At 36.5% G+C, this 72,089-nt stretch overlaps 1 protein-coding gene across 1 annotated transcript; it reads right to left on the reverse strand.

The window, feature by feature from the left end:
* Positions 1-506: 506 nt before the first annotated feature.
* LOC121367622 (protein Wnt-16-like) lies at positions 507-50,703 on the reverse strand. The gene is made up of 4 exons (XM_041491909.1): positions 50,496-50,703; positions 47,949-48,181; positions 32,276-32,559; positions 507-1,821 (listed from the first exon to the last, which is right to left on the reverse strand). The coding sequence occupies exons 1-4, from the start codon at positions 50,585-50,587 to the stop codon at positions 1,357-1,359; spliced, it is 1,074 nt and encodes a 357-aa protein (XP_041347843.1). The 5' UTR covers positions 50,588-50,703; the 3' UTR covers positions 507-1,356.
* Between the last annotated feature and the right edge of the window lie 21,386 nt (positions 50,704-72,089).

The raw sequence follows: 72,089 nt of genomic DNA on the forward strand, positions 1-72,089 counted from the left end.
CGGCACTATTTTTGCTGTGGACTATATTCTTTCTTTTTTCACGTCGTTTTTTTGTCGTAGTCATTTTCTTAATTGCATGGGTTGTATAACTATTATTATTTATTATCTATAATTTATTAAAATATTAGGAGAATATTTACTTTTTTTGGAATGTTCACAATTATTTTTTATTACATTACTATATATATTTTGATTTGATGTGTATTTGTAATAAAGACACAGTGTAAAAACATGGTTGTATCGCTTAACTACGCAATGTGTTTTGACTACTTTAAACCAAAGGCTGATTACAAGATAATCATAACAGACTGATCGATTAGTTGATTATTGCTTTGTGTGTTTTGAACGTCTGAGCCTCACTGCGACTCTATTAAAACATTCCTTATTTTCCTGCATTCAGATATACAAGACTAAATTCTTAAAAGACGTACGTATTTTCTAAATGAAATTGTAAGTAAATAATATTAATAAATGCAGTATTAAGCAAAAATAAATTAATATTTAACTTGGGAACAATCTATTTTAATCCATGGATGGTCAAATTAAAAAAACAAAAACAAACGAAGACACGATCCTTCCCTCTCCACCCTCACCCCACCCTTCTATCCTCAAGACAACATATGATGAACGATAATGAATTTCAGATTGACGCGTATTTGATAAAATAATTCTAAACTACAACACACTTTTTAAACTAAGTGTACGTTGTATTTCTCAGTGCGACATACTGCGTTACTTCTACTATAAACAGATAATATCATTATCACCATCGCCATCATCATCATTATCAACTACGTCAACGTAGAGTACAGATAATACACATATTAAACAGTTATGTTCACTTGCTAAACCTATCACAACTTCGTCTTTTCACAGATGTTGTTTACAAACTACAGACTGAATGAATGCTAATAAACTGGACACTAAATATGACGAACAGGACAGCCGTAAACGAATTACTTCGACGTGAAGACAGTTCTCTCGAAACACGCACTTATAACGTTAAGTTCCAGCACTGCTAAACGTCAGAGGCAGCCATATTGCATATGTGTTCCTATTGCATAATTGTATCAGTTTGGTCTGCAAAAATCGCACACTTTTGCAATTTGCTTATCCAACTAGGACGAATAGGATGCTTGTTAATTCAAAATAATTAAATGATATGGGAAAATATCACAAAAAGCAGAAACGCACACATTTCCGGCCCACTGATGCATGCGCAGTTCTGTCTGTTTCACTTCCTGTTGCTTAGAATACCTGTAGAAGAGCAGGACACAGTGAAGTAAATTTCCCTTAAATCCGAGCCAATTTGTTTTAGTCTGTATAGATAGGTTTGTAATCGTTGTTGAGCGACGTTCATTTACATGTGTGCAGATCAATCATTGTTTCACACGTTTTGCATTTGACGTAACAGCACCAGAAGAATTTACAATGGCACCTCTCCACGTACCTAACAACCTGAGTATTATAGCCCCTCCCACAACACAGCAAGTCACAGCTGTCACCGCCAGTAGAGGTCCGATTGCATAAACGTGCCCTTGTCCCCAGAATTCCGCGTTTTGGGTCCTCCCGGCAATAGTTAGGGGACCGATGCACATACACTAGTTCATCGCTTCCTATTGGGACGCGCCTTTTGGATTTTTCTTTCCTGCGCAATCTCTTTCGTGATCTGCGCGCCAGTCTTACTGGGACTTCGTATTTAGTTTTCAGATAGCTTCCAACTTCTCGGAAACTCGGAAGTCCTTTCCAACACGTCTTCACTGCGCATGATCCGGAAACACCATGGCAACGACATTTTAGTCGCATCAGTTTTTCAACAACCTGAAAAAGAAGAAGAAGAAATTTTAAAAAATCGAAGCCTCAAATCTCTCAAGAGCGCAACTTCTCTAAAAAGCATACTCCTGGACAAAAAGGAGAATAATTTAAAGGAAATCAAAGAAAATCAAAGCTTCAAATGTCTTAAGGGTATGGGATTCTCTAAACACATACTTCTGCTTAAAGCCTTTTGCTTAGAATATAATTTCTGCATACACGTCTTCGTTGATGTTTTATTGTCTGCTGAGGTTGAAAGACAGTGTGGTGTTAGCCAGAATTGTGATTATACTGGGTTTTTTTTTTTAAAGTGCCTAAGTGAATCATCGTGCAATGGGACAGTTCAAAATATTTCAAATAATTTTAAAATGTGAAGTTGTGGATTGTCGGACAAATGTATAGGTGATTATTTACTCAGGAAAAAAATCATATGACTAAATGTAAGGAAGAAGAAGAAAGGAGAAACAGAGGAGGAGGAGGAAGAAGAAGAATATGATGAAAACTACATGTATTTCATGAGAGAGAGAGAGAGAGAGAGAGAGAGAGAGAGAGAGAGAGAGAGAGAGAGAGAGAGAGAGAGAGAGAGAGAGAGAGGGAGGGGGGGGGGGGGAGAGGAAAGAAACCCATCCTACTGGCAGAAGAGCATAACTTTCTAAACATTTGTCTACAAATGTACTGCCCACACAGTACACATTTTTGAAAGATGGCCCCAAATAATCATAGTACAATGATACACAACCATTTAACACTTCAAATATGATCAGAGAAGACGCACACTTGAGGACAATATTTTCAGTATCCATCCTTGTGTCGTTAAACTTAGATCATTCGAGAGGCTGGACCGAGGGTGGACGTGACTAAACCATACGTGGATGTAGACACGTGAATATGTTTGCGGGTTCGACCAAACTCTTTCTTCCGGTCATACACATTGCCGAAAGTAGTGCAAAATTGAGGTTAATGGAGTTCTGAACGTCGGTTGTTTGAGTCCTTTATTATACGGACCAATCCAAGCATTTGTAACAAAAGAGTATTTACAGATTGGAACTATATGGAGGCGATTTGTGAGCAGTTTGTGACATGAAATGCGCTTTGTTGGGACACCTACATCCAACATAGCAGGCATACCACTTCATTGTACACCACGGATCGCGGAGACGTGGCAGGTTCGTCCGGACCAGCAGGATAAAACTGGTTGCGCTCGCTATTGTTCGTCAAATCTGAACTAACCCTTCACAGGACGATAAAACTGCCTTTTAAGCTGTTTGGGAAGTGCTCGCGCATTTCGGCGAGCTTTTTCCTTTTGTCTGAATGTCATTATGGAAATCCGCAGATGAGTCTGAACATGTGAAATAAAAATGACTTCAAGGTGTAAGCACGAAGATACAATCAAGGAGCATTTTTACTTACTATTATAGTATATCTTGGAACGCAATGAAGCGCAATGTTAGGGACTTTATGAATACAGAAAGAAATGTTTCTTATTCGGAGTAATTGCAATAAAGATGGAAGCCAGAGGTTACCATATAAAAAACTCGGGTAAACAAGCAGACTGGCAGACATACAGACAAACACGAACAGACGAGGAAAATATACTAACTTCCTGAATGGTTGATTGACAGTAGTCAAATAGGCAGGAAGGCAGGCGGGCGCCCTACCTGACTCAGGCAGACAGGCAGACAGGCAGATATGTAGGCAAGCAATCAGGCATTTATGCAGGCAGGCCAGTAGACATGCAAATATGTAGGCAGACAAGCAGACAGGCAGATATGTAGGCAAGCATATATGTAAGCATGCAGACAGGCAAGCAACCAGGTAGATATGTAGGCAGACAGGCAAGTAGACGGGCATATATGTAGGCATGTAGGTAGGCAAGCAACCAGCAGGCAGATATGTAAGCAGGCAGCCAGGCCGATATTTAGGCAAGCATGTAGGCAGACAAGCAGGCAGGCAGATAAGCAGAAAGATAAGTAGGCATGCAGACAAGCAGGCAGATAAGTAGGCATGCAGACAAGCAGGCACATAAGTAGGCATACAGACAAGCAGGCAGATAAGTAGGCATGCAAATCCTATCTACTTTGTTCAGTTCAGTTTACACGAAAAAGCTTTTAAAAATCGCATTCCTGCATGCTGATGAGAAAGTCGTCGATTTAATGCCTTTACACCTTCATCTGAGCCGTAAAAAAGCCGGATTTGGGATGGCTTAATCACCACGCCATCGAGCTCTCTAAGGAAGACAGAGCGACAGGAAGGTGGGTCGTTCAAGCCACTATGTTTGTATAACGAGACATGCATTGCTCATTGAGACCGTACAGTAGCTGCGAGCATTGCATAAACGCAGAGGCGACATTGTAACTATCCCATTCACTAATAGCGATCAGCGGAGAGGGAGAGCAAGAGAGATCAAACAATGTCGCAGTGATTTATGGGAGACCGAGTCTTTGATTCCCGTGAAGCATGGTCTTCGCGTGAACTGCATGAATAATTATAACAACGTCTGTAACGGGTCTGTGGGACACACGGCGAGGCCAGACGGTTCCAGTACAATCAATATGACTGTGCAGGCTTTCAACTTATCACATTATTGTACATTATTACTTGTATCAACTTAATGTAAAACAGGTCAAATGTTCCAAGAGTCGAGAAATAATTTCATTCCAGGATTAGATTTCTGTGCTCGATTTCATTTAGTGTCTGGCAAACTTAGCACTAGTTTTTATTGATGCAATACAACCAATTATTTGAATTAGAAAGAGCAGTTGTTTTTCTTTAAGGTGCAAATACGCCCCCCCCCCCCCCCCCCCACCTCTCCCCATCACATCAAAATCGATACTAACAAACATTTAAGACAATGATCACAGTTATCTTCCCAAATTCGAAAATATATGCGCACAAGTAGTCTTTTGTTTGACTGTGATTATTTCATGCTAGACAGCTAGTGGCAACCATTAAACTGTAGTTTACAAACATGTATAACTTTATGTGGCACTTCCAGCCCTGGCAAATGTAACATTGTTTTTTTTATTATTATTATTATTATTTGTGTGTGTGTGTGTGTGTGTGTGTGTGTGTGTGTGTGTGTGTGTGTGTGTGAAATGGATGTACCAGGTTTAGCTGGTGTGTTTGTTTAAACCAATATCTTGGGAGAAAAATCTGGACAACAACGGTTTTCCTTTTCTGGGGCAAAATAAAAATAATAATAATAATAATTTAAAAAAGAGAGTAAATAAATAAATAAAAATCCACGGGGACTACTGGTATTTATAAAGTACTATAGCTAATTAATGCTATATAGAAAAATACAACGTCTGTGCCTGTTATTGTGGACTTAGAGATGTTTCCAGTGAAAGTTCAATGATTAGTTGGTGCACAGCGAGCAAACACGTGGATACAAAAGGATGTATGGGCCAGTCACTGCCTACAGGAAAGATATGGGGAGCGACCCTTTCATTAGAAACATTAGAAGGGAATGTTTATCTTTTTTATTAGCAACATTACAACAAAGTTTAGTTTACGACTATTGAAGACATATTTTAAACTACGGCTATTTAATGTCTAAAATACATTGTATAGCTATTTCAACACTTTGTCCCCCCCCCCCCCCCCCAAAAAAAAAAAAAAAAAAGATACAAGGAAACCCATTGCCGCCACATGACCTATACTATGTCGATAAAGCAGAAAGGGATCTTTTATATGCACTTTCCAACAAACACGACAGTGCATATGATACCGCTGCCTTTGATATACCAGTCGTAGGGCAATGGTTGAGATGGAAACAATGACGTTAAAGCGTCTAAAAGAAGAAACCAGAAAAAGCTAAGTGACTGGACACTAACCTAAGCTGTCTGGGCTGTCTACCAGCACAGTGGATTAATGGTTAGTGGTTAGAGACAAGTCGGTGTAGTGGCCATACTCTTCGTTAAGCCGTTAAAACTCTGATAGACAGTAGCAGGACTCTGTGCTGTAGTGGTTAAGTCATCGGACTTAAGGCTGGTATATACTGAGTACGCCTCCCGGTACCGACCCCGTAGGTGTAAAGCCTCTACATCGACTTCTCTGTCACCAACAATTAACCATTAACTCTCTGTTCTGGACAGTAAAGTTTGTTTTGTTTATGGACACCACTAGAACACATTGAATTTTTTAATCATTGGTTACTGGATGTCAAACAGTTGGTAATTTTGACATATAGGCTTAGAGAGAAAACTCGCTAAAAAAAATTCATTAGTAGCAAGGAATCTTATGTATGCACCATCCCGTCCTTGACAAAGAGCCCGCATAGCTGAGTTGTGTGCCCATGACAACGTGCTTGAACCTTAATTAGATTTAAGCACGAAAATATGTATAAACAAACTAGTACTAGGGCCCCGTTTTATGAAGCAATCTTTGCACTGCGATCACTTTAAGTGCTTAAATGTACTTAAGTCTAAGGTGACCTTTGCGCTAAGATCGCTTCGTAATAAGGATGTCCGGGTTCACTTTAAGTCGGTGATTTAATCGCTAAGTCCCCGATGTCGTGCCGATGAGTGATGTAGCACTCGTACTTTTAACCCGAACCAAACTGTCTGTTAGATCGTTACAGCATGTGTGTTGTTTGATACGACACTATGCATTATAACCATATTACAATAAATGTTTAGATTTACAGCAATATGCCTGATAATCGTATCACAATAAATGTGTAGATTTACACCACTATGCATTATAACCATATCACAATAAATGTTTAGATTTACAGCAATATGCATGATAATCATATCACAATAAATCTTTAGATAAGGACAATAACGTTTATTGTTGTTTTACTGGGATGACAAGTTAGACAGTGTAAATTGACCATTAGTCATTGCGGCGGCGGAATAAATAAAGTAATACTTTAACACTTACTCAAATGACTCGCGAGTATCCCCTATACATAAACCTCGATTATCAAATATCAATCGGGCTGTATTCAACTCGAGCGGTAAGCACTAAACGTCAGAACGGAAAACGTTTCAAACAACCATCATCAGATGAGATGCGCAAAAACCGGAGGAGGGATTTACAACTGAATTGAAATATTTCAGCCCAGACATACGAGTTACTAGTCTGTCTGGCCCGCGGGGATACGATATCGACACGTTCACGCCTCGGCGAAAAATACGTTGAATTTCAAGAGTAAGCAAGTGTTGTATTTTCAAACCGTATGTCAGATATGTTGTAATAATGGAAACACACAATACGCAAAGATACGCCCAGGTTTAGTTCCACCAGACTGCGTTTCAACAGTCGTACAGAAAACATCATCATTAAATTACAGGACCAGTGAACTGACACCGCAGCACACGATAGTCACAAATTATGCTCTTCGTAAGTATGAAGGAAAATAATATACAGTTCATTCGACCGAAGCTAGAAACAGGTTAATATTTTGTCAATTTATATATCATCTTTCACGATTTCACTTGACCAATACACAATTTAAAGAGACAGGATAAAATAAAAGGTATATTTACGAAGTACATGTACTAGCAAATGCAGCTCGAGTGTCTTCTAGTTCTTCCCTGTTTATATAAATGGGGGGGGGGGGGGGGGGCGGCTAGAAGACACTCAAGCTAAAGCAAATGATGCGCGGATCCAGGGATGGTCGAGAGTCAGGACATCTCTCAACGCTTACGACGAAAACAATTGCTTCACTTATTTTACTGCATTCACCTCTAATATACAACTTCAATAAAATTAGTTGCATATACAACACCCACCCCCTGCAAAATTCATGGATTTGCCCTGCAACTGTGATTAGTACTAATAAGTGACAACGCTTATTTGTGTAGGCCTATTTATTATCGAATAATGTAATATAAATTTATTTAGTTTGTAGTTATACAAAATACATAAGAAGCTGAAACCAAAGCTGGGTTCAGTAAATATAGAACTGTGAATTAGTTCTGCTAATAAAAGATTTCTTTAAATCTCTTAAGTGCCATGTGACACCCCCTTTTTTCTTGCAGGTAGATTAAATTTTAAGTCAAATAATTTGATCCTGTCCAGTGCTCGAAATACTGCCGTCCCGACCCGTTTTCCAGGTCAATATTAGCAGGGGCCGGACAATTTTTATCGCCTAACGCCCCTTTGGACAGGCAGCTATGATTATGATTATAATATATAATCATGTTTGATCCGAGTTTGATTGGGGCCGGCAGAATTTGTAACTCGCCAGACCAAATGTCCGGCAGGAATTTCAGCCAATTTTCACTGAATTATTAAACTGATAAACTGTAACTTTATACTGGACAGCTTTAATTAGATTTCAACAAGCACTGTTTATATGATATAATATGATATCGAATAACTGGCAAACAAATTAATCTTGTTTCGTTTGTCTCGTTAGTAACATGTGAGAAAACGAACGCTATATTAATTAATTTTAACTTATTTCCGTGCTCAATATAAAGGTTCAAACACGCTGACGTTGACACATACCTCAGCTATCAGACCTGGTGCTTATAAAACTGTTTGATTCTAGACTCCAAACTCTAATAGAGTCTGAGACACTGATGTCATGACAACGCCATATACAAATTGTATGTGTGTGACGTCATTAGAGATTATGTCTGAACTCTAAAAGTCTTATAAGCACGGACCCTGGCCTATCTGTCTTTACTTGGGCTCCGTTCCACGATGCGAACTTAGTGCTGAGATCACCTTAAGTGCATAAGGTAGTTGGAACATGTATTAAAGTTAGTGGTTAGTGGCAGAGAAGCAGTTAAAAACTCGCTCTGGGTAAGAGCCGGTATCGAGATCTGAACTCAGTATCTACCAGCCTTAAGTCGGAGGACTTAACAACTACATACTGAGGCCGTTTAAGAAACCTAGACTCAAACCTAGAATAGTGTGACTCTTGCCTAGTTGATGAGATGATTAGGTCGTAGGATCGAACCCCGTCGGTGGACTCAAATCCGAGTCGACTGACATTTTCCAGTCCCAACCAGTGCACCACGACAGGTATATCAAAGACTAGTATGTGTTGTCCTGTATGTGGGAACGTGCATACTAAAAATCTCTTGCTGATAATGAAAAACATGTAGCGGATTTCCTTTAAGATTTTCTATATGTCAGAGGCCGTGGTATGTGCTAATCCTGTCTGTGGGATGGTGCATATAAAAGATCCCTTGCTGCTAATCAAAAAGAGTAGCCCATACAGTGGCGACAGCGGGTTTCCTTTCTCAATATCTGTTTGGTCCTTAACCATAAGTCCGACGCCATATAACCGTAAATAAAATGTGTTGAGTGCGTCGTTAAATAAAATATTTCCTTCCTTCCTATATGTCAGAATTATCAAATGTTTAATATCCAATAACCGGTGATTTAGAAATCAATGTGCTCAAATGATGTCGTTAAAAGAAAACAAATTTGAAACTTTTTTTTTGTGTGAACCTTGACAGAGAACCATCCTCCTTGTTGCGGAAATCAGCCAACAGACGCGGTATCCTGACGGTTACCATATACGTTAAAAGCATATTGTCACAGACCACTTACCTATTTAATGGTTTAACGAAGTATTACCTGAACAAAAATATTTTATTTGTTCCTAAATGTACTTTATTCAACCATCTTAATAACCACCATACTCCATTTATTAATGACATTTTGTAAAAATAATTGAATTATGGCAATGGTCCATAATTCAAAACCTAAAATTGCCGAGAGGGATGACATAGATTTCATTCCATCATCAGTTAAGGTGATGCGATACCTAGATTTGGTTTCCAACAATTAATGTAATTTTTATTTATTATCCATTTTTAGAGAAATGAGGTCCTTAAATCCGTGACAGTATGCCTTTAATATACCAAACAGGATGCACAAAACAAATACTCTTTCATTCATGTAATTGAAAATCCGCTTCATGGTGTGCGAATATACGAACCAGCTGGTTTTTTCAAAGCGCTACGTATGTTGTGCTTTTCACGATTATTTCTTCTTTACAAAAGTTTTATTCTCGGGTCCCACAATGGAAGAGCACCACCAAATAACCGAGTTGGAAACATAAATGTCTTTACGGGATTCTACCTTTTGAGCGCTCTCTAACTACTGCTGGCATATTTTCACTTTACTACTGTGATTTCCTGTGGACTTCAAACCACGAATAATGCAAACACTATTAAATAGTTTGTACTTACTTTGCGTAAACTATAAAACTTTGAAGCATTGGTCGCGCTTTGCTAAAGATTTCTATGAAGCAAGAGATAAAAATTGGCCGTCTTTCGAAAATACCAACATGGGCATATTTATATAGTTATTTTATGCCAGCAATTAAACACACGGAGCAGAGTGAATTCGACTCTATACACCGCACTGTGTAACGGCTACCTTTAGATGCTTTCAACAAAAACGAACTCAACATGCAATAAAAGCTTCACTTTGGCAAGTTGTACGGCAAAATATTATAACACGCCAGCATTCCCTGTATCTTATATACCATATACTAATGCAGTGCTGCCTTTTACTGTTACGCTTTTAACTGACGATATAACCTTGCCTGAGTAGTGTGTGTGTGTGTGTGTGTGTGTGAGAGAGAGAGAGAGAGAGAGAGAGAGAGAGAGAGAGAGAGAGAGAGAGAGAGAGAGAGAGAGAGAGAGAGAGATAGACAGATAGAGAGAGACACACACAGAGGGAGGTAGATAAATAGAGAGAGAGAGAGAGAGAGAGAGAGAGAGAGAGAGAGAGACAGAGACAGAGACAGAGAGACATACAGGCAGAGAAAGAGAGAGAGAGAGAGAGAGAGAGAGAGAGAGAGAGAGAGAGAGAGAGAGAGAGAGAGAGAGAGAGAGAGAGAGAGAGAGAGAGAGAGAGAGAGACAGAGAGAGAGAGAGACAGAGACAGAGACAGAGGGAGGGAGAGAGACAGAGAAAAACAGGGGCGATGGGTAAGGGAAGATATTATGCACATACTGTGGTGTATTTGTGATATACAGCCCAGGAAAATCCATAAAATCACACAGTGAAAAATAATAATGGAATGAGGTATAAGTGGCTATATATAACAAATGGGGATGTATATTAGCGGGGCAATGTGTAAGTGGAGTATAAGTGGAGTAAAGCATAAAAAACACTACATTTGCTACTTTATAATAATAATGGAATGAGGTATAAGTGGCTATATATAACAAATGGGGATGTATATTAGCGGGGCACTGTGTAAGTGGAGTATAAGTGGAGTAAAGCATAAAAAACACTACATTTGCTACTTTATAATGTAATATTAGCCTATTGACGGCATATTGTATAAAACTAATAATAATACTTAGTGTCTGAATAGGAATTATGTTAAAGGCATGTTGTCTGTAAAAATCAACCATTTGATACGTGCTTACATCCACTGAAGGTTCAAGCACATCTGTCGTGGGATATCCTCCGAATTTCCTGGTGGATGTGTCCAGGACAGATATATGCAACGTAACCACTATGTACTAGGTACCTGTCTACATAACAGTATTAATATGTCTGTAACGTGCAATATAAATAGGCAGCTACATTAGAGGTATCAAGCCAAATTTACAAAGCCTGTTTTTGTCTTACTACATTTATTTAGCACGCTTAAACACCTGTTTACAGAGAAAAACACATTTGATGGAGTGAAAGAGAGATTTATTCCTGAACTATATCTATTAGCTCAAACTACAAATACGCGCGCACATCAGAATATAACATCATTACATAACAAACATAATGAACTGCGTTTAAAAAAAAACATGCTTTATAAATTCGGCTCATAGTGTCTACAAAAGAATCGCTGTACATGTCCAGTCACGACAGACACGATTGATTACTCAGAATCCACCAACAACCTCTGTCCGAAATGACGTTTTTCAAGACAAGTCAGTTTGATGAACTAATGTTCAGATTTTATTGTTTGGCACCAATCCGCTAGTCAAATGAAGAGCGCACTTCTTTTGTGGTGCGGAATTAGAAAAGTTTACAGCCGTGAGCAATGGCTACGTGTGATGAGGTCGGGCCGTAAAGCGGCGTTAACGACACCAATCAAAGAGCCGCCGTCGTAGACTGGTAATAACCGTCGGGCTGCCAGTCATCACACGCGCCCATCACATGAGGGCCATCAGAACTGTTTCAGACGAAGCGACTTATGGGAAAAGGTAAAAAAAGAAGAAAAAAAGAGAAAAAAAAGAGAATAATAATAAAGACAAAAAAAGAGAGAAAAAACAAGACGAGAACAATTGGAATTTTGAATCACCAAATTCTCTTCGTGTTCGGCTAGTTCTTTCATGAGTGTCCATATTTGTAAAACATACTTTGTTCTTACACAGCTTGGACTTTAAACTTCTAGACCTTCAGCATTTTATGTCAAAACCATATTTCTCACGCATTATTAAATAGCCTGATCCTCTCTTCTTACTTTTTTTTTTTTTTTTTTTTTTCCCAAATTATATAAACTTTCGGCAGGATTCAATTATTAAATTTTATTTTAGCATGTTAATCATTTTATCTACATATATATTTATTTTTTTACTAAGCGTTATTCCAAATTGTCCATAATCCGCCATTAACTCGTGCCCCTTCTCAATTCTTGTTTTGGGTACAAACATTAACACTGGATGTAAGCACAAAACCTACTTATCTATCTATCTACTTATCTATCTACTTATCTATCTATCTATCTATCTATCTATCTATCTATCTATCTATCTATCTACCTATCTATCTATCTATCTATCTATCTACCTACCTACCTACCTATATATCTATCTATCTACCTACCTACACAGTAGCCTATGTGATCAGTGGACAGACAGGTCAAGCAGTTCAAACGCGGCCCAAAACAAGCGCTCTTGAACTTCAATTGTATACTTTTGATACCGTCATTGCCACGCTTATTCGACATCATTTGCATTTTTGATCCCCATTATAATAAATTCATAGGCAGCGATACCCATCTCACTTTTGATTTACCGCATGTTCAAAGGTGTTGTTAAAGATAAAACGGAAAGTTATTTGAATATGTTCAGTGTTTATTAATTGACGCTGTTTGATATTTCTTTATAAAACAATTAATTATAACATTCAATATTGTAATTTTGGTCAGGATATAAATTAAATACAGATTGCGATTACCATGTTGTTACACTTTTTAAATGAAAGATTTTGTATGTGATAAAAAAAGTTAATAATAATAAAATAAATATTAATCTATTATTTACTAGTAACAATTTTATGTTAATCTGATAACACATTCAGTTGACAACGCGCATTTTGACTAATTTTATAAATTACTTGCATTTAACTGATTTCAAGAGAAAAGTAAAAACTTAATACATTTATATATAACAAAGCAAATATATTATATGTAATAACATTGGTATACATTTTGCAATAAATTAGATCAAAGCGTAAACATAACTATGTTTTGTTGTATAGTTAGCAGGTGTTTCTATATGCGAAGACTATATTAAAACGTAATAGTTGTGTTTGTTATAATATAAAAAACCAATCATATTTGTACAAGTTACATTCAAACGTAAACATGTAACAGTGGTGTTTGTCAACATATGATTTTCGTACCTGTGTAAATTATATAAACAGTTAACAGTTGTGTTTGTCAACGAGGAACGTTCGTACCTGTGCAAATTATGTACATTAAAACGTAACAGTTGTGTTTGTCAACAGTTCACTTTCGTACCTGTGCAAATTATGTACATTAAAATGCAACAGTGGTGTTTGTCAACGGGTGATTTTCATACCTGTGTAACTCACATTAAAACAAAACAGCAGTAGTTTGTCAACGGGTGATTTTCGTACCTGTGTAACTCACAATAAAACAAAACAGCAGTAGTTTGTCAACGGGTGATTTTCGTACCTGTGTAACTCACATTAAAACAAAACAGCAGTAGTTTGTCAACGGGTGATTTTCGTACCTGTATAAATTACATTAAAACGAAACAATTCTGTTTCAACAGGTGACATGTACCTGTGTAAATTATATTAAAACACAACAGCTATGTGTTTATTATAAATTCAGCAGGTGACTCTCTACCTGCGTCAAGTATTGTGTCGAGCCGCGCTCACAACAAACCCACAGGAGGTGTGTTTAGATTTACGACTTTCCGTCGTTTGACTTGCTCTCCTAGCGCACAGACCTACAATTATCTCCTCAAATTGTGACCGCGTAAAGGCAGTTTTACCATACCAGTGATAATGAAGGGTAATTGAATTATTTTTTTTTCTTCCTCGGGTAACCGAGGTTTTGGTGTCATGCTTGCGACCGTCACTCTCCAGGGACTCGAATAACAGATACCTGCGTTAAATTACAATGCCGTTGTCGCGTTTTGCAACACTGACAATGTGGCTGACAGCGAGCCGTCGGCCCCCTCGTCGCCGAGGTGGATGTTCTTTGTGATGCGTGGAAGGCGATAGACTCCCTGCTGAGACTACAGAGTGCTATCGGAGCGGCCTTGTTTGTCTCCCGCCGATAGCGAGTCGCGCACAATGCTAAACCTGTCAGCACGCACCACGGGTAGCGCCTTCCCGCAGACGTGCGGCTATAAACACCAGATTACAGTATTGGACTCCACAAGACGAACACATCGTCACTCGTAACGCGCGTCAACACCACGGTTACTGGCCGCCGTCACGTTTACCGCCTCACTGTCTGTTAACAGCATGTTTAGTGGCTACCAACAATACGTTTACTCTCTACTGCTACTGCTACTGCTACTACGACTACTGCTACTGCTACTACGTTACTGCTACTACTGCTACCACCACCACTACTACTACTACTGCTACTGCTACTGCTACTGCTACTGCTACTACTACTACTACTCCTGCTACTACTACCCATGTTCAGTATCTACTACCACCATCACGTTTACGTTGACTACCACTACTCTTACAAATGTTCAGTATCTACTACCACCATCACGTTTACGTTGACTACCAATGTTTGCTATGTACAGCCACTGCATTTACTATCTAATACTGTCACGTTTACCGTCTGCCTGCCTACTATCACTACGTTTACTGTTTATCACCACCACGTTTTTGTCTACTACTATCACATTTACTGTCTACTGCCATCACGTTTATTTTACTACCATCACGTTTACTGTTTACCATTACGTTTACTCTCTACGTTCATTACATTTGCTGGCTAATACTACCAGATTTACTGTCTACTATGTTTACTGTTCATTACCATCATGTTTACTCTTTACTTCCGTCAGGTTTACTGTCTACTACCACTATGTTTACTGTTCATTACCATCATGTTTACTCTTTACTTCCAACAGGTTTACTGTCTACTACCACTATGTTTACTGTTCATTACCATCATGTTTACACTTTACTTCCATCATGGTTAATGTCTACTATCATCACGTTTATTATTAACTTGTTTACACTACCATCACGTTTACTGCCCACTACCATTACGTTTACTCTATACGTCTTTACATGTTTACTATTAACTTGTTTACACTACCGTCACGTTTACTGCCCACTACCGTAACGTTTACTCTATACGTCTTTACATGTTTACTATTAACTTGTTTACACTGCCGTCACGTTTACTGCCCACTACCGTAACGTTTACTCTATACGTCTTTACATGTTTACTATTAACTTGTTTACACTACCTTCACGTTTACTGCCACTACCGTAACGTTTACTCTATACGTCTTTACATGTTTACTATTAACTTGTTTACACTACCATCACGTTTACTGCCCACTACCATCACGTTTACTGCCCACTACCATCACGTTTACTGCCCACTACCATAACGTTTACTCTATACGTCTTTACATGTTTACTATTAACGTGTTTGATGATTCCTACTACCATGTTTAACACCTACTACAATGAATTTCATTATTAACTTGTTTACACTACCGTCAAGGTTTACTGTCTTGTACCATCACGTTTACTGTCTTGTACCATCACGTTTACTCTCTGTTTCCCTACATGTTTACAATTAACTTGTTTGATGTCTACTACCACCACGTTTACGGTCTTCTACCATCACGTTTATCGTCTTCTACCATCACGTTTACTGTCTTCTACCACCATATTTACTGTCTTCTACCACCACGTTTACCGTCTATGACCATGGTATTTACCGTCTTCTACTATCACGTTTACCGTTTTCTACGTTTACCGTTTTCTACAATCACGTTTACCGTTTTTCTACCATCACGGTTACTGTCTTCTATCACCACGTTTACTGTCTTCTACCACCACGTTTACTGTCTACTACCACCATGTCTACTCTCTATTTTTCTACATGTTTACTATTAACTTGTTTGATGTCTTCTACCACCACATTTACCGTCTGCTGCCATCACGTTTACCGTCTTCTACTATCACGTTTTCCGTCTTCTACCATCACGTTGTTTACTGTCTTCTACCACCACGTTTACTGTATACTACCACCACGTTTACTCTCTATTTTTCTACATGTTTACTATTAACTTGTTTGATGTCTTCTACCATCACGTTTGCCGTCTTCTACCATCACGTTTACTGTCTTCTACCACCACGTTTACCGTCTATGACCATGGCGTTTATTATTAAGTTGTTTATACTACCGTCACGTTTACTGTCAATTACCATCACGTTTATTATCTATTTCTCTACAATTAACTTGTTTGATATCTGCTACCACCACCTTTACCATCTTCTACAATCTCCCATATTATAATTGGTGTTGGCAAACATTCCTTTCTATTTTTATATGTCACTGGTATATAATCAACGTTAACTGCTCATAAAAATGTCGTTTCGATCCACTTTACACATGCGTCTACCTACTATGTGGGTGGGGACATTAAAGTTCATCTTCACACAAAATTAATTCATGGGGAAACTCTGACTCACTCACTCGAGTCAAACTTCGGAAAAAGCATTTTCATATTCATAAACTGATTTATATGACACGAACACAACAAAGATCTCCCAAGTTAAATCCAGGTTTATACTTTAATAGTCCGACAAACAAACTCTTTTGAAGAACCATGTAAACAGAACGTTTTCATTTATTTATTTAAACAAACACACAAACAAAAAATGGTAGTAAAACATCGTTCCGTGTACTCGTTCACACGAATGAGAAAATGATCTGTTATTCGAGTATTTTTCTACCCACTTTGATCATTACTCGTCATGGTCAGGAGTTAAGGTCAAGGGTCAAATGTATGTTCACTGGATTGCGACGCGATGAAAACGTCTTCAAAGGCGATCCGTATTGTATATGTTTTAGATAATCCCGGCTGACAGGGGGAAAAACATCCAGGCATACTTCGCATTGTGTGATGAATATTCGGGTTATTAAATGAATGCTAAACGATACTCTAACGTGGCTATTTAGGTGTTTGGGGTGAAAACATAAACATGACATATCAGGGCACACCGAGTGTATTTGAAAGTGGTTGTGTGTGTGTGTGGGGAGGGGGGGGGGGGGGGAGGGGGCACTGTCTATTTGATGGATTTTTAAACATATATGCATCTGAGGGCCCAATTAAGTTAGAGGGGTTCGGGGGCATGCTCCTTCGAAAACATTTTGAATTTCAGGTGTTAAAAATACGACATTTCCATCTTTCTAAGTACAGTTACAGGGAAAAGTGGAGGGAAGAGCATGACTGCCATATCACCTCCCCCCCCCCCCCACACACACACACACCACACCCGTTCAGCAGGCCATGCATTTGAAGATATTTGGACGATATGAGTTGAGCTAGACGAGCCGTATTGTAAATGTTGGTGTAAACTGTAGTATGTAAATGTTGATGTAAACTGTAGTATGTAAATGTTGGTGCAAACTGTAGTAGTAAATGTTGGTGCAAACTGTAGTATGTAAATGTTGGTGAAAACTGTAGTATGTAAATGTTGGTGCAAACTGTAGTAGTAAATGTTGGTGCAAACTGTAGTATGTAAATGTTGGTGCAAACTGTAGTATGTAAATGTTGGTGTAAACTGTAGTACGTAAATGTTGGTGTAAACTGTAGTATGTAAATATTTCTGAAATCTGTCTCACACTAGGTACATGCATGTATATAATTATATTCAGTTGCTACCACAATTACAAATAATGTTCTTAGTCTTTTAACCTGTTGTTTGAAAACGAATATTAGGACACAAAATTTGCTAAATCAAAACTCCACAACACCCCCCTCCACACCCAAAAAAGAAAACCCCCACAAAAAATCCCAATAACAACAACCAAAACAAATGAAAGTATGATAAATTTATATAGCGTATTATGGTTCATTTCGGTATAATGATACAGATAATACATAGTTAATAGTTAAACAGGGCTATATTAATTATACGGTTAAATTTATATAGCGTATTATGGTTCATTTCGGTATAATGATACAGGTAATACATAGTTAATAGTTAAACAGGGCTATATTAATTATACGGTTAAATTTATATAGCGTATTATGGTTCATTTCGGTATAATGATACAGGTAATACATAGTTAATAGTTAAACAGGGCTATATTAATTATACGGTTAAATTTATATAGCGTATTATGGTTCATTTCGGTATAATGATACAGGTAATACATAGTTAATAGTTAAACAGGGCTATATTAATTATACGGTTAAATTTATATAGCGTATTATGGTTCATTTCGGTATAATGATACAGGTAATACATAGTTAATAGTTAAACAGGGCTATATTAATTATACTGTTAATTCCTGAAATAGGAAACCGCTGCATAGGAAAATGAATAAAATGCATGTAGTTAGAGTTTACTTTTTAGTGATAATAAAACTTCGTTTACTAAGTAGTAGTGTTCCAGTGATCGATCATAATCGAACATTGATCGGCTTGGCTCTACCGATGTGATGATCGATTGTAACAATCTGTAATCGATTGTGTGGGAAAATGTAACTGTTCTAACAAGTTACATGATGGAATTGATTAAATATGTTGGGTTTGGGGTTCGTTTTCATAGGTGCACAGTGCTTTTAATTCAATTTTGTTCCCATATATTTCTAACCTACTGTGTGATCGAAAGTTGATCGGTTGGTGCGAACTAATTATAATCGACAGTTACAAATTAAAGACAATCAGACTCTTTTAAAAAAAAAAGAGACGTAACTCTATGGTCGCTCTAAAACAGTGATACAGCCAGAAATGGATTGACCCAAATGATATCATGTGATTTAAAAAAACAAAATCCGCCGATATTCATAACTTTATGAACCTCAATATTGCACTACTTTCAAAAATGCTTAAAAACAAAATGTCGAATCGGTAAAAGTTGTTTAAAATTGTCTGTGTTAATGTATAAAACAATATGAGAATTCTCTCATTCGACCACTGACGGAAAAACCCGAACCGCAGAATGGGGATTCCCCTTGTTCCGTATATTAATTTCCTGAAGTTCGATTAGTTCTTACAAGTTATACACTTCAACTGTACGTGATAATATTTGACTTCCATGAAAGTAGGAACCACAGAACGGCTTTACACTTTTAGGTATGAACACAGTTTTGCTCTAACAGTGTGTAGACGCGGTTTTTTGGTTCAAACTTTCATAAAAAACGCAGTTATGTGGTTTGTGGTTCGTACTTCCATGAAAGTCTAAAGTATCACATCCTGTTCTTAATTAAATAAAGAATAATGAAAATTCAGTGAATAAACGTTATATGTAAGTACGTTTCTGAAAGGGACATTCCTGAGTTTGCTATCGACTAACATAGACTTTTTAACGATTGTAATTACATATACATGTATAATATATTTTTCTGCATAAAATATTAATTTTTAAGATGATTGAAAAAGTAAAGACATCTTGTGACCGTTATAGCAGGTTCAATATGTGATTTTGGGTGAAAAATGGCAGGTGACCGTTATGTACAGGTCAAATAAGGAAGGAAATGCATTGGGGGGGATTTATAGTGGCCGTTATAGGCAGGTGACCGTTATGTACAGGTGACCGTTAGACCAGGTTCGACTGTATAATATATTTTTCTGCATAAAATATTAGTGGCTGTATGTTAAACGTGTTTCTGATCGTTCTAATATATGTACTACGTTAAATTTCATTTTATTTCCAAAAATATATTTTTTTCGTACGTACGAAATTATTTGAAGACAAAATCCACTTTGGGCTTCTTACAAATATTAAGACGACCAGAAACACATTGAATATACAAACACTGATATTCTAAGCAAGAAAATATATTTAATATGTAAATTTAATCGTAGAAATATTGTATTAGTAGGAAATATCTTACAATGCAGCAAACTCAGGAATGTACCTTTAAGGCTAATCTTAATTATGTTTATAACAGAATTTTAAATTTGATATTGTAGGTTTCTTTGATATAGCATTTAAATGTTCATCATGTACGGATCTCCCAATTTATAACATGCAAAACATCATTATTTTCAAAAGCATCTACAAAAATGTTTTCAGGTAGCCAGACCTTACAATTTCTGCCATAGATCATTTTAAGTTTTAATGACATTTTGCGGGATACAAGGTGTGTAAAGAACAAGAAAGAATATACTTTAATACGTGTAATGTGAGAGACAACAATGAGTGCTACTTTGTTCCAAACATTTAACGTTGTTCAACGAATGTTAAATAATAGGCAAGTAAAATACATACATACATACATACATACATATACATCCATACATTCATATACATACATACATACATACATACATACATACATACATACACATACACATACACATACACATACACATACACATACATACATACATTCATAAATGCAAGTGTACTATTAAAAATTCAAAAATGTAAAGTTATTTACACCATCCCACAGAGGTGAATCAATACTAGGAATATGAAGTAAATAAATGAAACTAAAACTACAAGATTAATGGTCAAACAGTAAAAACAAACAAATAAACAAACAAATAAATACGAAGGAAAGATTTAATGCGGTGTTACTGTCGTAATTCTGTACTCAGCTGACGTTTCCAGACTGCGTTTTGGCATCAACTCGCACCTATAAGTGACAATCGGTGCATTTCACTTCGTTTTGTTTTTTTCGCAGAAATAAAAGCACGTGGTTTGTAAAGTCTTTAAGGCATCTTTTTATTTCCACCTCGTTTCTGAGTGCACGCCAAGACTGGGACTAAAGTACAGCACGCTCCCTAGCAGGGTAATGGAAGCGGTTTCTCCCGCGCTCGTTAATCTCTTTAACACCTAACGCGTCAACGCGAGACTCGGCGAGAACTTGGGTTCGCCATTCACCGGTACGAGACTCACGAGGTCAACCGGTACATTTGTCTCTACCGTGCATGAAACTGTCTTAGTTAAAATCAGTGATTTTTTAAATTGGTAACAGGTACGTTAGTATGTCTCGTGCGTTGAAATATATTAATTAAAATCGGTGATGTCAGTTGGTAACCGGGGCGTTAGTATGCCTCGTGCGTTGAAATATACTAATTAAATTCGGTGATGTTAGCTGGTAACAGGTGCGTTAGTATGTCTCGTGCGATGAAATATACTAATTAAAATCGGTGATGTTAACTGGTAACCTGGGCGTTAGTATGTCTCGTGCGTGGAAATATATTAATTAAAATTGGTGTGTCAGCTGGTAACAGGTGCGTTAGTATGCCTCGTGTGTTAAAATATATTAATTAAAATCGGTATGTCAGCTAGTAACCGGTGCGTTAGTATGTCTCGTACGTTGAAATATATTAATTAAAATCGGTATGTCAGCTGGTAACAGGTGCGTTAGTATGTCTCGTACGTTGAAATATATTAATTAAAATCGGTATGTCAGCTGGTAACCGGTGCGTTAGTATGCCTCGTGCGTTGAAATATATTAATTAAAATCGGTGATGTCAGCTGGTACATGGTGCGTTAGTATGTCTCGTACGTTGAAATATATTAATTAAAATCGGTATGTCAGCTGGTAACCGGTGCATTAGTATGCCTCGTGCGTTGAAATACATTAATTAAAATCGGTGATGTCAGCTGGTAACGTGCGTGAACACAAAAACTTAATATAGTTTTCGTTGAACGTGAATGTTAAAGTGACTGACAAACGAATTGATTGATTGATTGACTGATTGATGTCAACTGGTAACAGGTGTATTAGAATGTACCATGCGTGGAAATATATCAGTTAAATTCAGTGATGTCAAACAGTAACCGGTACGTTAGTATGTACCGTACGATAATACAAAAACGTTTCTAGGTAGTACGAAACCAAATACCTTTCGGCTGGGTCAAAGTTCGAGGTACACCCAACTTTTGATAGAGAAGTGAACACCACAAGTCCTGTGATTGGTGATAAATGTGCCAAGTAGCCTGTGAAAAAAATACTCGAATTTTGTGCGGAACTAGGGTAGTCATAGACGCTACCCGTTATCTCAGAAATGAGCAGCTTGACCCCCAATTTGTTTCTGATTCACTTTAAGGATGAGAGGTGGTTGTTTATGTCGATTGATACGCTGCAGGTAGGAGTTTTAGCCACATGTGTTACTATTGTCGTCTATGGGATTTGATTTGGTAGAATACACCCTCTAGTACAAGCCTCGGTGGTGTATTGGTTATGTTATCGGTCTTAAGACTTGTAGGTATTGGGATCGCATCCCGCTGAAACAACTTGAACTGAGTACTGACAGCTCAATGAGGAGGTGTAATATTTTTGACCCCCTTTCTCTTTGTATCTGTGTGTTTTTTTCTTTCTTCCATTTTTCTCTATACAATTTCCTCATTTCTAGATCCGTCTTTATATGTCTGTCTGTGATCTCTCTCTCTCTCTCTCTCTCTCACGAATAATCTGTTTGAACCCAAATCGGATAGAAGCACGAACATTAAGTTTAAAAACACAAGACAACTTAGAATTGATAACCGGTGCGTTTGTCTGTACAATGCATGAATACGATATAAATATATGCTATATATAGCACCATAGATATTTTGATAGTCGTGTTTATTATGTTTAGAACACTGTATAGCTGTAGTGGTAGTCATGTAAAATGTATTTAGCACCGTATATATGTAGTGTTGTAAAAGAAAACTACTGACAATGCCTAGGGGACAATGTGACACTGCTCCGCAAACACCATTCTTGCTATGATAATTTGGAGCGCTTCCACGCTCTGTGTTTTTATTCTCTGAAAGGTATTTAATTACCCAATTTATTAGTCTGTATGCAACGGGACTGAAACAGAATTCCTTTGAATTATAAAGGCTTTTTTGTGTGTTCGCTTTTATTGCCTTATCCGTCGGTCGCAGCCTATTGCGATTTAACCGTTTCTTCACACATAAATCGCGTTTTCATTTAAACCGACCGGTCTGAGTCGAGTGTGGGATAGCTTTTTCAGGCTTTACCATCTCGGGTTAAGACGGGCTTCTTTGAAGATATGTAAATTACAGCCAAGTATTGCCATCGAACGTACATAAAATATTGATCCGCCGTTACACCGAACCCGCTGTTTGATCCGCTGAGGATGAACAGTCGAATTTAGTGTTCACTTGAACGATAGTTAAATTTTGTCCAGATATTGGAAATATGTGAAGCGACCTCCTTTATGGAAACGAAAGTCAGTGTAACGGCACCCCAGCACATGATTTAATCAGAGGTTAACCTTTATCTCCAGTGTTAAAATAACTTTAAATCAGTGAACGTAAATACTTTATGTGAGGTCATTCTCTTACTTTCGGCACTAAATTACAGCCAAGTATTGCCATCGAACGTACATAAAATATTGATCCGCCGTTACACCGAACCCGCTGTTTGATCCGCTGAGGATGAACAGTCGAATTTAGTGTTCACTTGAACGATAGTTAAATTTTGTCCAGATATTGGAAATATGTGAAGCGACCTCCTTTATGGAAACGAAAGTCAGTGTAACGGCACCCCAGCACATGATTTAATCAGAGGTTAACCTTTATCTCCAGTGTTAAAATAACTTTAAATCAGTGAACGTAAATACTTTATGTGAGGTCATTCTCTTACTTTCGGCACTTATTGCTTTAATTTATAATTTAGTATTATACATAAGCATTTATTCTTATGAGCCCAGTGGCAAAGCGCTCGTTTGATGCGCGGTCGGATTGGGATCGATCCCCGTCGATAGGCCCATTGGGTTATTTCGCGTTCCAGCCAGTGCACCACGATTGGTATATCAACGGTCGTGGTATGTGCTATCCTGTCTGTTGGACGGTGCATATAAAAGATCCCTAGCTAATAATGAAAAAATCCTGTCCTGGACGGAGGAGCCGGCCGAGGCCGGCACCTGTGCCCGTGACAGGCGTGCGCTAAAACAGCTTGCTCTGAATGTGCACGTTAATCCCTATAACATAACATAACATAACGTAACATAACGTAGCATAACAATGAAAAAATGTAGCGGGTTTCCTCTCTAAGACTATGTCACCATTACTAAATGATGATTTATACATCAATGTTCTCTAGTGTCGTTAAACAAAAACAAACTTTCATTTTTTATTCTTTTTATATAAAATTTAGTATTATACATCTTATGAATATTGCAACTTGCATTTTTTTTATTAACAATAGTTTTAGGTTCCACTGCACTTCTTACCAATTAAACAACAGCACCGAAAGAAGCGTGCATTTGATTTAATCGTTAATTTTTGCGCATGATTCCGAAGCATTTTAAGGTTTTTTACGGGATATAACGAACATTGTAAAAAAAAACCCCAAAAAAACCTCCAAAACAAAAACAATAACTCAACAAACACTCCCATCCCAACAACACCAAACACTCAACGACGGCATAAAAGGACACTAACCACAATGTGCTGTTCTGTATGTAGGGAAATGCACATAAGGTATAGTGTAATATATTATTAGCGTTCCCCAATCTACTTTAAATTCAGATACACCTACCCCGGGCACAGGTTCCGACTCCTGTCATTAAATTCGCCCGAGAGAAAAAAAGACTTAAAGAAACAGAATCCTTGTCAAAGCGAGAGACAGTTCTGGCTGGTTCTCTCCAGTACATTCTACACGGCAAGTCTCGGTTAGACGCCATATTATGATTCTCTCGGGATCGATGAATTTTAGAAAAAAAGCTATTTGGCAAACATTCTGCCAGAAAAGACATAACACGAAGCAGAGAGCGCTGACAGAAGGCTATCAAGAGATGTTTGTTACGCATGTTCTCTTTCAGCGGCTATAAACCAGGAGCCGACGAGTGGTTACGCCGATCAACTCATTGATGGCCCGTATCACGGGATTACTTTGGTAGGCAGCCCAGTCTCACGATGGAGTTTACGATCGCAGCCCCCTTCTCCTGCTGGTGCTTCTCCCCTCGCAGACACACAGTGTGCTTTAACTATTTAGAAAACCCCAAGCATACGGCTATGTGTCTAGATTATGGGTAGTAATCGCGTTTGTTATTTCACTTTAACACGCCTCGATGGCAGAGAGGCCAAACCTGCAGTCTCGTAGCGTCATCGTATAATCTGAACGACATAACCATCAACACATTTTAAAGTCATCATTTCTTAACACAAAAACAGGAACACGATTTTCATTAATTAATTCATTTCAACTTATTTTTGTGCTTATATCCAATTAAGGTTCAAGCACGCTGTCCTGGACACACACACCTCCACTATCAGTCAGGACAGTTGTTTAGGAATTAGTAGAGATTATAGAAGGTCATATAAGGTTAGAGCTTATTATCGTACATTGTTCTACGCTACTTTTATTCCCTGCCAGGCGCGGATCCAGTGGGAGGGAGCTTGGTGTGCGCATTTCAATGGTATTTTGACATTTTCCGTTAATTTACGAAAATTGTCTAAGCAGTTACCATAAAAACGTCAACATTCCTTTGACGTGACGTCAACAATGCTTTGACTTTTTAAATTTGCTTATTCATGTCAAAGCGATACTACGCACATTCGTCTGAATATAGTTTAACTTCAGAAATATACGAAAATATCGCTGTTTTTGACATTTATAATCAAATGTATTTTAAATGTGATCAAGTATAAACTATCTGTGCATGGATCTAATACTACCTAATGATGGCATCTAATTAGGCCTACTGTGCTGTTCGGTCCCAATATTTCCTGCAAATTATAGGTGGATATATCAATAGAGGTAAGTGATTGTTTGTTTGTTTGTTTGTTTGTTTGTTTCTTTCTTTCTTTCTTTCTAATGTCCGATGAAGTAGGAGGTGGGGTGCGTAGACATTGGCGTAGCTAGCAGTTTATATTGTGGAGGGGGGACCCACATTGGGAGGAGGAACCCACACTATCGGTGATTCGTGTTATGGTGCAACAGCAACATATAAACGATTTTGGGGGAAAAAGTGGGGTGATTGACGGGCTTTGTCCCATACCCCTACCCCCACCGGCTACGCCAATACATATTAAAAAAGAATACAAGAAATGTTCGTTAGGTTACTTCAGTTCAGTTTGTTGCATCAATTTAAACATAAGAACTGCTCCCGAAGGACTGCAAGCGTGGATCCAATAGGAGGGTGTTGGAGGGCCACCTCCCCACCGCCACTACCACCCGAAATTCGAAGTATCACGAAAGATGCTGTGTTTAGCAGATCAAAATAATGCATTCGTTTTTAGCGGGGAACATGTTTACAATGTTTAGCTTAAGATTTCTGTGGATGATTACTATACAGATAATAACTGTTACTTTATTTTTGAATATTGTAGATGCTCCTTTTTAAAAGCGTTCCACCCAATACCTTGAAAAATACTGCATTCGTCCCTGCCAGTTATGACAATATTACAAAATTGCCAAATTACCACACCCATCCACCCCCCTCTCTATCGCCAGCTTGACCGCCTCGTGACCCCTACTCGATTTAACGTTGGATCCGCCACTGTATAATATCATTGGACCAATCCAAACATTTATAACAAAAACATTTAGAGATTGGTATTATAACAGCATCAAAGCCACATTTAATAATGAAATTATGTGTGTCTTCCGATGACCTCATTTTGAAGTTTTATCTAAGTCGCGCTGAAATATGCATGCTTTCTGTTTGTTGGTAACAGCTGAAGACAATGTCGTCAAGAACGTGAAAGAAGTGATGATAATTTTCACTAACTGTTAAATTAAACTTCATAACTACACACTCATAAACATCCCCTCGGTAAACGCTCTTATCACTTGGTGGACACTAGTACGCCGGAGGAATCTACACTCGCACACAAAAGACAAGTGAGTCAAGCTGATAAATTTCAGTCTATACCTGTTTATGGTTGTCGTTAATGACAATGTGTTGTCAGTGTCTGGGACTATGTAGATATAGCGGCAGCCTTTTGTTCTTTACCTGGGAGGTAGCGGGCAGAACTGCCGACACGGAATCTTTATTGTCGTAAACTTTGATGGAGGTACAAAATGAAATGTATTCACGATAAACACATTTTAGTATCAGGAAATGTGATATTAAAGACATTAGTGGTGACAGCGGTTTACATAGGAAATAATTATACTGAGAGAGCCCAGACTTTCAATTTGTTTTGGCGAATCTATGTATTGCAATGCTGTGGTTAAGATTTGTTTGGTTTGTTTTACGACACCACTAGAGCACGGCTATAATAAATGAATGTCAAACATTTGGTAATTATGACACGTAGTCGTAAAGCCACTACATTGTTTCCTAATGCAGCAAGGGCTCTTTTATATGCACTTTCCCACAGACAGGAAAACACATACCACGGCATTTGACCAGTTGTGGTGCACTGGTTGGAACAAGAAAAAACCCAATCTGTTGAATGGATCCATCGAGATGATTCGATCCTGCGAAGCAAGCACCTCAAGCGAACACTCAACCGACTGAGATAAGTCCCGCCCTGCTGTTGTTAGAAGGCTGATTTATTGGGCTGATTTATTCAAATATATTCCATCTGAAGCTGTAAATAAAATGGTTGTGCTAGTTGGGGAGGTGGCTGGTTTGCGGATGGAAATAGTCGTAAGCGAGTCCGGAGGATTAATACATTAATGAAAGGTTGGGTTATTAGGCGGTCAAATATGCACATGTCGATCAGGCGGATGGATATGTTAACAAAGCTATAAAGTTATTCCAGCAGAGATTCGCAAAAGATAAATCAATTTAGTTGAATCTGTTTCTGTTTCATAGTGATCTAGGTTACACACCACCGACACTTTTACATGCATAGTAATGTGATTGCTAAGAATACATTCTGTGCAAAATGTCTTAGTATCGTAATCGTGACATTCTTAAGTAATCGTAATCGTAATCGATTATTTTCGTCAAGTAATCGCCCCATCTCTGGCATCGAGATACTTATGCTATAACCAATATTTTTGAAGTACAATTAGTAAGTAACTGACATGCAAGTTATTAAAGGCATACTGTCACAGATTTAAGAACCTTATTTCTCTAATAATGGATAATAAATGAAAATTACATTAATTTTTAAAACCCAAATCTAGCTATCGCATCATTTTAATTGAACCACGATGGAGTGAAATCCATGTCATTCCTCTTTGCAATTTTAGTTTTTGAATTATGGACCATTGCCATAATTCAATTATTTTCACAAAATATCATTAATATGTGGAATATGGTGGTTACATAGATGTCTGAATGAAGTACATTTAGAGGGAAATCAAATATATTTTTGTTCAGACAATTCTTTGTTATGACATTTATTAGGTCAGTGGTCTGTGACAATATGCCTTTAATATAGGTGGACCACAAGCATTTGGAGTTACCCACCCTCAAGCCAGAACACCGTTTCATGTTGCCGTTTTATTTATATTATACTGTTAGCAGTATTTGAAATTATGTCTGTGAAGTTTGTGGTTTTAACAAAGCAAATAGTCACGAGATCCTACATTTACAATTCCTTAAACGTATTTTAGGCGTGAAAAGGAGCACTATTAATATGATGGTCTATTTTGAATTAGGTAGATCACCTTTGTACATAAGTAAGGACATCCGTATGGTTAAATATTGGATAAATTTGTTGAATACAGATAACTGTATTTTGAAAGAGTGTTATAACACCCTATATGACGAGTGCATAAGAAAACCACGTTCTGTTAACTGGGTTAGTCAAATAAGAGACCTGCTTCTCACTAATGGTTTTGGTCACATATGGTATAATCAAAATGTAGAAAATCGCAATACATTTATATCACTATTCAAACAGAGAATGACTGATCAATTTATCCAATCTATGTATGCTGTATTCAACAATTCTCCAAAATGTCTGTTATACAAATTCGCTGTTAATAATTATTGCTTACAACCTTATCTTCATAAACCTATTGCCTTGAAATACAAACATATTTTGAGTAAATATAGATTATCTTCCCATAATCTCTTTATAGAAATGGGCAGATACTACAATATTGACAGGAATAATAGAATTTGTCGTCTGTGCAATATGAATGGAGTAGAAGATGAATATCACTTTGTTCTAGTGTGTCCTTTCTTCAGTAACATAAGAAATAAATATGTTAAACCTTTTTATTACAATAAACCATCAACATCTAAATTAACGCAACTACTGTCCAGCGACAATTCAAAACAGCTAATTAAATTGTGTAAGTATTTGAAAACTGCTACCACGCATAGAACAGACAACATTGATAAATGACATATGTTATTATAGTGTATATTATTGTTATGCATGCATTACCCATTTACTATAGAATTTTATCGATTGTAACCCGATGCTACATACCATTCCCCGCAGTGCGCACGTTACATTATTTTATATATAAATATGTATGTATGCCTACAAAATGTATATATTTTGGCAAAAATAAAATGTGTGTTAATTTATATTCATAGCCAAGCTACAACATACCACGTGCCCGATTATTATCATTCAGTAACAAAAAATACAATATGCTTTCTCAATGCTCCAAATGTTAAGGGCAACGTCATAAATTTGAAAAGGCATTTCAGTAAATTGTATTTGTATTACATTTTTTTAAAACCTATTTCTCAAGTGGTAAATAATGGTGTGACAACAAATTGAGAACATTGTGTCAAGAAGATGTAATATTATCAGCAGCTATTACTACTACTAATATTACTACTACTACTGCTACTACTACTACTACTTCTACTACTACTAATATTACTACTAGTACTACTACTACTACTACTACTACTGCAGCAGCAGCAGTAGCAGTTATTAGAAAGCAGGAAAATAGAAGAAGAAGAAAACATTTTAGTTTAGAAATGCCTTTTTTGTCTACCAGGGTAAGACATTTTTTTTTCAACAACGATTAATTTTAAGCTAGATCCGGCCATGACCGGTAAAACGTTATGTAATTGTTGAACGGTCCCTGTGTATCCAGTCCGCACATTGACGGTATACCACGTATAATCGCAAGCCAAGCAATGTGTATTTCGTCGAGGAAACCGATTAATCACCCCCCGTCCGTCTGCGACAGGTTTTCAGATATTTCTCAAATCAACGTCAGTCTTTTCAATACAAAGATATGATTATACCATTAAGAGCGTTAACGCTATACTGGCGATACACTGGTTTTCCCAGATCTCGGCCGATAAGCAGGATTTACATGACTGTTATCAAGATGTAACCGAACACCAGTATACTTGCATTAATTGATTGTAACGTTGCTGTGAAGAATATCAGTTTTACGCGGAGTGGCAGCAATAAATAATGAGATGTGTAGGTGTTTATAGAAACATAGTAATATGTGGGGTTTTAAAAAAACAGAGGATTTATTATGACTTTTTAAAATTATTGTTATTTCCTTTTTTGCTGTTAAAAGTGAAACACGTCTATTTATACAATATGATCATAGGCAAATAAAATTGCTATTAATGGCACATAGTACAGACAGTCATATAAGGTTAGATATATATCATGACAGTATGGTGAGATATAGCTACATGGAAAGAAATTCGCTAAAACTCATCTAAATTTGTCGAAAGAAATGAACTGAACATAACATGTACAAGTGTGTATTTCCCTTCATGTGCATAAACCTAGATTTTCCGAAACGTATCAACCTAGATTTCTCTAAGCATCTATAAACCTGTATTTCCTTGAGTATGACTGTATAAACCTACTTTTCCATACACATGTATAAACCTGGATTTTCCTAAACGTGTAACAACCTATATTTCCTTAAATATGTATAAATCATAATAATATGGTGATTTACAATACCATGGTAAGTATGATTCTTTATACGGTTAGAGAGCAGATACTAATGACAGTATGGTACATAGTACAGACAGTCATATAAGGTTAGATATATATCATGACAGTATGGTGAGATATAGCTACATGATACAGATAGAGTTGCCATATAAGGTTAGAGACCAGCTAATCATGACAGTATGGTGAGATATAGCTACATGGTACAGATAGAGTTGCCATATAAGGTTAGAGACCAGCTAATCATGACAGTATGGTAAGATATAGCTACATGGTACAGATCGAGTTGTAATATAAGGTTAGAGACCAGATATTCAAGACATTATGGTGATATATAGCTACATGATATAGACAGAGTTGTCATATAAGGTTTGAGACCAAATCATCATGACAGCATGGTGATGTACAGGAAGCTGGCAGATATAGTTGTATAAAGTTGATAACGATGACGATATGGTAAGATACAGTACCATGGTAAATATAATTTTATAGACTAGAAAACCATGACGATATTGTGAGATACAGTAACATGGTAAATATAATTTTATAGACTAGAAAACCATGACGATATGATGAGATACAGTAACATGGTAAATGTAATTTTATAGACTAGAAAACCATGACGATATGGTGAGATACAGTACCATGGTAAATGTAATTTTATAGACTAGAAAACCATGACGATATTGTGAGATACAGTATCTGGTAGATATAATTGTCACATAAGGTCAGATACCAGGTAACCATGACCGTATGGTGAGATACAGTACCTTGGTAATTAAGAGTTCTATAGACCCGAAAATCATGACCATATTGTTAGATACAATAGCATGGCAGGTAGGATTGTCACAAAAGAGTAGAGTCCAGATACTAAGTAAAATAAAGAACTATGGTATATAGGTAGGTTACATGTTATACATTATGGCGTTTAATAATTTATAGAGTTTGGGGCTATTTGTGCGGGAAGGTACGTGAGAACACCAAATTACACCCCACCCTGTATAGCTTGATGCATTCACTAGTGAAAGGGATGGGAGCGCAAAATTGAGAGAAAGAGAGAGAGAGAGAGAGAGAGAGAGAGAGAGAGAGAGAGAGAGAGAGAGAGAGAGAGAGAGAGAGAAAGTGAGAGAGATGGGGAGAGAGAGACAGAGAGAGGCAGAGTTGAGGGAGAGAAAGAGAGGGGGGGGGGGGGAGTAAGAGACATAAGAGAGCGGAAGTAAGGTATGCTATACAGTGTTTTTTTCCTGGTATCAAACACGTTCTCTAGCAACAAGCCATTATCATTCTATAAAACCCTGTGTTGGCGCGGACGTAAAAACAAAGCACCGAAAGAGACGAACCTTTCTTCCCACTTGGTTATTATGAAGATTCATCAAGTTGCGAATGTTCCTCGTGCTCTGGTGGTGTATCGTCTCCGGCGCGTCCACAAACGTCTTGCTGAACCACAAGCCGTACTTGACGTTGTCGCTGCACCCACCCCACTTCCACCCTTCGACGTCGGCCTCGCCGTACCGAGACATATCACACGAACAGTCCGTGAGGTTTCCCGCCGAGCACGACCGCGTGACAGCGTGCACGACGCCGGCTGACAGTATAGAATATATAAACGCTGTTTCTTTTGTTCCTGGAAAGAGAGAATGTGAAGTAAAAAGTTAGTGTCACGGTTTATGTGTGTTAAAGGCATACCATACGAAATTCTGTTTATTTTAACTACAATTTAGAAATTTTAGTTATATCTAAAACAGCAATGACAACATTCACAGAGGGGGGAGGGGAGGCGAGAGGGAGAGAATGCGAGAGACAGAGACAGACAGACAGACACAAGGAGGGAGAGAGAAAAAGAGTGAGACAGAGAAAATGAATGCATGAATGAACGAATGAATGAATGAATGAATGTTTAACGACACTCTTGCACGAAAAATGCATCGGCTATTGGGTGTCAAACTATGGTAAATGCAAACAAAGTGATGATCAACATCAACATAAAAAAATCAAGAGTTAAATAAAAACACAGTGTATAGAACTGTGCAAAAAATTCAAATATCACAGGTAGTTAAAATTAAAATTTAGAATAAAAGTCAGTATCATGAAGAAATTATAATACAAGTTCAGGATGGAATCGAAATGATTCCATCACATTTCATCTACCAAATATTTCTGTTCTAGTTTCCTTCAGATGATCACACTCCACGAAAATGTGGCGTACCGTCAGAGTACACTTCTTCAAAAGAAATGCATGGTCAAGTATGTATGACAGATGCGAGCACGACACAAGACTATTTCATCCTTCCTGCACTGCCTATAGGAGGACAGTGAGAGATAGAGACTCAGAGTGAGAGGGGAAGGTATGCCATACGTTGGGTTTTTTCCTGTATCAGTAATAAACAACCTGATAATAGTAACTGTTGCGTAACCCGGGGTGTCTCTGCATGTTTACAGATCAGAGGCTTTCCGGGACTTACAGCCGCACGGAACACGTTGGCGGGAGTGAATGGCGGGAACAGACGTGAATAAAATAACATTTCCGCTTGTTACCTAATAATGGACAATTGTTTTCAGATCTCAAAACAACAGTTCCACAATGATCGTTTGACATGTGAGATACAGTGCGTGATACAACACACGAAGTACTATGTGCAATATTATATTCTACAATGCAGACAGTACAATATACTAATAATTGTACCAGATGTAATTTATCACAACACGGGTGTAATGTTGAAACTATTAATGGCATATAGGCACGAAAACAAGTATAAATGAAGTAACGTTTAAAGTTGTGTTTTGTTTAACAAAACGTTGGTTTTTTAATCATCGACTATTTGATGCCAAACATTTGATAATTCTGACATAACAGTCGCTACATGTTTTCCATTCTTTCCATTAACAGCAATGAATCTTTTATATGCGCTATCCCAGATAGGATGGCACAAACACCAGTTTTGATATATACTAGTCGTGTGGCACAGTATGGGACACGAAAAACCCTATAAAAATTTTGTCCATCAAAGGGGTTCGATCATAAGGTCAAAGCACCGCAGGCGAGCGCTTTACCGACTGAACTAGGATAGATCTCGCCGCTGCAACATAGGGGAAACACAACGCTATTTTATATATTTTACCTATGATACACTAATACAACAAAAGAAAACTGCGATTTAAAGTAATATTAACTAGCTATTAATTTAATTACACAAGCCTAACATAGCGACTGAACGTAACATGGAGATAGACATAGGCGTACGGGCTTCTGTTTTTGTAGGGGGCAGGATGATTTTGTGGCCCGAATTAAACGAAGATTACAGAAGTTCGATATCAACGTTTTGTAATATATATGTTTTGTCATTTATAGTTATTTTCGTACTTATATCCAATTAAGGTTCAAGCACGCTGTCTTTGGTGCGCACCTCAGCTAACTGGATTGTGTGTCCAGGACAGTGAGTTAGTGGTTAGTGCGCGAGAAGGTGGTGGAAATATATGATGGAAAAGTTTCAGGTCAGTTCATTTTGCTCGATCGATTGTCCGAATACGAAGATTTTCCCCAGCACTGGTGGGTTGGGGAGAGCAGTTGACACCCCCCCCCCCCCCCCCCCCCTGACACGCACCTCGTACGCAAAAAGTGACTACATGATCATACTTTTGTCCACAAATATTGTTAGACAAGCCGGGACAAACATTATTGCAGGACGTATACATTATGCATGGCCCCTTTCTCGATCGTTTATATTCTAATTTTATATTTGAAGGGTTTTTAATACTAGATCCCAACGACTCCTGATTTAAAAAAAAGTTTAAAGAAGTAATAATAGCACGTATTGGCAGCAATGTTTACATTTGAAGTTCACTTGCTGAATGATGAGATTGTTTCAATATGTCCTATAGTTTTCTGCTTCTCGGCAATGCTTGCTGTAAAGATCTGCTTTTCTCGGTCGTTGTCTCTGTAACCATGTGTTGAAAACGTTATAAAGGCAGGGTTTTGCACATAAAGGTTAATCACTTTCATTACTTCCTTGTGAGACCATGTTTTATCTTCTGTTAATACTACCATTTTGGATGCCATGTGATGTATAACTTTGCTCAAATGGCCTACCGTTTCCCTGGCTATGAAAGACGGCGAAGGTGTAACAGATATCAGTATCGAAATGCGTACTTCGGCGATAAAACCAATTCATGCAAGGTGGATTATGAAAGTTATGGCAGAATTGAAAACACGCCAGGAAATGTTGAAATCTGCATTCATCCACCCCAGAATCACTGATGCAGTGCGGGCGGACATTGACAAAAACAATATACGAAATTTAAAAATATTTCATTATATTCTACAAACAGTGAGATTCACACAATAACTTTTTTTAAATTCTAACTTGTCTTGACTATACTAGTATCTTGTCGTATCCGGTGGACTGCGCATGGCAGGAAATAAAATGTTCCGGTAAATTGTCAGTGTGTTATGGTTTTCACAATAAATATTTTAGATAGAATTTGTTGATTTTTTCAAATATTTTCAAGGATTTATATTTTCGATGCTGACTACTTACCCTTGAAACCCACGAAAATAAAAATCCTCGAAAATTTCCGGTTATACGGTATCTAAAGCATCTGACTTGTTAAAGGTGGATACGAGCAACAACATTTGTCCAAACGACGAATCATGCCGCAGGTTGCAGGTTGCAGGTTGCACCGCCTTGTCCAACTTTCTTGCAAAAGCTGGCTAAACGGTTATACATGTATATTTGTTGCGCAACAAGTGGGGACATTTGGTCGCTATTGTTGAAACCCAGCTTAGCAGGGGCGTAACCAGTTACCCTTTCTAGTTTAGCTGGGAACATCCTATATTACCATGATTCTTTATTTACCACCCCCACCCCCCCCCCCCCCCCCCCCCCCCCCCCCCCCCCCCCCTAATTATTTTAGTCTAGGTACAACCCAACTCAGTGACTGGAACGTAACATAGTGAAACAAACTTAACACATTGACTGTAATTTAACATAGTGACACAAACTTAAAGTAATGACTGAAACTTAACATAGTGACTGAAAAGTAACATAGTAACACAGTAACAAAGTAACATAGTGACAGAAGCTTAATATAGTGACTGAAACTTAAGAGTGACAAAAACGTAATATAGAGACTGAAACTTAACATTGTGACTGAAACTTAACATGGTGAGAGAAATTGAACATACTGTGATAAAGTCAACAAAGTAAGATAAACAGAAACTTAATACAGCGACTAGAACATAGTGGTTGAAAAAGCCTTCTGTCTTTAAATTTATTCAACTGTTTACTGTACATAATATTAAGCAAATGCGCAATTTAGGTAAATATTTATATCTTGCTGCACATTTGAGAAATAGCTGTATTTAATAGGCTTTTTTATGCACTCTCCACAGCTCGTATAATATAATTATATCAATTTATGTACATCACCACTGCTTACCTGTATGTATATAATCATTATTTTGTACTGATGAGCTTTTAGCTCAAAGTCAATAAAGAAATAGAAAATTGAAACGTAACTTATAATTAGTCACTGAAACCTATTTTAGTTTCTCACACCTAACGTAATGACACGGCAACGGAACTCCACTTTACTTGCTGAAACACTTCTGACAAACAAACCAGCGCCATCAATAAGAGTTCGTTGAAAATCAATTTAGACACAAATCCCAGTTGCCCTGCATGTGCTGGCGTATCGTGTGAACAGACCGACGACTACACCTGTACATGATTTACACACAGGTTGTAGTGGGAAGAATCTCTTTACCATCTGCTAACTGTTCTCCACACAAGTGTACGTGGATCAACTACACGATGAGTAACAAATGCAGAACAAACACACGGTAAGTACAAACACAAAACTCAACAATCTGCAAACATACAACAAACACACACAAAACAGAATAGACAACAGATAGAAAACATTAACCCCCCCTCCCCCCCCCAAAAAAAAAAAAACACCACACATAAAAACCACAACAACAAAAACAATACAACTTAATAGAACTAAAACTCAACAGAACAATACTATACAACAGACATCAAACAGAACAAAGGTCAAAGTTAAAAACGTAATTTACTAAAAACACAAATGTGTATTGACAGGATTCGAACCTGACAGCAGATTTTTGACAGCCTATGGGCCGTAACCTCATGGCTAACTAGTACATACAACAAACAACATACACATATCAAACACAAAATACACACAATCAGCAACAAAAACAAAATACACACAAAACAAACACACAGCGCATGGACAATAAGATGAAAGACACGTACGTTTGCACAGGTAAAAATAAATCCATTGCTTTGCACATGCATTGCTGATGTTTCCGTAATAGTAAACGAATTATGGGACTACATTTAGTAATAGTCTGCCTGTCAGGTTTGAGAAATCCAGAAGTGATAAATCATTTCCTTGATTCAGCCATGGGAATGGTATGTGAGCGATTTCCAATGTTGCAAATAATAATTTTAGTCAGGAGAGTGGTAGGAGAGCGATTTTCATTGTTGCAAATATTTTTCAGATGAGCAATCTTTTTTTTTTGCGACCCCAAGTTCAAATTTTTGGAGCGATAGTGCACGCGAATGATAGCTCCCGTTACAAAACGATAGTCTTGACAAACTATAACCCCTCTTCTGTTATCAGAAGTTGATCAAAGCAGCATTACGCTTTCTGACTTGAAAACACAAACATCATCCACAGATTGTAATCATTTCCTTGATTTAGCCACGAGAATGGTATGTGAGCGATTTCCAGTGTTGTAAATAACATATTTAGTCAGGAGGTTGGTAGGAGAGCGATCGTCAATGTTACAAATATTTTTCAGCGAAGCGATTTTGTTTTGCGACCCCAGGTTCAAATTTCTGGAGCGATAGTACACGTGAATGATCGCTCCCGTTAAAAACCGATAGTCTTGACAAACCATAACCCAACATCTGTTATCAGAGCTTGATCAAAGCAGCATTACGCTTTCTTACTTGAAAACACACATTCACAGATTGTAATCCAGATGGTTCCTCGCCCCCCCCCCCCCCCCCACCTCCATTCCATTTGGAGAGCAGAACTGCAGTCTCTGACGGCCGCAACAGTTTCTCATAGAGGATAGATGCAGTGGTTCTTGTAGACTCTTTGTCTGCCTTCCAAACATTTTCATCAAGACCATTAGAATTTGTGATTAGAAAACTACAGACAAAACCCCTACATGAGTTTCTTTATCAAAGTTTAAAGGTGATACTACAGTGACATCGTCAACATGTAGTTCTAGGAGGCAACAAAAAGGCTAACCATCTTGCAACCCAACTCCTCCATCTCATATACTGAAGCCAAGACATTTATAAAGCAAAAATTGAAATGTGGTTGGAAGACAAGGAATGGCGGATACATCCCTGATTGACAGAACAGAACAAACTTCCATCTTCTGTGTTCGCATCTGACATTTTAGTCTAAAGAAGCACCTAAAAGGAACAGGGCTTGCAGATTCTGTCCATTCTGAATGTGGTGCTGAACAAACGTCGGAGCACATTCTACAAGTCTGCCCGCATTTAAAAGAAATTCGACAGAAAGTTTGGATGGACGACACACCCTTCCACACCAAACTGAAGACCTATCAACGAATTTTAGATTACATATCTGGATTACTGACATGCCGGCTGTGAAAAGATCGAACGCAGAAAAGACAGCAGATTGTTTTTGTTTCCATGTCATTTCATTTCTTGTTAGCATGTATCTAACCGAAGCCAAAGCACACTGCCTGTGAACACACTGGATAGAGGTTAATGAGAGAGAAGTATGTGCCTTACACCTTCCTTCCAGTGCCTCACGACTAGTATATCAAAGGCAGTGGCATGTGCTGTCCTGTGTTCGGAAAGGAAATATAATAGATCCCTTACTTGCTGCTAATGAAAAAAGGTGTAGCGGGTTTAGCGAGCATTACCAAATGTGTAAGAATTATCAAATGTTTGACATCCAAGAGTCGATGATTAATTAATCAGTATGTGATGTCGTTAAACAAAACTAACTTTAACTTTTAACTGAGTTGGCGCAAATGCAAGGGTATGTGCCCAACACCTACATTACATTAAACCGATGATGGTGTTTAACAACTAAATGACTGTTCGTCATCCTTAATCGTACGAGACGGGGGAGGGGGGAATCAGGGGGTCATCTTTTTTTAGCAAATCTTCGCATTCAATCAAAAACACCATACAGACGGGCACAAATGAGCTGGTCTGAAATCGTTTCACCATCATTCTTCTCACAATATTAGTTCTAAACCATGTAGTACTAATATGCACAGTGTTTCATTTGTGAACCCTATATAGATGTTTGGAAGTAATACAAGTATGACAAAAACGTTGATGTCTAGATTCGGCCAGTTTGGTTTAACTCGGCACCCCCCCCCCCCTTCCCGTATGAGAGTCAGTACGACTATGCCACCGGCAGAATATATCACAGTGACATCTAGCGCTAATTCTGAATTATATCCGCAGACGTCAACAGCTGTTTGACTGATTAATGTATAGCAGAAAACAAAGTTGAAGAGAGAGAGAGAGAGAGAGAGAGAGAGAGAGAGAGAGAGAGAGAGAGAGAGAGAGAGAGAGAGAGAGAGAGAGAGAGAGAGAGAGAGAGAGATAGCATGCAATTTGCAGACGTGTGACTTGCTAAACTGTAGACTTCTGTATGGGGTAATATCGGCCTATACAGTTGTAAGATGTCTAGTGTACAATGACTGCACGCCGGTCACGATTAGTGAGTGCATGTTTTTTAAACTGATGTTATGGAAGATAAAGGTGCGCAACAGAGGATATCCTGTTGAGGATATGTTGCCCCCAGGCTGGCAAAGGTCCATGTAAATCCATGGGCCTACTGATATTAATAAATGTGCTATATAGCCTCTGATAGTATAACGAAATATGCAGAGTAAATGCTTGTAGTGTATGGCTGATATGATCAACCCCGATGCTGTTCTTTGGTGGGAGAATGTATCTACATTATGTCTTGCTTCTTACAGCATGTGTGTAAGCAACAAGTTAAAAAAAGTTTCTTTTGTTTAACGACACTACTAAAAAGCACATTAATAATTTATTAATCATTGACTATTAGATGTCAAACATTTGGTAATTCTGACATATGGTCTTAGAGAGGAAACTCGCCATATTTTTTTTCATAGGTAGCAAGGGATATTTTATATGCGTAATCCACAGACAGGATAGCAAATAACACGCCCTTTCATATACCAGTTGTACAGAGTTGTAAGGTCTGATTTGTAGTAATTTAAACGTTGTGCAAATTCTACTATTTTTTAAAAATCAACATATTTGTTGTTTATTATATAGTTCTCATACAGTATGCAATAGAAGTTCCAACCAGTAGAAGGTACAATGAAAATGAAAATGCGATTTTCTTTCCAAGTTTAATTTTTAATAAAACAAATTCCCACAAAATGTAAAACAATCATTCTTCTTGCTACTTATTTCAGGCCAAAATATACTTCCAACATTTGAACGTAAGACATGAATGAGAACCATAATTGTCTGCTCAGCAGTTGTGTGTGTGTGCGTGTGTGCACGTGCGTGTGTGTTTGTGTGTGTTTGTGTGTGTGTGCGTGTGTGTGTGTGCGCGGGGGGGGGGGGGGCTGTGTGTATGTTGGTACGTTTTGACATAATTCCATCAGAGAATTGTTCAAGCACGCATGTCGTGGGTACAACCGCTGACGTGCCAGAGAGTTCTGCCAAAGACTGATACTGGGAACTTTCTGTATAACTAGTTGTCTTTTTGTCCCAATCTGCCTACTAGAGATAGTGACGTAAAGTGGCTGTGTGTTCAGGGTCGTCTAAAGAAAATCAGAGCAGGAGTTTGTTTTGTCCCAATCTGCCTACTAGAGATAGTGACGTAAAGTGGCTGTGTGTTCAGGGTCGTCTAAAGAAAATCAGAGCAGGAGTTTGTTTTGTCCCAATCTGCCTACTAGAGATAGTGACGTAAAGTGGCTGTGTGTTCAGGGTCGTCTAAAGAAAATCAGAGCAGGAGTTTGTTTTGTCCCAATCTGCCTACTAGAGATAGTGACGTAAAGTGGCTGTGTGTTCAGGGTCGTCTAAAGAAAATCAGAGCAGGAGTTTGTTTTGTCATACGTGACACTAATACTTGACAGGACTTTCAGGGAGAATGGCGTTAGATATTGACACCCCCAATCCGTCGGTAAACAAGACAAAAAGAAAACTACACTGTGCTATTTCACGCGTTACGCTTCACAACATTATGCAGTCCCTTTGCAACACAGACTACTAGTACCTTGACATCATTCGAGATTTGTTAATGATTTAATTATATTTTCTAGTCATTTGAATTTTTTTTTAAATAAAGTCTTATATTTTTATCGATTTGTTTTTCGTTTTTAATTTTAAAAAATTACATGTTTAAACACCTTCGAAAAGAGAAAACGAGTTTTAGTTTACGCAATCACTTCCTTTTGTAAGATGAGTGAATAAGATGATGTAATACAGTCACTCTTATACAGTCTGTACTTGAAACTAACTTTGTTTGAAACGAAACATTCATATTAAAAATATCACAATTTCAGCATTATGCTTTAAAATATCGCTTCATAGATAGCTTAGAGGCTTTAAAAAAAATATACATGAAGGGAAAACTAAATGTTAGTATCCGTCTCCCATGTTATCTATAATGTAATCACGCATTGCTCGGTGGCCTAGCGTATCTTAGCAGAGCGCATCACTGAAACGGAAAACGATATAAACAACGTACGATTACAATACTGCCACTATATTACCACAATACAAATACCACGCGCCCACCTTAATACTGTCATAAATATTATTATCGCAACATGCTATCACTATACTACCACACTGTTATCCAATCACAATGCTACCTAAATGCAGTCACATACACGAATGCTTAATAGTAATTCGTTTCGTAGTACATTATAAATGCACGAATGTTTAATAAATTAGATAATGACAGTGTTCTCGCTGGTTGAAAATTAAAGGAGGGCGACTGCACGATACCCCAAATCACACTTCAAAAAGTTTTGTTTTTTTTAAATTAAAAATAATAAAGGAAAAAGGAAAGCTTGGTTAATGTATATCGTTGTGTGTTGGTAGACTTTGTGGAAAGACTTACACCCTTATTTTGCCGCTTAGTACCTGATACAAAAACGTTAGTACGATGTACACGCTGACTCATCTTTTATGCATTATAATATGCACGAATGTGTAATATATTTCATAATATATAAACAAACACTAGTTCATTATAAATAGACTAATGCATAATACGTTTCATAGTGCAATATAAACACACGAATTTTCAATAAATTAGATACCGGTAGCACATTATAAATAAAGGAATGTTTAATACGTTTCATAGTACATTATAAATACACGAAGATTTAATATGTTTCATAGTAAATTATACAAATATGAATATTTAATACGTTTTATAGATACTCGTAGTTCATCATAAATGCACGAATGTTTAATAAATGTGATAGTACATTGTAAATAAATGAATTATTAATACGTTCAAACTACATTATAAATATATGAATGTTTAAGTTCAATTGTACACGTATTATAAATGCACAAATGATTAATATGTTTGATAGTGCATGTGTTGTAAATGCACTAAAGTTTAATAATTTAATATTACATATATAATAAATACACGAATGTTTAACTGTTTGATACGTTTAACAGTACAGGTAAATAGAAGATTATTTAGTACGTTTAACAATACATATATTATAAATAAATGTATTATATATACCTGTACGTTTACCATCATTGCATAGGTACGAATGTTAAGTTAAAAATAGGTGAAATTTTATCTTTTATTTTATATTTTTAGAATGCGGGAAATGCCACACTTTGAGGATGAAAAAAACCAGAAAATAATTTATTTAATTTTTGCCTGATTTTACCTCAATTCAAATTTCGTGTTCCTGCTATACACGGGCGTAGGAAGGTGCCAAAAAGTGAGGCGGGGGCACACACACGTTTGTGTGTGTGTGTGTATATATATATATATATATATATATATATATATATATATATATATATATATATATATATATATATATATATAAACAATCGCTGCTGCTACAAAGTGTGGGGGAGTGTATATGCCTCCCTTGCCCCCCCCCCCCACCGCTTCCTATGCCAGTGCTGTATTATGTTATATGTTAGTACGATGTTTTTCATGTTATTATCATATTAAATATAAAATTAATTCGATACCAATTCCACCTCTTATGGCAGTTCCAAAATCTATCACATGAGAAGGGGTAATTGTTATTGTCGTGCCTTACTCTGGCACAAACAAGTTATTCATGCCTTGCTCGTGCCCTAGTGACGTCAATAGTTAAACAAAGATATTGTGTTGTTGGCGAGTATATAAAATATACAATGAGACCTCGCGGAGCTATCACTATTGCTCCTCGTAACTCTCCTGAGACTAGTTCAAGAACAGTAATATTTAGCTTCCCTTAGCATGTGAGTTTCTGTGGTATCAAGATGGTAAAGTATTAATATAAGTTAGGGGAACAATTCATCACTCCAATGAATTTTGCCCAGGTCAAGGTCTGTATAATGATTATTATACAACGGCTACAGTATTATTAGTATTATTATCATCAACTTCCTCATCCCTGGCTGTTAGACCTAATGAATGGACACACGACCACAAGCTTGTCATGTCGACCATAAATTTTCTTTTTCAAAATAAACTATCCAAATTTAGAGAACTAACCATTTCGCTTCAATCAGTGACGTGACTAAATCTTCATCACAATTTCTTTTCAACTTCTCCACTTCATTAGTGCAGGAGTAAGGCATGAAGCACCTTTATACCAGGGTAAGGCACAAGTAAGGCATGAAAGATGGTTATGCCCATGGACGTGCGGAAACCTTCAGCATATTTTAAAAAAAACCGTCAAATAGAATTCACTTTCAATTATTTCACTTAACTAGGGCATGAGTAAGACATGAAACACTCTTATGCACGGAAAAAGTACGAATAAGGCATATCAAACGGTTATGCCCGGGGTGGACGTGCCTAAACCTTGACTGGGGCACGATTAAGGCAAGACACACTTTAGTTCTCAGAAGCGCGGGAATCCGATTGCCTGGGAAAATAGTTATAATTTGAACTCTCTAGATACAGAACATACGACACTGGTGAAGTCAGGAAAACGTGAAAAACTTGGCTCTTGTTTTGATTTGAATAGAATCGCTGATCGGCGACTTTCGCGGCCCCTCGTTAATGTTCTATGGCGATTTATCGTTGTGAGAACAGCCGAGAGAAAGAATGAGGAGAAAGAATGTATTGGGCGGGAAGGCGCCACGGAGGTTTCCTTCAAGAAAAGCATGGACTCTTTATGAAACGATTACATGTTCAAACTTTATAGTGCAGACACGTTTTATAGGGCTAAACGGACAAAGGTGATGTGAGTGTTTCTTTTGTTGGCTGCTAAATCTTGTATGATTACGGGCAGGTGGCTAGATCCGCCGATGGAGAGTCGTATAAGCTGACAGAATTTTGTCAGCAGCGACCTACCCGAGTACTGAATACAAACAAGTCAGGTATGATGTGTATTCCACCTCACACCTACCATAGACATTCCAAGTGTCCTGACCATGTTTCGAATAAAATACTAGAATTAAGACTTTCCGTGTGGCCAACCGATAGCACCATTATTCAGTGCAGATTATACAAGATCATACACTATAAAACAACGTACCCTATCAGATGTAACATGTAATCGTATATTTTATGGGAAAGATATGATTGAAAGTCAATCCCTGAAGATATATCTAATATACTTTTGGAAGAATCTTTGTAGATAATAGTAGTAGACAATGATAAAAAAACGGGTTGTAGAGTTTAAACGGGGGTAGGTAGGACTAGCACTGAAGATGATTTGTGGCCGGGTAACCGTCTAAAACAGCATCAAATGATGGAAATGTCCATCAGGATGAAGACACAGTACATTCCAATAGACGACTTCAAGCACATTAGAAATGCAACGATATTCATGTGGGTACAGATAATTTCATTATCGCAATCGCATGAATAAAGTTCCTTTGCGATTGGCAAGACTGGACAATTCAAATTCTGTGTTCATGCAATTTTTGGACTATTCATAAGACATATCATTACTCAAGATGAAACGTATGCCCCCCCCCCCCCCCCATAAAAAACAACAACACCCTAATCTCTCCCAAAAAACCCAACAACAAACAAACAAACAAAGCATAAAATTGAAGCACTGTAATTCACCACTCCAGAGAAACTCAACTGGAGTGTTTGTGGCTTAATTTTTCTGGGAATCTAAATTAATTTTGATGATCATTTACTTCAGAACTGGGATTAATGGTTAGTTATGAGAGAGAGAGAGAGAGAGAGAGAGAGAGAGAGAGAGAGAGAGAGAGAGAGAGAGAGAGAGAGAGAGAGAGAGAGAGAGAGAGAGAGAGAGAGAGAGAGAGAGAGAGAGAGAGAGCGAGAGAGAGAGAGAGATGGCGAAAAGGAAACGACAGAGGACAGGGGTTATGGTATCGTGCAGACATCGTAAACATCAGTTGGGTTACTGAGAACGCAGACAGTTCATACACCTTACTCTTTAAAGTGCTGCTTTCTAAATGTTGCCAATTTGGAAAAAGGAGACTTCAAAGTCAACAGACAGCTCGTTGTAAAGAACACAGCCCACGAGTAAGAACTCAAGATTAAAACTCATCTTTTAAAACTCAATCTGTCGTTTCGTTTGTTTAAATATTTGTCTTTTTCCTTCTTCACCGACATAACTTTCAGCCTAATTTTACTTCATTACTTATTTTCTTGCTTACTTACTGATTTATTTACTTGTTTCTATGCTTGCTTTCTTGTGAGTGAATAAGTGGTGTTTTTAAACACAGATACAAAAGCATATTTTTTTGACATTACAAACATAATTATATGGATGACGATGAGATGAATAGTGAATCCGCAGTATTTCCATTTCGGTATGGGACTACTTGACAGGGCTGTGCTCCACGCTTGCTGTCAGTTGAGCTATCTCGGTATCACCCGAGCCCGGGATACACGGAACCTACAATGTCTGCCTGGTAAATATCCCACATATGGGTTCATACATTCGATTGATCTAGGATCGATCCCCGACGGAGAACTCATTGAGCTATTTCTCGTTCCAACCAGTGTTCCATAGCTGGTATAACAAAGACCCTAGTATGTACTACTATGTCTGTAGCATAGTGCATATGAAAAATCCCTTGCTGTTAATAAAAAAGAGTAGCCCATGAAGGGGCGGCATCGGGTTTCCTCTCTGAAATTTGCCGAAGTTTATAAAAGTAGGCAGTAAATTCATCTCCGCCTCGTGATATGTTTATTTGCTTCAAATAGATATTTTAATAACAATCAAAAAAGTTATTAAATCTGCATAATAATAATAAGGAAGTAAAATTAGAGTTACTTACAAGTAAGAAAGCAAAGAAATAAGTAAATAAATCAGTAAGTAAGAAAATAAGTAAGGAAGTAAATTGGACTGAAACTTATGTCGGTGAAGAAGAAAAAAGACAATGGTATCTCATGCAATTAGACCAATAAAAATAATTTTGGCGTATATACTCAGCGAAACCCCCTGCCTCCTGTATACTCGTATGTATCCCCCCCCCCCCACCCCACCCCCGGGCGTACGTACATTATGGATGGCCTATAAGTTTCCATTGATAGTGCACACATGAAAGAAGTTCGTTATTTGTCAGAAAGACTGCAGATATAATGAAGTTGAAAATTTAGTTTTTACTAACACTGCATTATAAAAAAATATTTCACAAATTTTAAAGTAATTATTGTGTACAGGCGCACAGATGAATGAGTACAAGTTAAACGTACCTGTTTCAGTTTTAGTTTTTTTTTTGTATTTTTTTTCTTTGCATGCCTGAGTTTGTAGACCGACAAATTCCTAACTAAATTATCACATAAACCACTCCAGCGGTCTGGCGTTCTCTTCATTCACTGAACACGGCCCACAAACCAAGGTGCAGACGGCGAAGTTATGTGTTCCTTGCACTTCGCGTTTCATTAATTGTTGTTATGACATGTTCATACTGATCGAGACTACAGTCTTTTTCTCAATCAAAACCAAGTTTTCCTCGCAAACGATCACCGGAGAAAATATATGTCTTATAACATGTGTTACAGCAGAAATACCCAGTATATTTTATTACCGTTTTATATTGATAACTAATAGTTAAACATTTAGCACAGTGATTAATTAGTTGCATTTTGTGTTCTGTTAAAAATATTTTAAAATTTGTTTACATAATTTATTTAATGCATTTATTTGTTCATTCATTTGTGTTATTCTATTTCGGGTTTTTTTATTTCTTAAGAATTTCAAATATTTATGGAATGAAAATATTCTTTATTATAAAATACAACTTATTATTTTGTTTCTTAAAATATACTTTATGTGTTATTCCGTTCCTTGGACAAATAGAAAGGGGGTTGCTAAAGATAATAGTAGAATAAAATCAATTATTACTACTGTTCTCTTTAGATTATTTAATTTGTTTTAAATTATTCCGTTTATTTTGTGTCCATTAAAATTATCATATACATATATATATATATATATATGTCACTTTTGTTTCTCAGTAGAAAATAATATTGTCGTACAAAAAAAGAAGAAAAACATTTTGTACTGATGTATGACAATCATAGATGCATTCGTTTTTACTTTTTATTACTATGTATGAATATATTTATTGAATAAAACTAATAAATAAATAAATATGTAAATAAATAAAAATAATAAATAACATAACATAACATAACATAAAATAAAACTATTTTAAAGCAATTAAAATTATCAAATATATAGCATCTTTAAAAGATATCAAACATACTGCACTTCGAATACAAATAAAGCTACGGTTTCTGAAAGAAAGGGCCATAAAACCTGAATGTGATTACAATTGTAAAAGAACAACTTACCCCTTTTTAAAACAGGTCCAAACACAGTGTGGTTAGAATCCGTGGTACAGTTCCAACGTTCGTATTTAAACTGGGCCTGGCATTCGATGATCCCTCGGCGGGCCCCTTCACTGACGCACAACAGCGACTCCGGGTTATTTTTACACACCTCCAGTTGCTGAATGACCAGCCCCGGTACCTCGTTACAGGTGTTGTCATGCAGGGCCCCAGCCAACGAGGCCACGCCCAGGTACCTTAAGGGTCAAACATTGACAAAGTTTATTTAATAAGTATACAGTTATAATCCAGTTATTTCAACAACAAAAAACTACAATAATAAATAAATAAATAAAAACAATAAAAAACCAAGGAAGAAATAACAACAAAAACAAACATCCAACAAAAAAGCAAAACGAAACAAATGTTTGAACAAAATAATAAAAATAAAAATAATAAAGAGTTACTTTTTAAATATAAGTAAACATGTCACACTAACAATGATTAAATGAATGTATGTATGTGTAGAATATATATATCTATCTATCTATCTATCTATCTATCTATCTATCTATCTATCTATCTATCTATCTATATATATATATATTATAAACAACATCAATACAACAAAAATTATGTTTAACAATTCACTACCGATTTCGTTTTCTCTCGTTTTCTTTTCTTTTTTTCTTTTAACTTTAATCTCCTGCCGATATTTTGTTTTCCCCATTTGAGCATTATCAAAAGGAGACATAAAAAGTATATTACAATTTTGTATTGAATTCTGTTGTAAAACTGCTATAAATATGCAACTCAAGAAGCTTAAAAAACAACAGTGAAAAATAACATTCAGATATAACAGTACAGTTATGAATAATATAATGTCATGGAATATGACACCTTTTCATAAAACCATTTGAAAATATAACGTAAATGATGTACTTAATAATAATAAAATGTGTTTGGGCACAGCCACAAATTGATAATCACATTATGAACATGTCACGTGGTTAAAAATACAAAACTGAATTTAAAAATTACACAAAACAAACAGCAAAATATAATCTAATAATAAATTCTACATTACAAACGTAAAAAAGAAACTGAACAAACTTTAAAACTTGTACACACCCAAAGAGGAGCATGGGTCGAAGAACAACACTAATATAGACGAAAACTGTGAACTACCATCCTCTTTTACAAGCTTTCGGTAACAATGTGGCCTTTTTAAAGAAGCGACGTCTGCCTAAAGCCCCATAATCCGGTAGCATACTAAACGAGAGAAGCGGTTAAATACCTAACCGACATGGCCAACAACGACGTCTTTCTCTCTTGTTTTGTTTGTATGATATGTTTTCTCTTTTCATATTGAAAATCTCTTCTTGTTGACACGGGTGACACAAGAACAGTGATGTAAGACTGGTACAAAACGCAAAGAATTCAAATCGTCTACTGTTTTCTATTATTGGTGTTTCTCGTACTCTAAATTAGCAACGCTATAAAATTGGGTTAGGCCTGTACCAGGAGAGGTGGGAGGCAATTGTTTTGTATACCATCCCACCTAAATATTTAAATAAAATTAAACCAAGTATACTGCTCATGGACAGAAAAAGAAACGCAAATATTTATTCAGTTTTCTTTAATTTATTTAAAATGATTCAATATGATTCCCATTAGTTTTGTGTCCATTCAAATTATCAATGTCTTGTGAACATTTTAGACCCATTCGACAAATGAATTTTATCATAAAATATATAAATACAGCAGACCCATCAGGCATACAGTCAATATTGTGGTACCTCTCTGCTTCCCGTTTGATAATTCTGGACCATCTTACCATCATTTGCCATTTACATCCAAAACTATAAAAAGGTTGCACAAGAAAGTAAACACACAACTTATATTCAACTTGCAAATATAATTTGCGCCAACTCGAAATTTGGAACACTACATATATATATGTTTTTAAAGGTACGCTAGAAATTGAATTATCCACTTACAACCAACTTATAATAATTATTATGTTACTTTCACTCGAAATTTGGAACAATATATATATATATATATATAATAATAAAAAGTTACACTAAATTTTGAAAACCCCAATTACAACCAACATGCAATGTATAGTTTCCAAAAGTTATATAGAAATTGAACTCGCCACTTGCATTCAACTCGCAGATAGGTTTTTTTCTTTTACTCAAAATTAGTAATACTATATATTAAAAAAGTGACTTACTAGAACACTGGAAAGTTAACTCGCAACTTGCAGATAATTTTATTTTTCTCTTACTCAAAACTAACAATACTATATATTGAGAAGAAAAAAAACCTCCACAAAAATTACATCCAACTTACAGATAGTTTTTTTTTCTTTCCCTCAAAATTAGAAATATTATTATTTTATTTATTTTTAAAAGAGTTACTAGTACACTAAAAAATTAACACGCCATTTACATTCAACTTGCAGATAGGTTGTTTTTTCTCTTGCTCGAAATAAGCAAAAATATATATTTTTAAAAAGAAGAAAAATAGTTACTAGTACAACTAGAAATTGAACTGGCCACTTACATCCAGCTTGCAAATACTCGACATTCGGCGAGAAGAGCCACTAAAAGAATGAGTTTAATCCAGTGTCGAGCAGCGATAAGCCCACATTCCATGTCTAACGAGAAGCGCACATCTCTCCCTATTTGCCGTGATAATCCCACATGAAGAAGCCCGGCATTTGTTCCGAGAGCCAACGACGGAAATTCAACGATCGAGGCGCCGCAACGAAGATAACATCCAACGCTTGTTAGGGCCTCCCTTCATTCGCTTCTCTTTTATCATACCGTCTTATCTCCGATTGGTCCATCAAACGCCGTTGGGTATCTAAGTCAACAGCATTGGTTGATTTCGCGACACGTGATAATGTTTGATCCATTTGTCCCACGTGTTGAATGTAAGGTAAAGAAATTGCAGGTAATTGACGGCATTAAACCGAGCCGAGCATTGAAAAACGTCTTCTGTGATAGATACTTTTTACACACTCTATTACATTGGTACAAAACATCGACGCATTCCAGCTCCGAAACGTCGCCTGCTTGATTTACCAATTGAATTTAATAACCGTAATTAAGACTAATTTAGATTTTAGGAGCAATAAAAAGCAATATGAACAACAAAAGTGGCTTAGCTTGACACAGTTTTAAGGATGTCATCAGCGAGTTTGAATTCACTGACGGACAAGTGAAGCTGCAACGATCACGTCTCGGTACATTTTATTGGAGTAATTTCAAACGTGCTTCCTCCATAAGCCGTATTCAAATCCTACGAAGAAAAGGAATGTTTGTTTTACGACGCCCCAGCACATTGTCTAATCAATTGGATATCAGGTACATAATTATAGTAATTGCGACAAATGATCATGATAATGAGAAGATAAATTTGCTGCTTCCGTGTAGCTACATTTGGAGTAAATGATCATTTGTAAAAAAAGAAGAAGTTTTTTTAACGACACCACTAGAGTACATTGATTGATTAATAATCAGCTATTATTAGATGTCAAACATTTTGTAATTCTGACATATAGTCTTAGAGGAAACTCGCTACATTTTTACTTGTACTTTTCCACAGGTAGGAGAGCACATACCATGGCCTTCGATATGAGGTAAGCTAGTGCAACCTCACGTGTGGCCTTTCATTGGACGTATCAAAACCAGTTTAGCGAGCCACCCAGAGAGCACGGTCGCCTGGATGTGATTCAGATCTTAAAATAAGTAAGATCTGAGGCAAGCCAGTGCAACCTCAAGTGTGACCTTTCATTGGACGAATCAAAACACAGTCGACAGAAACCACCAAGCAGTACAATGCATTAGAAATTGCATTGTTGAATTAAACTTACAACTCATAACGGAAACAAAGTTTGCTGGAGTGTGTGGAATATGCAGTACCAATGACTCATGCTTATTTATTAATTTGAAAGACAAAACAGTAATACATGCCGAGGGTCGTACCTCTGCACAATGCAGAATCGAATGGGTATTTGGTACAATAGCTGTCCATGAATCTCTATCTAGTGCGTCGTGGAGATCCTTTACTGGAAAGTTTAATCACTCTTGCATCTCCATAAAGAGGACTGCCATTCCCAGACTAGTTATATGCATTTAATATTCAGTTGTGGGCGGAATTTAGCTCAATCGATAGAGTTAATGTCTGAGGTGCTTGGGTACTGGGATCGAACCCCATCGGCGGACTCATTAGTGGGTTTTTTTCTCATCCTATTCAGGCTGCTATCGGGAAAATGTTGCAGACTACGTGTCAGAATGTCTGACATCCATTAGCTGATGATTAATTATATAATTAATAGGCTCTAGTGGTGTCGTTAAACAAACAAAACAAACAAGCTTGATATCAAATGGATTAAAAATATGACTGCTCTCATCCCAAATAATGTATATGTTTGATTTAATGTTTATTGTTGGTCAATATACATTTGTACATAGTCAATCCAAATAATCATGATCGTTTTAAACAAAAATAAAACGTTTTGGTTATCATTGCAAATATAATGGATAACTGGTTATTCACAGTGAAACAAAGTTACCTGGATACGAACAAAGCATAAACCATACGATTAAATTTTAATATGATTGATTGGAATTCGAAATGTAAGACTGTCTTTTAGCCAAACATGTACAAGCTGTTCATTAGGATTAACACGAATTCAGGTTCTTTATTGGTTACCCATATATAATACTAATACCACAAACGCATACACCAGTTTACTCATGTAAGTATATTTACTTATATAAGTATACTCATGTGAGTATATATTCCATGCGAACATATTTACTCACTCCAGGAGTAAATTTGCATCTAATCCTGGGTTATATTTACGTATATGTAAGTATATTACAATTCACTTGAGAATCTGGTTACGTTGCAGTTTCATCTGTTAATGAGGAAATGTGAGTTAGAAAAACAGAAGGTCGAAGTTGAAATAAAACCAAAGAACTGAAAAAATATATGGTGGAAACAAAAGAGCGACATAACAAAAACATATATACAATAATGGACAAAACGTGTTTGTGTGCGTGCGTGCGTGCGTGCGAGCGAGCGAGCGAAAGGGGTTTCCAATTTGCAAACTTAATGCCATATACGTGTCAGACATTATTTCGCATCAACCTTTAATTTAGATAACTGTTCCTAGGTTTCGGTATATTTTCACAAGCCAATCACCCAGAATGCCTCACGATGTATCGCAAGGAAGAGTCCTCTCACCAACTCTCTTTATCATTTTCATACATTATATTATAAGGGTTATCCCACGATGGATTCATAGTGCAACGTATGCAAATGACCTGATAATCTGGTATTAAGATAAATACACTGCAACAGCAAATGTGATAATGCAAGAAGCTCTGTAAATAATAATTGAGAAATGGACAAAGACATGGTTGGTCAAATTAAACCCAAAGAAAACCACACAGAGACTCCAACGCCTGGTTAACAATGACCTGATAGCCAATCTCCAGATTGAAGGGAACAAATTGCCTGAAGGATCACATAGAAAGCAAAAATTGGCAAATGCATAAGCAGAGCAAAAGTACGCATGACACTTATGAAAAAAATGTCAGGATAATCCTGGAGTGCAGCTTATAGCATCCACAGAAAACTGTATGTAAGCTACATTAGACCAGTACTCCAGTACTGAGGAACGGTTGCAAAAACAAACTTAAACAAAACTTAAACAAAACTTAAACAAAACTGCTAAATCCCAAAACAAAGCCTCACTGGAGCTATAAAATGAACGCACATACAAGCTCTAAACTCAATAACATGGACATGGACACTCTGATACAAGCTTCCACGTTTAGAAGATTGAACGAACATGCTGTACATGAGAGAATATCAAACGTAACAAAAAACCGAATCAAGTGTAAAAGTTTCACCCATCAGGCACAAATAATATAGAAAAACAACACGGAGATCATGTACCACAATATCAAGAACACCCCGAAATGGAAGCGATATCACTTTCCAGTTATAAAAGAGACTGTGCTAGGAATTCTCAAGAAAGACACTCAGACAGATGTGGAAAGTAGTATATACCCAAACTGAACTTAAAGCCGACCAGCAACACTGAGCTCGTACACAGGAAAGTTATCATCTTCTCAGATGCTCTCTCGGTTCTCCAAACTCTCAAAGACCCCCAAAACAAGGAGACAAATACACTTGCCAGTATTCTTTCTGCACTAAGCTGAGTCACTGAACAAACAACATTTTAGTGGGTACCATAATACTGCTATATCCCAGGAAATGAGGAATCAGATAAGCAAGCAAGAGAAGAAGGAAAATTGGTCCAAGATGAGCCACAGATCACATTCGAGGAGATAAAGGCTACTGTAAAACGAACATACAAGACACGATGGTTCCAACAACACCCAGACCATAACAGCAGAAACAGTTACTACAAACTTTCAAGAGCAAACCAGGTGATGATGACACAACTGAGAACAGGTAAACTCAAGTACCACATGTTCACAAACTTCCGAGTGGGAGAGACTGGAACATAAGACTGTGGCACAGCCCCCATGACTGTCTATCATTTCCTTTAACATTATCCCCACTACTTCAGTTGAACTTCTGGAGAAACTATCTGACCCTAAGGAAAATCTGCAGCGCACAGCAGCAACTGAGAGCTACTGGGGTTCCAGACTCCCTGTCTGAGCGTTCAAAGAAGAAGGAGAATTCAGAATACCTCAAAGGGTAGGGTGTCACCAATCAGACCAAATGGTAGATTAATATTAGGCCCTATTCTGGAAGGACACTTTCTTCTGCTAACGTGGGAAGAGGGAATCCTCACCTTAGCAGACGAGTTCGGAATGTCTCAAAACTTTAGCACCACGTATACACCCATGCCAGCTAATGTTGTTCTTGAGCTTGTAACTTATATGATGTCAAAGACAAACAAATAAATAAACACACAGACACACACACACACACACACACACACACACACACACACAGACCAGATTCTCTGAGTTCGACATTTTTCTAAGCAAATAATCTTCACGGGAGTCTTGTGAGTTTATAAACCTAGGGATCACCAACATTCTCGTCCCTTGGGACATTTAAATACTATACCTTCACTGTATGCATCCGTGTACAATGGTCGATACCTATTAATTTATAAGTGGCCAAGGACAAACTGACTCAAAAAACGTAAAATTCGTGTAGACTAATATTTTAAATACATTTTTGACGACGTATGTTTGTGTTACGCTGAAAAAACAAAAAATAAATAAAAATAAAAAACTAATAAAAATAAAAATATATATATATATATATATATATATATATATATATATATATATATATATATATATATATATATATATATATATAAATACGACAAACCATGAAACAAATTGATCGATCAAATAAATAAAAATCTTATAAAGAACGACCATACAATAGAATAAAATAATTTGTTCCAATTACAAATAGGAAATATCATGTATAATAATAATAATAATAGAATCAATATTTTGCTGTATATTATCTCCGAGAAACTATGCAGGACTTGCTTTTATTTCTTTGGTAACGTATTTACGTCAATTAGATAGGTTGCTCCAACAGAAATGTTTTGAAAATTAGAAGAAAAAAAATTCACCATGACAAATGCAGGTATATGCATCTTTTTTTAAAAAGAGTCCTTTTTTGGGGTGGAGCAACTTGCCCCTTGTCCTCCAAAAGATACGGCCCTGAGCACATACTGTATTTGGCTTACGTTTCTTTGGTATGACAACCTTTCCATCTTATGGTCTACATAAATAAAAAATTAAAATACATCGCATTTTTTGCTACAATTAAGAGAATACTCACCTTTTATTAATATCATGTGAACGCTTACTAATTTTGCTTTTACTCATGAGCACATTTACACATGGGAGTAAATTATGTGCACGAGTTTGAGGCTTTAACAAGACTAATGTCTAATTTATTATTTTTACGGATCATTAATAATAATATACATGTACTGTCATTAAAACTGAAGTACGAAGTATATTAAAGCCAATAACCCTACTTCCTTGTGTACGAACCTGTTCCGTATAAAATACACTTTGAAGTATTACAAACATCTGGACCACCAGCAGCACGTAGAATTTGCCAACATTGATCAGTGGAGCACAGCGTTCTATATATTAATAGGAATCTGCGCGTTTTATTTGTATGTATTGTCTCTCATAACTGTATAAAAAGTAGCCCGTATATGTTTTTTCATGGCATATTTGGTATTATTATTGTTCAAACTAGGAGAGTCTCAAATAAAATAGCTGTCCATCTATAAATGATGCTAAGGTCAGACAACCAACTTTCACGATGACATTATCCAACTCGCCGATCTCTCGACTTCTACGACTGTCCAGTTGTTAGTCTGAGCTTTCTTACAACTCGTTTATCGTCGTATACACCTCCTACAACTGATTAGTTGTTAATTTGAGCGCACCACTCGAAAGTTGGGAGTGGGTAAAATTATAACGCAAATGTCGAGTTGGTCAACTCCGTCGTAATAGTTGGTAGTCTGAAATATGCCTTGCCAAACAAACTTCTCTCTCTCTCTCTCTCTCTCTCTCTCTCTCTCTCTCTCTCTCTCTCTCTCTCTCTCTCTCTCTCTCTCTGTGTGTGTGTGTGTGTATCTATCCTCTCTCTATCTTTCTCTATCTCTCTGTCTGTATGTCTCCCCCCCTCTCTCTCTCTCTCTCTCTCTCTCTCTCTCTCTCTCTCCTCTCTCTCTCTCTCTCTCTCTTTTCTCTCTTCCTGTCTGTTTGTATATGTCTGTATGTCTGTCTGTCTGTATGTATTGATGTATGAATATCTATATATTGTATGTTTGTCGAGGTTGACTGTTACATACATAGATATTAACGCACTGGCGCATCAGATAATTAAATCCTTTCTGGCCTCACAAATTTTCGCATGCCGTTGCTGGGACTCGAACCTGTGGCACCGAATCGCCCGCAAATTGCAAGACTAACCACGATGCGCTCTGAGCTATTGAAGCATCTATATGTATGTATGTATGTATGTATGTATGTATGTTTTTCTTTCTGTGTGTCTCTCTCTGTTTGTCTGTCTGTCTGTCTGCCTCTCTCAATGTCTGTGTCCTACCGATAAAGCAACAAACAGAGGCGTACTAGTTCCAATTTTTGTGGGGCGGCAAGCTTGGTGTTTGCCCGAATTTAACATAAAATGCATTACTACCAAAGAGATATATAGGATTCCAAAACAATCACTACACATGTTTTCTTCGCTTTCCACTTACAATTTTGAATCTTTCGCTATGGGCGGGCCTATAACTTTCTCAAAATGTGGCAAATATACATATATTAATGATTGAGAAATATTCAAATTACAGTCCCTATACCTTTTAGCTAATTCCCTATTCATTATGGTTATTGGTTGATATATATGTATATTGATATTCTTAACAACAATATGTATTTAAAATGTGGCTTTAGTCGTTAAAATGGAACTATGAGTTTCTTTAAAGAACTATATACTTTGAACCTGTTGCTGCTGCACAATTCACTCCTACCTAATAGAAACAAGGAATTTTTGACATGTATTACCGTATTTTACCTCTTTTTAACGACCACCTGTTCATAGAGACAACACATTCAATAAGCATGGTGGTCGCTGTAGATAGGTGGCTAACAGTAATCTAATACAAAACGGTTACAGTGCATTGTTTTATCTGCTTTACTGGAAGTTAAAGTAAAAGTTTGTCTTATTTAACGACATCACTAGAGCACATTTATTTATTAATCATCGGCTACTGAATGTCAAACATTTGGTAATTTTTAACATATAATCTTAGTGTGGAAACCCGCTACATTTGTTTCCATTAGTAGCAATATATCTTTTATATGCACCATCCCACAGACAGGATAGCACATACCACAGCCATTGATGTACTAGTCGTGGTGCACTTGCTGGGACTAGAAATAGCCCAATGGGTCCATCGATGGGAAACGATCCCAGACCGACCACGCATCAAACGAGCGCTTTGCCATTGGACTATGTTCCACCCTTGCTGAAAGATAAAACTATTGATGGCTGTTTGTCAATATCCTCGACGATGCGACTCGGGTCGTTGAAAATAACAACCTTTACGCCTGTTTAGCCCGAGACACGTTTAATGAATGTTGTAAGATAATGAAATATCAGATTTTTGTCCATTTTAGCAGGCCAGTGATAAGCTTTATGATAGAACAGCGACGTCGGCTTTTATGAGATCACGCCGAACCGTTAAGTGGTCAGCCATTTTATAACCCGCTAGTGTATATGGGAAATCGGTGGTTAGGAAATACAATAAAGTGCCGCAAACACCAATAAAAGAACCAAAAGTTGAGTAGTAAAATGTATTTTTGTTTCTTACAATATTATTCGATGTTATTGTCTGTGTAATGAATGAACCCAATATAGTAGAATACGTAAAATAATAATTAAAGAATCCATTAAAAGAAAAAATGTCTGTATTATTATTAATTAGCCTAAGGTAATATGTAGGTGGTGTGATGATTGCCCAAGAGTCTATGTATATATTCCTACATCGCCTCTCGCTGCTTTGTTGAACGTAATTCTTTAAAAATATCACGTTTGCAATTTTTCTGTAGTAATAGGAGTGTAATTGCATTAAGCACCTCTAATGGCATCACAAGTCATAATTCATTCAGGAACTAAACAACTAAAAATAAACTGTATTTTTTCCCTTAATTAGTAAATAATGCATGGATTTTTTGGTAGCCATTACGTAATCATTGCGATGCCTTATTTGTGTTTTGTGATTTCTTTTAGCAAACCTGCTGTCTAATGATCGAACACATAGATAACTTTATTGCGTCTTTTCTTCGTTTCCTTCCTTCTTTCTTTCTTGCGCTCTTTCAATAATATTTATTTCTGTTCATATTTTAATTGCAGAATTATATTACTGTCGTGACATGTATGTATTATGGAGAAGGCCTAGTAAGTTGTATAACTTGTGGCTAATTCATTTGTTATTTTAAAAAAGCAATGAAATATGTTTCAGTCAATTAAACCCGTATATATATGTTAATGTGCAGAGTAGGTTCGTTGTTTAATTAAACAAATTCATGAAGGTTTTTTAAAATAAATTATCAAGATGTAAATATACAGAACTATATGACTGTTTCTCCCCCCCCCCATTTTTTTCAGGGGCGTAGGCTAGGGGGATTCGGGGGTTCGGATGAACACCACCCCCCTCCCTCCCGCTGAAGCAAATGGTCCGCTTTCAGAACTAAAACATACAGGTTTATACATATGGAGTTTCTGGTGGTGCAAAATCAAAATAGAAAAAGGTCCATTTGGTTCATATTCGACCCCCCCCCCCCCCCGCCCCAGGTCACACTACGCCCCTGTTTTTTTATTACACGAGTTCATAGTGCGCAAGAATATTATTCTACAAGACCGCTTAGCTTAATATAAATCTTGCTTACTATAAACGAGTGCAATACATAACATGGGAAAATAACTGGTATGTAGTTATGTATTTACTATAAACGAGTGCAATACATAACATGGGAAAATAACTGGTATGTAGTTATGTATTTATTACATAACACCTTTATATATCATTATTAACATAAATTTGATTAAATAACACAACTTACTTTGTCTGGACAGTTAGTTCAATTTTATAGAACTGACATAACGGTGAGCGCCCTGGCTAGGGACATGACGTCATTCGGGTGAACACGTAACTACGCATGCGAGATTTTCTATCACACATATGTTTGTTTTTTTAACGTGGTCGTGTTGGAGTGTCGTTAAACATTCGTTCATTCGTTCGTTCGTTCGTTAATTCATTAATTCTCTAAAAAAACAGTGTCACAATGACCATATGTTTGACGTCCAATAGCCGATGATAAAATAAAAAATCAATGTGCTCTAGCGGCGTCGTTAAATAAAACAAACTTTACTTTACTTCATTCATTCATTTACGACTTAATGCATTCTCTACGTAGCAATGCGAACTGCGTGTATCTACACGTTTTATTAGGTATAGCAAGTAACTTATATAGGTAGTGCAAATTATATCTAATTTCTGTATCTGTAAAATGAACCAGTTAAAGGGGTGAAACTGCACACTATCTGTCCCGTGTCTTGTTTTGAACATTTATTGCGCTTGCATCTGAATACAAACCATTTAAAGTGCCATTTACAGTTTTTGACGCAACTGTAATTGAACCATTCTCACCACACACTCATTAGACACAATAGCTTTTGTCTCAGTTGGCGATAATTTCGATGTAATTGGCGTAAGCGTGTCTTTGCGAAGGGATGGAGACAGTTAAACACACAATGTTATCTCTTATTCATGGCAAAATGTGGTCTAATTTACTCGAACAATTTTGCAGGTTTATTATTTTCTGTTAGCGGTAAAATCAAAATTACATCGATTTAGCTTTGTAGTTTAAAACAACACTGTTTTGCTTTTGTTGATGTAAAAGTTAAACACAACTTCGGTGTTAACATATCGGTAATAAACTAAATAGAATGGCCGTTATACACAATCTATTTTATAGAGAGTTGTTTCAAAACATATTTATGAGTGAAAGCGATTTGGTTTTGAAACGAGTTGTAAAGATAAATGATACCTTCGGGACACGACTGTAGTATTTTGTTTCACCAACTAACATATGTAGCATTTGGAATTATAAAATGATGCTGGGAAAACACTATATATTTCTCTTCATCTGTAAATGGTGATGATAAGTGAAGTAATACTTTTGTACGAATATAAATATATACCCCTCAAAAAAAAACACACACAAAAACCCCCACCAAAAAACCCACAACAACAAACAAACAAAACGTTTGCATTTATAATACACCATCGTAGTTATAAGTGCTATATTTAGCTAAAATTTACATTTATTATTAATAAACATCTATAATTTAATCGACAATATTTTTATGATTTACTCAATAATATTAAAATAGTGATGTGATGCCAGTCGGAAGTTTGTTTTGTTTAACGACACCACTGGAGCACATTGATTAATTAATCATCGGCTATTGGATGTCAAACATTTGGTGATTATGACTCGTAATGCAGCAAGGGATCTTTTATATGCACTTTCCCACAGACAGGAAAACACATACCACGGCCTTTGTCCAGCTGTGGTGCACTGGTTGGAACGAGAAAAAAACCCAGTCAACTAAGTGGATGATGCCAATCGGAGTTAATATCGGTTTCTCTAGGAATCAATGACATTTACTTCACGTATCTATCATAACACCAGCCAGTTCTTCGTGGGCTTTTTTAAATTGTCATATAAAAAAAAACCTTTTAAAAAACCCTTTACACAACACACCGGCCTCGGTGGCGTCGTGGTTAGGCCATCGGTCTACAGGCTGGTAGGTACTGGGTTCGGATCCCAGTCGAGGCATGGGATTTTTAATCCAGATACGGACTCCAAACCCTGAGTGAGTGCTCCGCAAGGCTCAATGGGTAGGTGTAAACCACTTGCACCGACCACTGATCAATAACTGGTTCAACAAAGGCCATGGTTTGTGCTATCCTGCCTGTGGAAAGCGCAAATAAAAGATCCCTTGCTGCTAATCGGAAAGAGTAGCCCATGTAGTGGCGATAGCGGGTTTCCTCTCAAAATCTGTGTGGTCCTTAACCATATGTCTGACGCCATATAACCGACGCCATATAACCGTAAATAAAATGTGTTGAGTGCGTCGTTAAATAAAACATTTCTTTCTTTCTTTCTTTCCTTTACACACAACGTACTAGAATACGATAGAATACACATTTAACTTGTCAGTCAGACACCCTCTGTAGATTTTCCAATAATATTAATTTACTTCTACTGGTAAATTAAATATTTGGTTGTATTTTGTTAATGAGCGTATAGTTCAAGATGTATTCTTTAGATCACAAAAAAAATAAAATAATAATAATAAAAAATAACCGGCGGCAAGCAATGTTGATAGACCATTTATTAATGAGCATTTAGTCATTCTCATAGATGAGCTAAACGTGTTTCAAGCATGCTGTCAATTTTCCAAACTCTAATATATATTTAATTTATTTAATTTGTTTGGCCTTCCCCCCCCCCCCCCCCCACCATTTTTTAAAATTCTGTTGTCATTTTAGACTGTAAATATAAAATATTTAGTATATTATGGAGACGACCAGGTAAAATGGAAACTTTGTGTCCATTTGCTATCAAAAACAATAAAATATGTTTCAATCGATAAATGAACACGGATATAAATATTTATAGAACAACAACAACAACAACACCCCCACAAAAACCTCACAAAAAGCAAACCATCAATTAAAATAAAAATCACACAAAAATATTTCTTTTTAATACCCATTTATGTAAATGATAAAATAAATATGATCAAGAAATATTTCAAACATACTTTCTTCGTTCCTTCGCTAGAATGAAGTTAACTGAGACAATAATGCCAATTCATTTCGTTTCTCAAGATGTAACACGATTTTCAATCTCTCAAACAGTTTTATTAGTAGACTCTAGTCGTAAGAAGATAGACAGGCACTATTTTATGACGTCGCGGAGTAATTTCCGGTGTTTGGGAAGGACTAGCTAATTACCGTTAAATGCCCACCGAGTCTGTAATCTAAAGTGAATCGGGTCTCACGGAAATAGGAAGGAATCACTAATCTTTACATGATACTAAAAACTCACCGTTTGTTAACAGCAGTGTTATATTAGTGACGTGATTATAATATTATATCGATAAAGGAGGGAGTCGTAGTTGGTGATGGATTGCGGCCAGTCGCTTTTATGACAGCTGGAAGGTAAAAGTGTGGGCGATAACATCAGACATTGGAATTACTGGGTACAAACAGGAATTAGTTGAACCAAATCAGACTGTTAGTGTGTTATTTCCACTTTACTAGCTCCGTTTCAGCTAGTTAAACGAATAAAGTGTGTTACAAATGTATTTTTGTGTTTTGTTCTTGAAAGCGCTGTTCGTTTTATTATTATCATCTTTTTTTTACAAGTGACAACACTACTGCTACTTTTACTTCTGCTGCTATTGTTACTGTTATTGCTGCTTGAATATTACTGAAAATACGTTTTTCAAATGAATATGTGCCTGCCAGTGGCCTTTCAGCATGGTCTATCATGTAGAGAACTCAAACATTAAAGATTACATTAAAAAGTAGACCTAATATACCTAGAAATGTATAATGCCAAGAACATAATACTTTCAGTACCTTAGACAAGAGATATTTTTGTTTAAAGGAAGTCTTAAAAAAACAACATTCTGTGGATACTTACGCTGATAATATCAAGTGTACCTCGATAACGTTAGTTGCAAAACAGTTGAATTCTTTACTAGGTGTAAAACAAATTTGAAAATAATTAATGAGTCTGTTTATATTTGATGTAATTCATGATTTTGTCAGTTCATTGCCGAAGAAAGTCTTGGAATACTAGGCAGTCATCTTGGATTACGATGTAGCGAAATATCAAAATGTACTTTAAACCACAGAAACCCTAAGAACAAAAACCGTTATATTACAAGCTATTTGTCCTTTCAAAATGTTATTTATGTCCGCCATGTTTAAGTTTGTGTCGCAGTCTTGAATTTCCGACATACTGGATTTTCCAAAGTGGTATTCCACCACCAAATCATACACTGCGAATCCGAAAACAACATAAGTGACCTATTAAAGCCATATTCCAAGCAAAAGCTTATCATGGTGTGAAACATTCACATTGTCTGTACCCAGGGGACCTTTTACTATTTTAGGTGATATGTACAGGTGGGTTAGCGTATACAATACAGAATAGTAGTTGTTTCACAATAATGAAAGGTAACCTCATATTTTGAGATAGTACAGGCTATCAAAAGTGATGAACCCATCCTCCTACGTGAATAACTGATATGCGTTTTGTTTTAAAGCCGTCTTTCACATTAGATGATCTCAAATATTTGACTTAATGTATGCAACACGGCTTTTACATCAACTGGTCCTAGGTGATATTCGAGACGGCTGAGGCCAAGTGTTTTGTATATCAACTGGTTCTAGATACTCGAGATAGTTTAGGCCAAGTGTCTTATTTATCAACTGGTTCTAGATACTCGAGATAGTTTAGGCCAAGTGTCTTATATATCAACTGGTCCTAAATACTCGAGATGCTTGATGACACATTTGTTATATATCAACTGGTCCTACATACTCGAGATGGTTGAGACCAAGTGTCTTATATATCAACTGGTCCTAAATACTCGAGATGGTTGAGACCAAGTGTATTGTATATCAACTGGTCGTAGATACTCGAGATGGTTGAGGCCAAGTGCCTTGTATATCAACTGGTCGTAGATACTCGAGATGGTTGAGACCAAGTGCATTGTATATCAACTGGTTCTAGATACTCGAGATGGTTGAGACCAAGTGTATTGTATATCAACTGGTTCTAGATACTCGAGATGGTTGAGACCAAGTGTATTGTATATCAACTGGTCCTAGATACTCGAGATGGTTGAGACCAAGTGTATTGTATATCAACTGGTCCTAGATACTCGAGATGGTTGAGGCCAAGTGCCTTGTATATCAACTGGTCCTAGATACTCGAGATGGTTGAGACCAAGTGCATTGTATATCAACTGGTCGTAGATACTCGAGATGGTTGAGACCAAGTGTATTGTATATCAACTGGTCGTAGATACTCGAGATGGTTGAGACCAAGTGTCTTGTATATCAACTGGTCGTAGATACTCGAGATGGTTGAGACCACGTGTCTTGTATATCAACTGGTCGTAGATACTCGAGATGGTTGAGACCAGGTGTCTTGTATATCAACTGGTCGTAGATACTCGAGATGGCTGAGACCAGGTGTCTTGTATATCAACTGGTCGTAGATACTCGAGATGGTTGAGGCCAAGTGTCTTGTATATCAGCTGGTTCTAAATACTCGAGATGGTTGAGGCCACGTTTCTTGTATATCAACTGGTTGTAGATACTCGAGACGGTTGAGGCCAAGTGTCTTATATATCAACTGGTTGCAGATACTCGAGATGGTTGAGACCAAGTGTATTGTATATCAACTGGTTGTAGATACTCGAGATGGTTGAGACCAAGTGTATTGTATATCAACTGGTTGAAGATACTCGAGATGGTTGAGGCCAAGTGTCTTGTATATCAGCTGGTTCTAAATACTCGAGACGGTTGAGGCCAAGTGTCTTGTATATCAGCTGGTTCTAAATACTCGAGATGGTTGATGCCACACATGGTACAAAGATTCACATATACCGGCCTCTGTGGCGTCGTGGTCAGGTCATAGGGCATAAGGCTGGTAGGTACAGGGTTCGCAGCTCGGCACCGGCTTCTACACGACTCAGTGGGTAGGTGTAAGACCACTACACTCACTTTTCTCTCACAAACCACTAACCACTAACAACTAATCCACAGTCCTGGACAGACAGCTCAGATAGCTGAGGTGTGTGCCCAAGACAGCGTGCTTGAAAATAAAGTTGAACTGAACTAACTCATTCACATATATTCTTCGTTGAACATTTGTTCTGTGTTCACTTACCCATTCCTGCATCTTATCTCCGTCCACTAATCTAGACAATAATTTGTGTATATAGTGTATCGTATTCTTTTAAGAATTGCTACATCTCCACAACAATCCGAAATGTGAGATTTGTATTAAATGGACTCTCATTGACGCCATTGTTAAGGTGTTTTGACGACTATAATTACATTTCAAAGATATTTCTCTGCATAACATATATGTGGCTGTATATAAAATGTGTTTATGATCGTCCTGGTGTTTGTACTAGCTCAAAGAGTATTTTATTCTAACATATTTGTTTCATACTGTTACAATTTCGCCTTCTCAACACGTACCCACTAATTGGCCGGTGTTGGAATCGAATACAATATAATGTTAACGTGTCTATCTGAAAATTGTATCCTTTTAACTATATATGAGGAAATGGAACGATTAAAGGGTAACTGGGTAACACAAGTCAAACAAGAACTAAATAGGCTTGGACTAAACTATATATGGAACATACCACATGTTGGTAACAGAGAATATAATATAATTAAGGAAAGAATTTACGATAATTTTAAACAAGATTGTTTTAGTCGAATAACGACTTCACCGAAAGGTACCCTATATAAATTTTTGTTACTTGAATTTAAGCTACAAACATATCTTAGAAAACCCATACCATTAAATCACTTAAAAGAAATATCAAAGATCTGAATTAGTGTACACAAATTAAATATAGAAACCGGAAGGTATAGGAAAATTGACAGGGCCGAAACTCTAATGATATAGAAGACAAATATCATTTTATCCTTATTTGCCCAGCTATGAATGATTTGAGGAATAAGTATATTAAACAATGTTACCACAGACGTCCAAGCGTATTTAGGCTCACTGAACTATTAACAACTGAAAACAATAAAGACATCAGTAACCTGGGAAAATATTTAGTTCTGGCAAATAAAGTTACTTAAAATATGACATCCACTAACCTGCCGTTTCATTAGCTAGTATATCAATCATATTTCATCTGGTATACATCAATATATACATATATATTTAGAATTAGAATTATTACTATACCACGATAATGTTTATAGTGCACATATATATGTACATCCCACCACTATTACTAGTATACTATGTTAATTTTACCATTAATTCTTAAATCACTCTCCACCTGTGTTTGTATATTTGTATATATATCGTGATTATATATGTATGTATTTATGCTGATAAGTTTTTTTTAAACTTATGGCAAATAAAGAACTTGTCTGGGTTTGGCTACCCATTTCGGTCGTAGACTTCAAAAATCAAATCCCCAACAGTTAAACTGAACTAATTACATAAGACAATATGTTTCACAGTGTGTATTTAAGTTAGAGCTCGTCATTAAAAGTTAAATATAGTGTACAATTAATACATTAAGTAGTTAAGTACAGTTTATTTAAGTTAGAGCTCGTCATTAAAAGTTAAATATAGTGTACAATTAATACATTAAGTAGTTAAGTACAGTTTATTTAAGTTAGAGCTCGTCATTAAAAGTTAAATATAGTGTACAATTAATACATTAAGTAGTTAAGTACAGTTTATTTAAGTTAGAGCTCGTCATTAAAAGTTAAATATAGTGTACAATTAATACATTAAGTAGTTAAGTACAGTTTATTTAAGTTAGAGCTCGTCATTAAAAGTTAAATATAGTGTACAATTAATACATTAAGTAGTTAAGTACAGTTTATTTAAGTTAGAGCTCGTCATTAAAAGTTAAATATAGTGTACAATTAATACATTAAGTAGTTAAGTACAGTTTATTTAAGTTAGAGCTCGTCATTAAAAGTTAAATATAGTGTACAATTAATACATTAAGTAGTTAAGTACAGTTTATTTAAGTTAGAGCTCGTCATTAAAAGTTAAATATAGTGTACAATTAATACATTAAGTAGTTAAGTACAGTTTATTTAAGTTAGAGCTCGTCATTAAAAGTTAAATATAGTGTACAATTAATACATTAAGTAGTTAAGTACAGTTTATTTAAGTTAGAGCTCGTCATTAAAAGTTAAATATAGTGTACAATTAATACATTAAGTAGTTAAGTACAGTTTATTTAAGTTAGAGCTCGTCATTAAAAGTTAAATATAGTGTACAATTAATACATTAAGTAGTTAAGTACAGTTTATTTAAGTTAGAGCTCGTCATTAAAAGTTAAATATAGTGTACAATTAATACATTAAGTAGTTAAGTACAGTTTATTTAAGTTAGAGCTCGTCATTAAAAGTTAAATATAGTGTACAATTAATACATTAAGTAGTTAAGTACAGTTTATTTAAGTTAGAGCTCGTCATTAAAAGTTAAATATAGTGTACAATTAATACATTAAGTAGTTAAGTACAGTTTATTTAAGTTAGAGCTCGTCATTAAAAGTTAAATATAGTGTACAATTAATACATTAAGTAGTTAAGTACAGTTTATTTAAGTTAGAGCTCGTCATTAAAAGTTAAATATAGTGTACAATTAATACATTAAGTAGTTAAGTACAGTTTATTTAAGTTAGAGCTCGTCATTAAAAGTTAAATATAGTGTACAATTAATACATTAAGTAGTTAAGTACAGTTTATTTAAGTTAGAGCTCGTCATTAAAAGTTAAATATAGTGTACAATTAATACATTAAGTAGTTAAGTACAGTTTATTTAAGTTAGAGCTCGTCATTAAAAGTTAAATATAGTGTACAATTAATACATTAAGTAGTTAAGTACAGTTTATTTAAGTTAGAGCTCGTCATTAAAAGTTAAATATAGTGTACAATTAATACATTAAGTAGTTAAGTACAGTTTATTTAAGTTAGAGCTCGTCATTAAAAGTTAAATATAGTGTACAATTAATACATTAAGTAGTTAAGTACAGTTTATAACTATTCACATTGAGAGGTTCATCCTGTATGCTAATTATCAAAACTTTCTAAACCCCACCCTCATTCAATCCCCTATTCATAAAACAATAAGAATCCCATTAATAGATTAGTCAGATATGTATGACTAGAGGAAGAATTTCACTCGCACTCACACTTTAATTCCTCTAAATATTTCTGTTTACCCGTGAAGCCATAAGATTCCCAAACATAGAAAGCTTATAAATTTACTAAATAGAAATCATATTATCATCTTTTAAACTTCCTTCAAGAAATAATAATAACTATCTTTAAAACATATTTCGGAATCGTCTCAATGGTCAATACAAAATAAGATTATCAAGATTTTCTAGGGTTTACGGTAATGCGGAAGCATGACAGTACAGTGACATATCCCCCCCCCCCCCCCCCCTATTAAATACAAATTTATTATTCAACCCAAATCCTGGAGATTTCATAGAATGGCTCTCATTGGTCAAAATCAGTGACTTGTTAACAAAAATAAATGATGATTGGACAAAGTCACATAACATCCCTTCGTGAAAATAATGAAGATCGACGACTTCACTCATTACCACTTAACTATAGCCAAAAATTGTCAAAGATGGTCGAATGTTCGACTTGTGATAGCGTATTCCGACAAAAATATAATTAAAAACACTTTGGATTAATTATCATTACCAATGGCTCCCAAACCTACCATATAATATTAAATTAATTCTACCCCCCCCCCCCCCCACACACACCCTTACAAAACTTACTAGTAATTAGAAAAACCAAATCAAAGCATTACCAAAAATACACGGTCTCATTCCACACTTTTAATAATTGAAAACGTTAATTGATCTTCCCGACATCTTCAACAACATAATAATCTAATTCCAAGAACTGAGTATTAACGTGCAAGAACGATGATGAAAGATGTTAGTATTAGAAATTCAAAGACTAAGAACAAAATCAAGAAAGAAAACAAAATCAGAAAAAGGACAGCAACCGAATCAGATTATTCAAGTGAAATAATACCGGAAATATACAGATTTGTTACAATACGTACAAAATTAATGGAAGTCGAAATCCAGTTTGTGCTACTTACAAACAGTAGGACGATTAAAAACACATTGAATACATACAGACACTAATTTTCTAAACAAGAATCTGTATTTAGTATGTCGTTTTATTATATAACATTTAGTGAAATATCTTAAAATATCAGTGAAATAAAAGTGTTATCAGTCATTCACTATTTCACTCTAAAATGTGTTATTGTCCCTGTGGAAAGTGTTGTCTTCACTGTAAGAAAGCCGGAATTATTTTGCTGCTGACATTTTAAAAATAAAGGTAAATTGCCAAAAGTTATATTATAAATAGAAAATTTCATGTTTTTGTTAAATATGATTTATATCTCATCTCGTGAAGTTTGCAATCATATCACACTTGTCGCGCAAGTTCGACTCGTGAGATATGATTGCAAACTTCACTTGATGAGATATAAATCAAATTTGACAAAAACCATGAAATATCCTCTATTTATTAGTCAGAAACATCTTACAATGGCAGCAAACTCAGGGTAGTCCATTTACATTTCTGTATCCGTGTGGCATTGCTGTTTGACTTCGAAGATCTTACAACCGACATTATATGAATGTCGACTTGTAAGTGACATTATTATATCTCAAGACTAATTTTTCTCTTAGTCGTGGGGTGTCATTGTAAATTTTGTCAATTTCCAGGAAGGTCCATTAATCACTATGGAACATTATTTCTGTCAACCTTTTTCATTCTGTTGATCATACAGTTATTATTATTTTGTTTTTAGTCATTTTTATTGTTTGAATTTGCGATTTACTTTTTTAAAAACGTCAACTTTCAAATTTCACTTCTGACCCCAATCGTCAAGATCTTTGGTGGTCATAAATCTACTGTAATACTGAACTACCGGTTGTAATGTTTGCCCAATTAATTCGCTATTATCATATAACCATTCCCCACAGTTAATATAGCTTACAATTATGGCAATTGTAAATTCTTATTAGAGTTCCCCTACTTTTGTTTAAGAGTGTATGTATATATATATATATATATATATATATATATATATATATATATATATATATATATATATATATATATATATATATATATTCCTGATAGGTGATACCCATTTAGAAATACAAGCTGAAATGATCTTTACAAGACTGAAAGCTCTATAGTCAGGTCAAATCATACATACTTTGTAAAAAAATTATTTTACATAAAAAAGCCGAAATCAGATGAAAAGCTGGAAAAATTTAATCCCTGATATTCACTACGAATGATAGTTACACATGGTTACAACTTTAAACGGTTTAAAAAAACGAAAAACCCCCCGAAAAAAACAAAAACGAAGTAAATTGCGGGACCGTGAACGCAAACTAAGAGAGACAACTCATATTTAGTTATTTTTTTATAAAGGTAACACGAGTTATCTCGGAGAACGCGTCGCTATTGTGTTGTCCGTCATTTGTCCGTTTGACACGTACCATTCCTCGAACGTGAAAACTGGTATACGATTTCATGGACTGACGGGTTATTTTAATGCATGCTTTTTATGCACTGTATTGCAAACATTGGACTGGGGCGGGGGGCGAGGATTACCGGTATTGCGTAATCGCGGAGAATTCCAGATTTGTCACTCTATGTCCGCCAAACAAAAAAACCCCCACTAAAAACACACCAAAAACCCCAGTCTGATGACGTATAACGGACACTCGCGGACATATGGAAAGAGTACAATAAGTTTTTGTTTTTTTAAAGTGTTTGGGTTTTTTGTTTTTGTTTTTTTAAACTACTAGAGAGGAAACCCGCTACATTTTTCTTAATGCAGCAAGGGATCTTTTATATGCATTTTCCCACTGCCAGGAAAGCACATACCACCACCGTTGACCAGTTGTGGTGCACCTTTTTGGAATGAAAAAAACCCAATCAGCTGAATGGATCCACCGAGGTGGTTTGATCCTGCGACGCATGCACATCGGAAGAACGCTAATAAACCGACTGAGCTAAATCCAGCACCACGCTTTCATTTCATGTTCATTTCAACGTATTTTCGTACTTATATCCAATTAAGGTTCAAGCACGCTGTCCTGGACACACACCTCAGCTATCTTGGCTGTCTGTCCAGGACAGCAGGTTAGTTGTTAGTCGGAGAGAAAAGGGTGTAGTGATCTTACGCCTGCCCATTGAGTCGTTAATCTTCGTACTGGGTGGGAGCCGGTACCGGGCTGCAAACCTTGTATCTACCAGCCTTATGCCCGATGGCTTAACCACAACACCACCTAGGCTTTTAAAAGAGTCTTGGACCATGGACACAACTCGTATTTACTTATTTTATAGAGGTAACACGAATGATCTCAGGCTGTACGTCACCTTCATCACCCTGGGGGCGAGTTGTAGCTTAGTGGTACAATGCTCGCCTGGTACGCGATCGATCTAGGATCGATTCCCGTCGGTGAGCTATTTCGTGTTCCATACCTGTCACAGTTTTGTTGCCGCCCGAGAATATAACAACGCAAATACTTTTATTTATCTTGAGATTTCTACAACTCGACTACAACACTGATGATGCATTGTTACTGTACTGGAATAGAACAGGAAGAAACAAGACGATAAAGAAGTTGATTAGAAGATGGTGGGTACACCATATCAATATGAAG

The sequence above is a fragment of the Gigantopelta aegis genome, chromosome 3, assembly GCF_016097555.1.
Source record: "Gigantopelta aegis isolate Gae_Host chromosome 3, Gae_host_genome, whole genome shotgun sequence".
Lineage (NCBI taxonomy): Eukaryota > Metazoa > Mollusca > Gastropoda > Neomphalida > Peltospiridae > Gigantopelta > Gigantopelta aegis.

Excerpts from the sequence above, each read along its gene's own strand:
- LOC121367622 (XM_041491909.1), bottom strand. The coding sequence starts at position 50,587 with ATGGAATGTGGGCTTATCGCTGCTCGACACTGGATTAAACTCATTCTT. Across the intron at positions 32,560-47,948 it reads TGGACCTGTTTTAAAAAGGG|GAACAAAAGAAACAGCGTTT; the intron begins GTAAGTTGTTCT and ends CTCTCTTTCCAG. Across the intron at positions 1,822-32,275 it reads ATAACCAAGTGGGAAGAAAG|GTTGTTGAAAAACTGATGCG; the intron begins GTTCGTCTCTTT and ends CTTCTTTTTCAG.